Raw genomic sequence first — 72,089 nt, 5'->3', positions numbered from 1 at the left:
TTTCTAGGATCAAATTATTTCACTATGTTATTAAAATCTACTTATGATACTGATAAATGTCGTGAATGTTAAAATACCCCGTATATTGCCTGTCTTTATACGGGATTGGATATATTTTCGTTTTAAATTTTCCCAAGTATTTTCCCTTAAAAGAAAGTTCATAATTTTTAGCCACTCAGTTTACTTCATTAACAAAATCTCCATGGTTTCCTAAAATCTTCTCTATTTTCTTTCCCATGTTTTCTCCACAATTTATTTTTCTTTCATCCTCCTTTTGTTCACATGTGTTCACTGTCCATAATACTTCTTCACAAAATTCTGGATTCTCGTCCATCCGTGCCATTTTTTCTTCTGTTTTCTTTTTATCCTCTAATTCCCTTTGGTATTCCGAGCACCATGTTTCTATTCCTTTCATTTCTCTGATGATACCTTTTTTTTCTTCCTGCTTCCATTCTGTTTTATCGTCGGTTGCCAACAATTCTTCTGTACCTTCTATTTCCTGTTTTTCTCTGGTCTCCATCTTATTTTCCTGCTTTCTTTTCGAACTCTTCTTCTTTTTCTTCCTTCTCTTTTTCTCTTCTGTTAGATCTTGTTCTTGTACTTTCGGTTTATCCTCTACAGTCATATCGATTTCTTTGCGTTTTTCCTGTGCATTGATCCTTCCAAAATTTGTTTCCCTATCTGTTTGCTTTTCTTCTCCTGTGTTGTCTGGTTCTGCTCTGATTTCCAGTTTATTTTCCGAAAAATTTATGGTGATATCTTTTTTTCTCAATTCATCAATTCCCGCTATCATATCATGATTTAAATCTTCAATCACCACACATTTCATAATATGGAATTTGTTTCCCACTCTTATCTGTACTCCCAAACCTTCGTTTACTGTCGTCAAATTTTTATTGTTTGCACCCACTAAATCAACCCTAGGAATCTTATACACAAATCTGTCCAAATTTAATTCTTTTACTAGTTTTTTATTGATTAGCGATATCTCCGAGCCAGAATCAATCACAATTTTAATCGCTTTATGTTTTATAAATGCATCTAAAAATATTAGATTAGAATTAGAAATTTGTCTTTCGTTTCCTATTGCTACATGATTCATCTCCCTTCTATTTTGTTGTTGGAAGCTCTGGTTATTTCTATCGTCCCTTTGTTCGTTAGTATTCCTATTCGGAGGATTTTGTGCATCTCTATTCCTGTTGTGATTTTCATATGTTCTATGTTGTGTGTCATTCCTGTTATCGTAATTTTGTTGTCTATTGTAATTATTGTAATTTCTCGGCCTATATTCGTTTGTTGATCTGGGATGTCGGTTTCTCTGGTCATAATTTGATGAATACCTTCTTTCCGGTCCATTATATTGGTCATGTTGTCTTCTATTTCTCATTTCTTTTCTTTTCGCTTCTTTTAATTGAAGGAATTGGCACAAACTATCAATATCTTGATAGTTTCTCAAAATCACGTGATCTTCCAACGTTTCCTCAAAATGTTTGCTGATCATTTCTACCAGCTGTTCGGTAGAATATTTGTATTCTAGATATTTTGAATTGTTATATATCTGCAAAGCATATCTTTCTTCAGATATTCCCATTTTTTCGTGATATTTTCCATTCTGTAGCTCTTGGTTGATTTCTCTCTGTTTATTTTTCCCCCAGAAATAGTTGAGAAATTTATTTTCAAAATCTGTCCAATTTTCAAACTCATCTTCCTTGCTTTCATACCATAACGCTGCTCCTTCTTTCAAATGGTTTCTAATTGTTTTTTTGCAATCGTCAAAATATCTAATATGTTGTAAATTGGTTTTCAAATTTTTAACAAACGGTACTGGGTGTGTTTTCCGAATATCCCCGCCAAATTGTATTTTCGCCTCGCTTGTTCCAGGGATGACCATTTCCCTTCTTTCCCCGGAATTTTGTTCCTTTTTGATTTCCTCCATTTTTCTTTCTATTTCTCGCATGTCTTCTTGTAAAACGTTTTCAAATTTTGTTTCTAATTTTTCTAATTCCTTTTTCTGGACAGTCTTAATATCCTTCATTTTAGTTCCTATTTCTTCTCTCTGCATCTCTAGTTCCTTTCTCTGGCAATTTTGTATCTCCTTCATTGTATTTTGGATATCTTTAATCTCTGTCTCTTGTTTTGCATTCTTTAGGGTTATTTCTTCTATCTGTTGTATTAGTTCTTTCTTTATCCCCTCAACACATCCTTTAATTTCCTGTTCATAGTTTTCCAGACGCTGCTCTATATTCCTGTTATTTAGTTCTATTGCTTGTCTTGTTTCCCGTTGGTTTTCTTCCATTGTTTGTTTTGTTTCATCCATTTTTTGTGATGTTTCTTGTTGATTTCTATTCATTTTATCCATTTTCTTTGATGTTTCATTTTGGTTTTTCTCTATTGTTTGTGTCTGTATTTGCATTAGTTGTAATATTTTCTCTATTCCTGATAATTCTTTTTTCTCCTCAACTATTGTAACATTTCCTTCATTATCCGATCCTTCTTCAATAATTGTTTCCTCTTCTCTGTTATCATCCTTCCTTTCTTGCATTTTGCTTTGACTCCTTGTGGTCGACATGTTGTTTCTTTTCGTTACTATTTTTGTCCCCGCCAAATGTGAAATTTTACAACACTCTATATGTTTCAGAACACGACAATATTTCTCCCCAAATGTATTAAATTTTCACGACAAATATCAAATATGCAATCAGTAAAATTCAAATAATTCAAAATAAATATCAAATGTACGATTGTTAAAGAAAATAAAATAAAATAATTCAATAGCAGTAAATATCCACTAACTACGATCAATCAATAAATCAAATTTATATTCCCTGGAAAAATTGTCAAAATACTTTCAAATTCAAATTCCCTCAATGTTATATGTTTTTATCTCTGGATCACCTGTACTTATTCCAGATCTCTTTCCCTTCCTTCAAATGTAAAGCTGCGATATTTTCAAGCCCCACGTTTTGGAAGCCAGTTATTGTGATATTTAAAGTCTTGGAGCGCCAAGCAATAATTAGCTAATTAATTTTTTTGATTAATTAAAATTATTTAAATGATATGATTATTACTCTATCACAATTTTTAATTCTTTTATCTCAGGGTTAAATTCGTGCTTCAATATCTATGCTATTACATGTGAAAGGTAAGGTCCAGAGAATACCGGAATAATAAAAAACACATATGATCTAACACTATATATTGAAATAAAAATAATGAAATAATTCACACTCAAAAGTTTTCAATAAACAAATCTCATATAAGGATTCTCAAAATTTTGTTCTCCGTACGTGAACAATCAAAATTAATGGTACAAACAATATTAATTGAAATCTCAAAATCCCAAACTATTCTAACTCTCCTAATCAAAATATTTATATCCTTTCTAAATTACGTGTAAAAATTGTGTTATCAATAAAAGAAAAAAACTGCAGAAACAAAAATATCTCTCTCTGATGATGAGTGGTCCAAATCCTTGTTCCTTGTAGACTATATTATCTCCTCTCAACCGCTCCCTATGTAATCAGCAATCTTACACAGATTGTTGCAAGTATATCGTCCTTAATGATCTCCTTCAAAAGCACAAATCATTCAAATTATGATAGCCTTTCTCCTCTCGATAAACTGAATCTCTCGTTGGCCCGAGTGAAAAATGACTCTTGGAATATCTTCTCTTTACGATAAACTGAATCTCTCGTTGGCCTGAACAGTGACTCTTGGAATATAAGTAGAGAAATATGACTTACAATATTTTGCTGCTTCAGCTACTGTCAGATACACTAACTCCACAAAAACTCACTAACATTCAACACTACTGCTTGCTACATTTCAGGAACCGCCAGAGAACAATCACTGTTCGTCTTACAGACTTGGAAACCAACTGATTCTCCTTTCTCTCTCCTCAATCTCGCTAAACTTTTTCCTACATACTTATCCCACCTTTTTCAATCTCCGCCAATCAAAACTCGTCACAATTCCCCCATTTTTTCATTTCGATAACAAACAAATTTTTACCTATGATTATAAAATTTCCTAAAACTTATTTACAAATAATATTGTTTATAATTCTTAAAAACTAACAAAAACCTCTTTCTAAAATCTCTTCTATTTGTCTCTAATCACTGCATTAATGTATTTTGGAAAACCCGTTTCAATTGTCTTTGGATTTCACTTAAAATTATGCGGGTCACTCAAGTATAACAAAGAAATAATTTATGTATAGCTTACATTTTGTTTAGTACAGGTAATCCAAGAATTTAATAACTTTCCTTCTTTGAAATGTTTGTTGTTTATTATCTTACTTACCTGAATTATTTTAATGTTTTTGAACTTTGAAATATTTTTAAACAAACCAATATTTTTCTCGATTTTACATATCATAACAATATATATATATATATATATATATATATATATATATATATATATATATATATATATATATATATATATATATATATATATATATATTTATATAAATTCGAACCTCTCGTTTTATTTAATCTCGCTACAATATATTAACAAACACATCCGTCCATCTTCAAAAACTTTTTTGTACAGTACATTAGCTCTGATCTGTTGTAACCCATTTTAAGTAAATATTTATTTATTCTAGTATTTTACAAATTGATGCTTGCTTTAGCCCATAAAGTGATTTATTTAATTTCGACACTTTATTTGATTTTCAACTAATTTTGTCTGATTTAGCTCAGAAACTTAAGTCTGATTTTCTACCTTATTCTTTTCAAGACTACCTTTTGGATCAAATTAAAAATCGTAAACAGAAGCCGGACGAGTCTGTTACGATATTCATTAATAATATTTTAGGTATATGTAGTCGCCTTGACACACCTCTGACAGATTCTGTAAAGATTAAGATTATCCTGAAATGTCTATTGCCATTCTATCATCAGCAGTTGGCCCTGGTAGAGATCACTAGTATAGCTGATATTACGGAGAAGTGTAAACGTTTAGAAAAAACTTTATCTTGGTCTTCTCACCTTCCTTCTACTTCTCGACCCTCTTCTTTTAACTCTTCTCGTCACCTAGATACTTCCAAACACCGTTCTTGGCAATTCAAGGATCATAAACGTAATATTTCCTCATTGAGTTTTATAGTTTGTTCGAATTGTCGTGAGTCTGGTCATACTTTTTATGATTGCGGTATCCCTCGTACCCGTATCTTCTGCCATGGTTGTGGTAAATAAAATACTCTTAAACGTAATTGCTTTAAGTGTTCGGGAAACGAACGATCGGAGGTCCGTCCCCTGAGCGTTTCTCTGTCCACACCCCATTAGGGGGCCAAACCGATACATCAAACAAAGCAACTGTTCCAACCACGTTTAAGCATTCAAAATCATCTTCCAGTCGAAAAGGAAAAGGGGTTTACACGAAAAAACCAACACACACCAGACAAGATCACTCAAAAAGTAACTTCCCAATCAAAAACATTTGATTCGCATAGATAATCTTCCCCAAATTTTAGTGTTAAACATGATAGTAGTAGTGTAGTAGTTCCAGTATTTATACCAGAGTCTACCACAAGTCAGGAAAATTCTTTTATTTCTAATTATTCTTGTTCGCCTATGGCATCCTCTGATTGTGTTGGTAGAGATAATAAGTTTAGTTTGGTACCTTTGAAAATTTTTGACCAATCAGATAATGATTGTTTTGATTTAAATTCATTATTATTGAAGCAACATAATGATAATAGACCTTATCTTCCCATTAAGATTTTGGGACAATCTTATTTAGCTCTTTTAGATAGTGGCTCAAACATTTTTGTGATAGGTTCACATTCATTAGCTTTACTAAAAGATGCTGAGATTTCTATTATGCCCATTTCTTCTCTGCAAGTATCTACTGAAGATGGTACGGTTCAGTCTATTAAAGGCAAATTGAAAACTGAAATCACGGTAGTAGATTTATGTAAGCAAATTACATTTTATATTATTCCCTCAGTTCAGAATTCTATAATTTTAGGTATGGATTTCTTAAATGCTTTTAATAGCACATTAAATTGTTCTAATTTTTCTTTTTCTGTTTCTCAATTTAATCTGTCTGTACTTAGTACTATTTAGAACTTTTCTAGTTTATCTAGTCTCGAACAAAGGCAATTCGAGAATATGATTCGAGAATAAATTTGTATCTCTTTCATCAAAAGACAGGTTAGGTCGTACCTCCTTAATATCTCATACTATTGAGGTGGGAGATACCACACCTTTTAGACAATATCAGTATCCTATTCCTCAGGCATGGCAAGTTGACTTGGAAAAGGAAATCGATTCCATGTTAGAGTTGAAGATCATAGAACCTTCCACGTCTTCTTACTGTAGTCCACTATGGTTAACGAAAAAAAAAGATGGATCTTTTAGGGTCTGCTTCGATGGTCGAAAGTTGAATACTATTACTTCAAATTGGGATGCTTATCCTATACCCCGAATAGATGTCATTTTAAATAAACTTCAGAATGCTAGGTACATTTCTTCTATCGACCTCTCTAAATTAAAAAGTATACAGCTTTTGTAGTCAGTGGGAAAGGATTATTCCAGTTTGTCACTATGCCTTTCGGTCTTGTTTCAGCTCCTCAGACAATGTGTCGTTTGATGGATTTAGTCATTGGTCCTCAATTAGAGCCCTATGTTTTTTATTATTTGGATGACATTTTGGTTGTCACTCCTGATTTTTCACTCCATATGGAAATTTTAGATAAGTTGTTTTTACGTCTCAAAGACGCTAATTTGACTATTTGTTTAGATAAGTGTCAGTTTTGTCGTTCTAGTCTTAAATTTTTAGGATATTAAGTCGATAGTAAAAGTTTAAGGACAGATCCTGAGAAAGTTACAGCCATTAAGGACTTTCCTATACCTAATACTACCACCCAAGTCCGTAGGATATTGGGAATGTGTGGATATTATCGTCGGTTTATTCCGTCTTATTCTACTTTGTTGTTCCCACTTACAGATTTGCTTAAAAATGGGAAAAAATGCCAAACTATTACATGGACTTCAGAATCGTCTCATTCGGACGTCTCCGAATTTCTTTCTTTCTTTCTTTCTTTCTCCCGTTCCTTTTACCCTATCAGGGTGTCGGATTTGGGCTAGCTATTTTAATTTCCATTTACCCACCTCTTTCATTCTTTTCTGTTTCCTGCCATTATTTTCAATTCCTCGAGTGATTTTGGTTTAAGTTTTCCCGCCTCTACTACTTGTTGTATCCACTTTTTTTCTTGATCTGCCTCTTTTTCTTTTTCCGATGTTTTTTGCTTCATAAATTTTTCTTGTTATTCTATTGGATTGCATCCTCATCAGATGCCCATACCAGTTCATTTGTCTCTTTGCTATTTTGTTCATTATCGGTTCCTGGTTGGCCATTCTCCTAATAGTCTCGTTGCTTAATCTATCCCATTTTGTCTTTCCAACTATCCTTCTTAGATGTCTCATCTCCATTGCGTTTATCCTGCTCTTGTTTTTCCAGAATTGTCCAGTTTTCACTTGCATAGAGCACAGTCGGTATCACTATTGTGTTATATATTTTTATTCTTGTTTCTCGTTTAAATTCTCTTTTTCCCATTATTGGCCCTAACGCATAATATAACTTGTTTGATTTCTTTGCTCTATTTGTTATTTCCCAGTATATTATACCGTCATTAGTTATTATACTTCCCAGGTATTCGTAAGTTGTTACTATTTCCAATTCTAAGTTTTTACATTTTATCTTTATTTGATTATCTTCCTTATCTCTTTTGCAGCTGATTATCATTATCTTACTTTTTTCCTCGTTTATCTCCATTTTAAGTTCTTCTATTTTTCCAATAAAATCCTTTATAAAAAGGTATATAAAAAACCCAGTCGGGCTTTGTTAAAAAGACAAAACGTTTTCGGAATTAGGAATTAGGAAGTATTCCATCATCAGTGTCCTAAAATATTTAACCACTTAATTAAAAAGAACATGAAATGATTTAAATTTGACTAAGGTTAATGTGAAATGTGGTTAATACTTAGTATTAACCACATCCGTTCCATCATCAGTGTCCTAAAATATTTAACCACTTAATTAAAAAGAACATGAAATGATTTAAATTTGACTAAGGTTAATGTGAAATGTGGTTAATACTAATTTTATACTAATACATTTTTATGTTGTCCTTTGGAGGTGTTCTTAACGTAGCTCTGCTTCTTTTGAAGGCTTCCTCCTCGTCGGATGAGTTATTGTGTTCTGGTTTATTTCTTTTGCTGTTCATTCGATTTTGTTACCTTCTATTTTAATCTATATTTTCTATATTAATACACACCAATATAGTATTTTCCTATATTAATTAAACTTTTTTATTACAAAAACAATTAATATTTATTATTTTAATTTAATTTAATTCTAATCTTAACTTTAAACTAATTTATTCTAAGGCCGGATCTGGATTTTTGTAATAAACTTATGAGGCTTTTATTTTAATATTTAATTTTTGTCGGCACTAATTACTTTCTTATCTGCCAAGAAACCAAAAAACGCGTAGGAATGTCTAAGCGGCTCGACCCCTCGGACTTAAAACATTCGCCAAAACCAGTTTTTTAATCTTTCACACAATTATTTATTTACTCAAAACTTGTTAAAATTATTTAAAATGGTTATATCTTACTTCTTGTCTGATGGTATTTCTTTTATTCACTACTATCACCTGTATGCACCTGTATTTTAATTCTTATTTTTGAACTTTGTTGAATTTTCTAAATTGTAATTCCCCAATTATTTAAAGTTTATTACAAAGCGAAAATCAACGAAACTACTGTGTCACTTGCAGGACCGTCTCCTCCGTCTCCGAATTTCAAAGAGCATTTTTATCTCATGACAGATTGTTCCAACACTGCTTCAGGTGGTGTACTATTTCAGATAAAGGATGTTTCGGAACACCCGATAGCTTATACCAGCAAAAAGCTTAATAAAGCACAGAAAAATTATTACACCACAGAAAGGGAACTTCTTGCAATTATTCATGGTCTTGGTGCCTTTCGGTACTATCTTGAAGCTCGTAAGTTTACTATCATTACGGATCATAGTTCTTTATTATGGTTACATTCTATAAAAAATCCGTCACAGCGTTTGTCCCGTTGGATTTGTAGGCTTTTTGTATTTTATTATAGTATTGTGCATCGCAAAGCCAATGGTCTTGTGGTTGCAGACTTGTTGTCACGAACGTTAGATATCAATCTTTTAGATCTGTCCACTTTATTTCCAGATGGTATCGAAAGATGATTCATAATGTCAGCCAAGAACCTAGTAGATATCCTGATTTCAAGGTGGAAAATAATATCCTTTATAAACACGTTATCAGTCCTGTTAAATCTTTATCGAATATGTCTGATTGGAAAAAAGTAGTCCCAACAGCTAATGAGGATGAAGTGTTGAAAACCTTTCATGATGATGTGACATCAGGTCACTTTGGTTTTTACAAAACTTTTAGTAAGATAGATGAGCTATATTACTGGCCTGGTTTGCGCAACTCAGTTAAGAAATACATCTCGATATGTAGAGTTTGTGCAACATGCAAGCCGAGTAACTTACCTCAAGCTGGATTAATGGGTTCATTTAGAAACATTAATTTTCCTCGGCAAACAATATCTTTAGACCTTATTGGACCGTATCCACGTAGTTATTCAGGTAATACGTATTGTTTAGATGTTGTAGATTTCTTCACCAAATTTCCTTTAGTTTGTCCTCTTCGAAAGGCTGCAAGTCCAGCCATTTTGAAATTCTTAGAGGAACAAGTTTTCTTGCTTTTTGGTACTCCGCAAATAGTTTCGTGTGACAATGGTCCACAATTCATTTCTAAGGCCTTTAAAGAACTTTTGAATAAATATAAGGTTCAAAAGATTTTCTATAATCCATCTTACCATCCGCAAGCTAATCACACTGAACGTGTAAATCGCAGCATTTTTACTGCTCTTCGATCTTAAACCTACACTGAACATTGAGCTTGGTATCAGTATATTCATTCAGTCGCTCAAGCCATTCGAACTTCTGTTCATGAAGTCACTCAATGTTCTCCAGCTCACGCTTATTTTGGTAAACATGTTTCTTTGTCAGGTGATTATTTTGGATTAATTTCGGAGAATTCAGCAACCCTACCTTGTAACGTTCCAACGAACTTTCATTGGACGCCAATCTATGACGTGCCAACGAATATTCATTGGGTGCCAATTTGTAACCCTTCGAGGCTCAATTTGTAACATCCCAACGTTGAGCTGCTGTTGTCAACTTGTAACCACAAACCTTAGTTTGCTGCTACAAGTTGACTAACATCACTAACAACGTTGGAGCGACAAATCGTTTCCCATTGGGACCAATTTTTAACGTCATAACCCCTAATGTATCAATTGCAAAATTGCTACATTAGACGTTATACGAAACACTCCCTGGCTAGCTCACTCAGGACGTGAATATGGCCTACTCTGGAGCAACATACGCAAACAAGTAAAAAGAAGAAACAATACACAGTTAAATTAACACATGTTTATTAAAATATTAAAAAAAAATGACAGAAAAATACATGTTTAAATATGATATTGAATTTAAATAAAAATTATTCGACTTCTTGCTACAGTGTTACATTATAGTAAGGAAAAATGCTTGTCACCAAATTCTAGGTTTTATCCTGGTCTTTTCTGCTATGGTTGTTAGCAAGCCATGTTGTTAGCTGTGGATTTTCTTATCCTGGAGTCAACTCTCCTATCGGAATGATAGCGCCATTCTCAGGCCGGTTGGTCTTCTGGATGTTAATAGAATTTGACCCGCACCTGAGAAATGTATCCTGGAGGTTGACTCCTAATTCAGGAGACGACACAACAATTGGTTATTGTACTTTTACAATAGTCATGAAGAAAATCGACATTTTTATAAATAGAAGCCATTATATCGACTTGTGTATCGAACGGGAAGGGGGAAATGTCAACAAAAAGGAGTCTTTGACAGACAGTTAACCAACAATGCAATACAGAGAATAAAGATGGCACCTCTCGTTTCAAAGTAACAGAAATAGAGATGAAAATAAAATTCATTCTTTAGAAACTTGAGTAAAAGATAAAAATGATGATTATTAAGAAAATAGGAAAGGTAGATACTGAAATATATATATAAAGAAGATAGATTTGGACGCCAACTGGTTTTTATACCAAATACCAGTAAAAATGAAAAGAGAATAATGAATCAATTAAGTAACGACATAATTCTGATACAATCTATATCTGAGAAAATATATAGAAAAATAAGAGATACAATGTAGGATATAGAAGAATATGAATTATGACAGAATATATGGAAATTAGAGAATAGAATTAACGAAATATATTAACATAAGAAAGAAAGCAGGCAATGTAGCAGTTATAACGCTACAACCTCAAGTTTCGGAGAAACTTCATCGTATGGATGATCTCCAAAATTTACCGTCCTGACGTCAGGAAGAAGTTAAAAGCTTCCTACCTTAGAAATCAGAGTCAGTATAATTTGGAGAAACGAGACATGCGATTCTTTGTTGGCGATCGAGTATTGAAACGGAATTTTGTAAAGTCAAGTAAGGGTGATGCCATTTCTGTTAAGTTCTGCCAGAAATATATTCCCTGTACTGTCGTTCGAGTAATATCTCCTTTAGTGTATAATTTAAAAGACAATTCGACAAATAGATGAATTTGTCAATTTCATCTAAAGGATTTACTTCCAGATAATACAGTAGATGACATAGCATCCTCTTCCTCAGATGAAGATTAACTTAAGTTTGTCTAGTAAAGTTAATCTACAATTTTGACTATTATTGTTTTGGCTGGGTTTTGATTACGATTTGGTATTTTCTTGGAACTTTATTATTAATCACCAGATATTGTATATTTACAACTTATTCTTTGTTTACCATTTGGTTATGTAAGTTAAAATTATTAAACATTTTCATTCTTGTTACTAGGCACACTTATCTGAGTTTACTTTATACTGGTATGGAACTATATTAAATACTACTATTGTATATTTTGTTTGTTAATTTGATTATCATCTTTTGTATATTTGGTTTGCCATGTTGGAAAGAATGTTGTGATTTTTTGTGTATAGATTTAGTCACTTTCTTGGTCATAGTCATATTTTATTTTAATTAATATCCTGATGTACTATATGGGATGATTCTTAAATCAGTTGTTAGGAATTAGTTATATACTTAATTTGTAGGTTTTTTTTGTAAACTCTTATGTCATATTGACTATTCTGCCTATGCATACTTGATTGAATACGTGGGTTCGAAGTTGTTCAATTAGAGGCGTTAGTTGTTCGATGAGTTTCGGAATTCACCATTTTCATGACAGGTTATGCAGATGACTGGGCAGTAAGATGTTTCGTTCACAATTAGCTAACCATCTTCAATTTGAATTCTAATTTAAACATTTTACTTTTAATATTGAGTCTTTCAGACTATGTCCAATTATAATTACAAAAGATTCCCTTTAGCTGACTTCTTAGTCTCACTTATGTTAATTTAGTCTTGTCATTGCTACCTCTATGGTTAGCATAGTTATATTGCTTTCTGAAATTAGTAATTTATACTTTAGTCAACAAATGACCGTTTAAAGTTACATTCGCTTCTTTCCTTAGACATTCACATATTGATTTTGGATTTAGAACTAGAACATATCTTGTTCTTTCTTAGTAATGTCAAAACGAATCATTAATTTGAAGTTTCTAGAGAAATTGCCCTGTTCGTTCTTGATGTTTTGTTTGTTGATAATATAATAGTCTCCCGTTTTATACCGCTGTCGCGGCTTTGGGAGTATAGCAGGGTAGTCTGCTATATCTAGGGCCTACGGTATACAAGAAAGGTAACATGGCCAGTGCTACGCTTCAACCGTCTATTATTACCCCTGGTTTTACCCAAGGTACTCATTTTATTCAGGCTGAGTCGACCTGGGGCCTATAGACATTTTTAAAAATGTCTAGTTGTTCTTGCCGGCGGTAGGATTCGAACTCCGGACCACCGGCATGCGAGGCAAGCATCCTACCGCTTGCGCCATGTAGCTCACTTATGTCTGATATTCTTATAAATCTATAAATTTCGAAACTATTTTACGGATTTAATATCAGATGTCGCTATTGCGTCCGTTTCGAAGCCATTTTATTGTTGCTTCTTAAAGACAGGAAACATTTATTTTTCACGTTGAGAACGCCTATGAATAGCTGTTCTGATGAGCTTTATTAAAGCGAAATATGTATAAACAGATACATAGACGCTTTGTACGTGAAATGAAATCTTGACTGTCTTATTCATCTTATAAATCTGTTGTAGCTACCTGCTATAGTTAGTAAATATCAGCATAAGTTAATTTGTTTGATGTTGATTTAGAGTCGATGATTTAGTCTATGAATATTGTGGATTACGCACATATTACCGGGTGTGGGTATATGTTGACCTAATTTATTTAGATTATTTGATTATTGTGTGAATTGGTTACCCATTTGCCTGGTCGATTATACCTTTGGATATGCTATTCTATAAATCTGTTGTCCACTGGTTGATCAATTTTGGATTTAGTGCCCAATTCAACACTTACATTGGTTTAAAATTATATGTTTGGAATTTTTTTATTGTTACTTATAAATTGTGAACCGGTCCAGACCTCTGCCTGATTGATTATACTTGGATATTCTACTATAAATTTGTTGTCCACCGAATAGTCAAATTTGGAATCAGTGTCCGATTTCCCATTATTTTGAGATATATTAGTATTTGTCGTTACATCTATTTTAGGCTACATGAAAGTCTTATAGTAGTTTATGTACATTAGATAATACATGACTTGTAAGTTACTTCGTAATATTTGGATATCTTTAGATGTCTCCTTCTTTCTAAATCATTCATAATCTGTGGTTAAATGTAATCTTGCTAATCGATGTAGATTGTTCGGAAATTAGTTTTTTAAGTTAGTGTATTTTAGCTGCATTTGGTAAACTAGTGCCATGGCTAAAAAATTTTGTTTTAGAGTTGTTTGTATCTTTTGCTTCTACTGCAATGATGAAAACTTTGGCTAACCAACAGTTAAGCCTCTGTTTGAGATATTGCCATAACGCACAGTTCATACCTATTCTATGATTTTTGTTAGGCATGCAAAAAAAAATTTTGGTTTTAAAGTTTTTTTTCTCCGAGTAAAAGGGGAATGTAACGAGTCCGTCACTTCAATAACTCTTTAATCATTTTAAATAAAAATTTTAAATCCATATCTTCTTGATAATTTTCTTAATGTTTAAATTTTAAGTTGGTATTAAACAGTGACTCCAAGCGAAGATTTTGACAACCATAGCTTAGCTAACTTAAAACAAGTGCCCATTGCGCACTTCTGCTCTCACATTTGACGAGTAAAGACTTGGGGTTAAAAGTAGGGGCCGGAGATGGCTTAGAAGGTTTTTTTTTTTGGAATATTAAAGTTTTTTTTTGAAGAAGTAGCAGAAAGTTTTGGTTTGGGTTTTTTTTCTTTGAGTGTCCTGTTTGGTTTATAGCCACTCTGAGCCGGTAAGAGTATCCAATTATCAATAAAAAAAATATAAAAGCCATCCGCCAGGTTGATTCTCTAAATATTGTTGATTTTCCTTTGATTTTTCTCACATCATTTCATTAAGAAACATTCTACGTAGATTTAAATATAGTACTGACATAAAATCATATGTATTTTAATATTACTTCCCGACCTTAATAACATAATTATCTATCTTTAAAGTTATCCATTATCTAGTAAGGGTATCTATTAAAATATTCTGTCTTATTCTGTTCTTTTATATTCTAAAATATATCCATAGCATGCTTTTCGTTAAAATTGTCTATATAATTAATCCATCTTACTTAAAATATTGTCAAACCATACGAAGGTCACATCATTTACAAAAACCATTAGGTTTTTTGCTTTCATACTTCATAAGTAACCTTTATAAAACCTTTCAAGGTTCATAAACCTTGTGTTTTTCCCTATTTTTTACCAAGAGTAAGAAAAAAGTCTAACACAAATGTCCTTTTCTTTAGCCTACTATAGGAGTCGAGCAGAAGTCAGGGGAAGAAATCATTTATTTTGTTTTTTTTTGGGATAACTTTTAAAGAAGAAGGTTTAAGTTAGTACCTTGTCGGATTTACACCTGGTTCCAGGGTTGATTTTTTCTATCGTAGCTGTTCCCCTAGGTCCAGATCTAACCTTATTATTCCCGGACAACTTTAAGAAACCAGCGGGAAGTATCTCCCTCATTTAGAGTTTAGAATATAGTAAACCTGTATTAAGTTTATACATTAGTTTTATTTTTTTTTATAATATTTTTTGAACTTTAAATCATACTATTTTTAAATAATAATAAAAAAAACGTAATTTTTTCTAAAATAATACCAAATCATATTTATTGACTAAGTAGGTTGAGGTTTTAAATCCTCCCTTTTAACTCACTTACAGTTTTATGTGTACACATTTAATCAGAGAGTTGTTTATTGATATTTCATTATTATTATACATTTAAACCTTTGGACATCTATCCCGTCAGGATAGTGTGCTTATTACTTGTTACGACATTTAATTGAAAGCTGAAGTACAGATTTACATCTCTAGTAGGCAAGTAAATTACCTTTTCAGGCGTAGTCATTAAATATTTCTTATATTTATTATTTGTAACTCCGGATCATCCAGGATCAATTTTGTAGAACCAGGGAATTTTCTGGTATATAAATAATTTAGTAACTAGGTTAACTGTACATACAATGGTGGTGGGTAGCATATAATAAATTATACTGTATATATTTGACTATGTATTAAATTGGTGGTGAAAACTAAATATTTCAATTCATACCTGTTTTCCTTTTTTTATTTATTTTAGCAAACAGCTTTACAAGATACCTTGGAAGGTATATGTTAATACTTTCCTAGCGCCCAATCACATCTTAGAGCAACTTCCATAGTATACCACCTTCATCTACATTAAAGTACATTCGTTTTACATATTCCTATCTGTCAACAAACGCACGTGAAAGCCAAACAGGGTCGTACTGAGGTATATTATATGATTTTTAAAAATATTTACTTTTGAAACTATTAGTGTAAGAATTTCTTGAAATTTAATCACTGTGAGCAAAATTTAATGTTCCATTGAAGAAAAATGTGCTAAAATAAAATATTCATTAACTGAGAGACACATAACAAAGTAAACATTTTGAATAAAAAAGCAACACGCTACAATTTGAATTTAAACAGACTGGCAAGTTTGGATCTGTAATATGAGAATTCGTCTGGCTTAAGGCAATAAATTATATTTAATAGCTTCTTGACAAATGAGAGGGCGAATATTAACACGTGCTCATGTTTACAGATGGGAATTTGCTAAATGAATAAACTAGTTCTATTTTTTTTTTTCATTACCTTGTCATTCATTTTCTCATTTTACGGTCTCTGTGGGGCATACAAATTGGCCGATTCCTCTTTTGAGTGTCAAGTAGTCACTCTCCGGCATATTCTGCTAGTCAGCTTTAATTTATTTGTTTTTGTTACATTACTCCAAATACTTATGTTACATTACACATCACATTTTTTGTTACAACGTCTGCTATACCTCTGATGTACGTCTGATATACGTCTGATATACGTCTGATATACGTCTGATATACGTCTGCTTAAACTCTATAGACTTTTTGGTGATGCAGATATTGTGAAGACCATCAAAATAAACCGCCTAAGGTGGGTGGGCAGCTGGATTATGTTATGCAGATGGATGAGAGTGATCCCACTAAAATAACTATGCTAAACAGGCCGGTCGGAAGAAGAAGAAGGGGGCGACCTAAACTCAGATATCTGGACGATGTACAGGAAGATCTGAGGGAGATTGGAGTGAGGGGCTGGAGAAGACAGGCACTCGATAGGGAAGGATGGAAGAATGTTTTGAAGCAGGCCAAGGCTCACGAAGGGCTGTAGCGCCAACTGATAATGATACGTCTGCTATACGTCTGATATTAATTAGAACGCATCTGTTATACGTCTCGTATGCGTTAAATAGCATCAGGTATACGTCTCATATATGTAAGATCGCGTTAGATATCTGTTAGCTGATGTTTAAGCATTGAAACTACATTTTAAGTATATTAATATAGCGTGGTTGTCGTTTTGGCGATGTCTTTGCATTTGTTTTTTGTGATAACATATTCATTAGTCCATCCTCTTTCATTTACCGCTCCATACATAGTAATTTAACCAATATCAACGAAGATACGATATAGTGCTGTTTTGGCAATGTCACCTTGTTTGATTTTATTGTTGTCATATTCGATGTCCCATCCTCTTTCATTTGACGTTTCATACGTCAAAAACGTACCAATAACAACGAGGATACAATATAGTGCCGTTTTGGCAATGTCTTTCCGTCAGTTTTTTGTGTTAACGTATTGGATATATCCCCTCCTCTTTCATTTAACGTGTTACACGTAGTAATCTGACTAATAATAACAGAGAAACGATATAGTGCCGTTTTGACAAAGTCATTGCGTTTGGTTTTTGTTTAAACATGTTCGCTACTACCTCCCCTTTCCATCGACACTTTGCACGTTGTTGTTTGTTGAGCAGTTTAGACGTTACAAGCTTAGTGTCCCTTTGGCAATACGCCACTATCTTTGTTTTTTATGTTAACGTATTTGCTACCCCCTCCTCTTCCGATAATACATCTGATGTCATGATCCGACGAACCGTTTTACCCCCACCACGAAATGAGCTAAAAATGACCAGAATGGACCTCAGATTTTCTTATGGAGATTTACATGGGAAAATTACCGATTTTGGGCTAGAAGCCGTGCTCCCCTTTTACTCACGTAGGCTCCAAACCCTTAAGCACCAAGTCTCCGAACTAGGCACAGCCCATATACCCATCTCCGACCGTTTAATAAGTACTGGCTTCTAAATCAGTATTACTGAAATGACAAATCAAAAACAGACAGAAGCCAGATAGTGATTATATAAATATCTTCAAGTCATGGTAGACATAAATAAAAGAATTGGAAATGATCTGATACTAGGCAAAAAGCATAAATTTAATAAAAATATACAAAATAAAAATGAGAAAATTCTTATGATCTTCTGCACACAATTAATGTTACATATATCTATTACAAAGATCAAGACAAGTATACTTTTACCAACACAACTGGACATAAATCAATAATAAGCCACATTCTCATAAATAGAAATAAACATTACAAACGTACGGAGAAAAAGTATTAGATGTACGGAGCCTGATCTCAAAAAACAAAAATACTATATCAAAGTAGGCTATATCAAAAAATTTAATAACAAAGCATCACTTGTGATGAAGAGAACTAAGTTAGTTGAAAAAATATTTAAAACAACATAAAACAAAAAAGGCTCTTGAAGGAATAAAAATAAACATAAACCCTGACACAAAAGAAAACGTACACTTTAATGCTTATCTAAAATATAAAAATATATCTGAAGAAAAAGGAATGCTTATTTGAAATATAGATCTGAAAGAACGCAAGAGACTAATGAATATAAGAGAGTTTGTAACAAGGTATCTGGGCTAATCAGGCCGAAGATAACAGGAATTAGCAAGGTTGTGCAAAGAAAAGCAACACAATTTTTAAGGATAATAAAAATAGATGTGAAAGTTCATAAGAGAGAAAATGATGAGAAATTAAAAGATTAATTAGATTTAGGAAAGTCTTTTGACAGAGTCAGACTATCGGATGCAATACACATACTGTACAACAGACAATACCACTGGATATCATAAAAATAATAGAGAACCTACATGTGTAAGAAACAGAATCGAGGTAAGAGGTCAAATAAAAACAACAGAATCTATAAACAATACAACTGCAATCAGACAGGGGAATACAGATTTAATATTTATTCTTTTATATTTAATATAATACTAGGTTTTAAGTAATACAAAAAAAACATACCAAATTGGAAACAAAGAGATAAAGATAATATGCGATGCTGATGGCGCGTTTTTGATAACAGAGAACGAAGATAATCTCCGAAGAATACTGCACCAAAGCCAAACGATTTAATACTAAAATTTAATCAAATATTATGAAAAGTTAATTATTGTCAAAAGAACCAACAAGGTGAAAATTTGGATTAAAAACCAACTAATAAAATAAGTATTAAAATTTATATATAAACTGCAGGAGTATGGTGTACGAGTTACATTAGTCTGGGTTAGAGGTCATTCAGGGATAACTGGGAATGAAGCAGTTGATATCGCAGCTAAAAAAGCACTTGACTCAGAATTGAAAGTAAACATGTGCAACCCATCAGATCTTATTAATTTATATAAGGCTGATGTAAGGGTTAGATGGGAAACTCAGTACAGTAAATTTTCAACTACATCAGAGAACCTCTATTTTAAACTTCAACCGGTTTTACCGACAAACATTCCTTACATCAATTCGTGGGATTATAATAGATATAAGTCATCAATTATATCACGTTTAAAACTTAATCATGGTCGCTTTCCAGCACATTTGTTTAGGATTGGTATCTTAGATTCTCCGTGTTGTCCTCAATGTCCAGAAAAACCTTTAGCCGATATAAATCACGTTTTCTTAGAGTGTCAAAAATATACTGCACATGCAGATATGCTGTACCAAGAACTGAAAAAGTTTGTAAGTCTACCAACTAACATTCCTACTTTATTAGCACAACAAGAGAAAGAAATATACAACCTTTTAGTCAAGTTTGTTTTAGAAGCAAAAATAGATATTTAGCTCATATATGGTTAAATATGTGTATATATATATGTATATATGTGTGTATATATGTGTATATATTATGTGTATATAAATATGTGTTTACAAACATTATGTAATTAGATAATTAGAATCCAAACCTCTGTTTTACCCCATTTGTTAATACCTCCTGCCCGTGACCTAGTCTAGTTTGTCTTAATAAAAATGTCTTGATGGGTCCCTAGACAAGAAACGAGTGGCCATGTTTTTATCCCTATCCTATCCTTAATAATAATACAAAAAAATACAAATATTCTGTGGCAAATAGACAAGTTCTAATGCCATCCACTATCTACACACACACACACACAAGTATTAAAATTTAAATATCTTGGAATAAACTTATCAAGCATCAGTAATATTAAAGTGAAAGTAAGGAGATAAGTGACAGGCAAGTTGAACAGCAAAATGCCCTAATGACACAATATGGTGAAACAAACGCTTAAAACTAGACAGAAAAGCGTACCTAAACACACAAATTTATAATCCGATATGTCATGACACATGCTCAAAAACAAGACCAGACACAAGCATAAATATATATTTGGAGACAATTGAGATGAGAATACGAAGGAGACTGTCGGATTTTAGATTAAAACTCTCAAACTCTTTGTTCTTTAGCTTTATTTTATACTGAATATCAATACATACTACTTAGACATTGCACATTTCTACCATGTACTTCGGCACCATAACCTATTCATCTTAACCTATATTTCTAATCATCTGTTATTCTAATTTACTCAATGACACATAACATCTCCAACAGAATTAAGGGAATTATTATACTTTACACCCTCTCTTAATACTTTTCTTAATTACTTATGTGCAAAAGGAAATGTATTATTCATTTATAAGTGAACAAGCAAATAAATATACAGTACAAAATTAGAAGCAAACTATTCAACTTTAAAACAAACATAAAATTATTTTAATCTGAATCACTACTTATTTAAACTCTTTTAACTAATACAATACCAAATTATGTCTATTATTGCAAAACTGTACTTTATCAAGACCCTTTGTTAACATAACTGCCAACTGCAATTTTGTATTTACACAACAAAGTTCCATGATATTGAAATTTAAAGTATTACAAACAAAATTATATTTAAGGTCTATATATGTTTAATTCTTTTATACACAGTGAAATTTTGAACATTTATTTGCATATCAATAAGCAATTTTTTAAAATATAATCACTTTTGCACTGCTGCTCATAAAGCTACTTATTCTGCTTCTGAACTTTAAAGACTCACACAATTTTGGTTTCGAGTGACCCATGCAATCGTATTTCCAGAAAGTTTAATTAAGCAACCTGTAACCGATTTTCTATCTGTTACATCTCCAGCCCAATCAGAATCTACATAGCAACCAAAAGTTTTTCTTCTATATTTCTTTTAAAAGTCACATTTATATTTATAGTCCCCTTTAAATATCTTAGAATTCTTTTAAGAGTTTTCTGGAACAGAACCTTACTTATGTTTTTATCTTGAAATCTGCTTAAATAATTTATTGCAAAGCTAATATCAGGTGTAGATCCTAACATCAGATATATTAAGCATCCTATGAGCTGTCGTGCTGGATAATTATTAGACTGATATTGTCTTCAGTTTTGAATCTATATATATCTATAGGTGATGAATAACAATTTTCAAAATTAAATTTCTTAAGTATTTCTGTTAAGTATCTCCTTTTGTTTACATTTAAAATACCATTTTCCTTATCATAATCTATTTCTAATCCAAGAAAGTTTTTTAATTCTCCTTTATCTTTAATTTCAAATTCTTTAATTAATATTTCCTTGTCGACATTAATTCTAATGAAATCTGGTTATGATATTAAAATATCATCTACATAATGTAACGAAATAGCCCATCTCCGATACGTCATAATTCTTAGAAGGATAAATCTAGAAAACTTAAGAGTTGGCATTTCAATAGCGCCCGTCTTCGACGCGCTTTCGATGAGACGAATTAGAGGTGGGCTACTCCAGAATATTCTCGTACATAATAACTTGCATATATATAAGTAACGATGATTGAGGGAGTTTAGTTGATAAGGTATTACCGAACTGTAAACTTATAAATAAATATATTTATATAAATTCAAACCGCTCGTTTTATTTAATCTCGCTATAGTTGATGTTACGGTGTGAGATTTAGAAATAAATTCAGTTGAAAAGTATTATTCGTTGTGAACAGCCGCGTAGTTCGGTAGTGATATTTGTAAAAAAAAACGTGTGTGCCTAACCAAAGATGCTGCTAGTATAACTTTCAGTAAAGCAGTTGCGTGAGCAACTAGAAGAACGTGATGAAGGCTGCAGCGGGTCCAAGAATATCCTCAAAGAACGACTGAAGGATGAAAGATGACCCAGAGACATTCCATTTTCAATCAGCGGAAGAAGCAGTTTTAATTAAGATCGAAGAGAGTTCTAGAAAAAATGATAAGAAATTTGAAAATGTCTCGCAAATGATTGAAGAAACTTCACATATTATTAAAGAAGTAGCTAGACAAAACGACGAGAAACTTGAAAAGAATTCTAGAAGATTCGACGAAATATGTACTCTATGTACTATATGTACTCGAACAATGAGAAATTTGTCTCTACAACATTCGATCAGATACAGAAAAATGTAAACAACGTAGAAGAGAAGATCAAACAGTTAGAGAGCATGATAACCAATACAAAAATGCTACTACCAGTTAATACAGTAGCCTTAGATCCGGTAGTGAAAGAAAAATCACCTAGAGACGAAACGACACATCATATGAGATTCAAGTCATTCAATCAAGCCACCATTTGATGGAAAGGCTTCTTGGTCCATATACCTTTGACAATTTAAAGCTATTGCAACAGCCAATCATTGGACAGAACAAGAAAAAGCTGTTTCATTGACTAAGAAGTAGAATTCAACGAGCAAGAGAAAATTTGCAAGAGTGTGAAGCAGATGTTGCTCGTATAGTGCAGTTGGCTTATCCGGAAGTACCAGACAACATTTTGGAAGAAATTTCTATAGATACTTTCGTCAATGAGTTAAAAGAAAGTGAATTACAAAAAGCTTTATGACTAGCAAGACCAAAAGTTCTAGATGAAGCGCTCGCTATTGCCTTGGAACATGAAACAGCTAGTCAAACTTCACGGAGCCATCGAGTAAGAACCATTGAAGAAGGCGACGAACCAAACGATGAACGTCTGGAAGAAATGGTACGAAAAGTAGTTCGTAACACGATGCCGAAGAGACGCGAGCCTAGATGTTCGAATTGTGGTGACTTCGAGACACACAGCCCCCGTAGTAACTGTTAACATTACGTCCTCCGGTGGAATTCATAGCTTGTACATCGAGGGTCGTATCATAGTATAAGTAGATCGTTTTTGGTAGATACACATGCAACAAGAACTATTGCACGTCCAGAGGTTGTACGAGGCCATCTTAAATTATTGCCTGCAACAGTAAAGCTTACAACAGCAACTGGTTATATAAATAATACATATGGCGAGTCTAATATGTCAGTATCCATTGGCCAGACCACAGTGAAACATAGAGTATTAATTGCATAGATTTCCGACGAGTTCATATTGAGGATGGATTTACTAAAGAAAGTTGAGGCTGTATTAAATGTCCGATATTGAGTTCTCGAGATCAGTGGTAAAGAGTTGCCGTTTCATGAAGACAAAGAAAATGTTATTAGCTTAATAACTAGTTGTGACGTAACAATACCCGGTAATAGTGAGAAAATTTTGATGTCCAGACCTGATGGTTACTGTCGAGAGGGAAGTTTAAGGATGATAGAAGATGTGAACAATGCCGAGTTCCTAACGGCAAAAGCTTTGGTGAGAATTCGAGATGTCATTCCTGTAAGAGTTATGAATTTAAAGGGAACTGCTACTAAGTTAAGTAAAAGAACTTTGATCTGACAGTGTGTTCCCGTGGCTTCGATTTTTTTTATGAATACTAATGAGAAACCATCAAAATCTAAGTATCCAAAGGAGCTTGTTGAGATTGTGATTGAAACGTGCCAAGAGCCTTATCATTCATAAGAATGATAAGGACAAAACAAGTATATTAAAGCATAAAATTAATACCGGAGACGCTCAGCCAATGAGACAACAACCTAGACGACTTCCATTTGCGAAAAGAGATGAAGCCGAAGGCATCATCAAAGATATGAACAAACAAGGGGTAATTGAACCATCAAACAGTCCATAGACATCACTAGTAGTAGTGCCAGTAAAGAATAAAGGTGGTTCACGTTGGTTTTCCATACCCGATCTAAAAAGTGGATATTGGCAAGTAGACATGGAGCCAGCTGATTGGGAAAAAACCGCATTCTTGATAGGATCAGGGTATTGGCAGTTCACAGTTATGCCCTTTGGTTTATGTAATGAACGTGCTACATTTGAAAGAGTAATGGAGGCAGTTTTAAGAGGTCTAACATGGAAAACATGCCTGTTTTATTTGGATGACGTAATTCTGGTTGGAAGATCCTTCGATGAGTATGCCAATAATCCGACGGAAGTCTTTCAACGATTGCGGGCAGCGAATTTGAAGTTAAGTCCGAAGAAATGTCACTTCTTTCGACGAGAAGTGAAGTACTTGGGACATATTGTAGCATGTAATGGTGTAACAGCTGATCCTAAAAAATTTGCAGCAATTAAGGATTGGCCAGTACCAAGAGATAAACAGGAAATTAGAAGATTCCTTGGTCTATGTACCTATTACCGACGTTTTGTCAAAGGATTTGCCAACATCTCCAAGCCATCAACAAAATTGACAGAAGAAGGCATATAATATACATGAAGCGAAGAGTGTCAAAGAGCTTTCGAACACTTACAAATGGCTCTGATCAGTGCACCGATTTTAAGCTACAATAGACCAGTAGGAAAATTTGTGTTGGACATCGATGCCAGCAACAGTGCAAGAGGAGCTGTTCTCTCCCAAATCCAAGATGAGCAGGAGAAAGTTATCGCTTACTTTAGCAAAGTCTTGTCGAAACCAGTAAGAAACTATTGCGTTACCAGGAGAGAATTGCTGGGCATAGTGAAGGCTTGCGAGTATTTCCATAAATACTTGTATGGCAGAAAGTTTCTTCTTCGTAATGATTACGCCGCTCTAAAATGGCTTTTACAATTCCGTAATCCAAAGGGCCAGATGGCAAGATGGTTAGAACGATTACAAGAATATGAGTACGAGATCGAACATAGGACTGGAAGGGTTCATTTAAATACAGATGCCCCCGAGAGAGGGCCGTGCAGTGCAAATTGTAATCACTGTCTTAAATTAGAAGAATGACTTTGCCCCGTGAGACGAACCACCGTCATTAATGATCAATGGTAGCCTCAACAGCTACAAGACGCTCAAGCAGATGATCCATATATAAAAAGAGTATTGGATTGGATGCGTCGAAGTGAAAAACCTTCTTGGCAAGGCATTAGTGCATGTAGTCCAGAAGTCCAGTGTTACTGGAGCCAATGGAATTGCCTTGTGCTCTAGTGCTAAAAGATGATCTTCTGTATAGAACCTATCAGAACGATGATTGTGCAGAATCTAAGCTTCAGTTGATTGAACCTAAAAGTAAAGTGTCAGAATACTGCGTCAATTGCACGACGGTGCATCAGGTGGAGACTTTGGTATCACAAAGATTCTGCAAAAGGTTCGAGAACGGTTCTATTGGGTGAACTGTAAAGATGATGTAAGAAGATGGTGCCGGAAATGTGAACTGTGTGCAGCCAGTAATGGTCCAGTTGGCAAAAAGAGGGCACCCATAAAACAATACGTTGGTAGTCCTATGAAACGAGTAGCAATCGACATTGCAGGTCCACTTCCAGAGACAAATGATGGAAATAAATATATCCTTGTAGCCATGGATTATTTTACGAAATGGACTGAGGCCTATGCGATATTAAATCAAGAAGCTGCTACCATTGCAGAGGTACTTGTTAAAGAATTCTTTAGCCGATTTAATGTTCCCTTGGAGATCCACTCTGACCAAGGGCGAAACTTCGAGTAAAGCCTTTTTCAAAACGTTTGTAAATTGATTGGTATCAATAAGACCAGAACGACACCCCTGCATCCTAAATCAAATGAAATGGTCGAGAGGATGAACCGAACGATGGGTAAACACCTGTTTAAAGTTGTATCAGAACATTAAAGAGATTGGGACCAGCACATTCATTTATTCCTAATGGCCTACCGCTCGGCCGTGAATGAAACTAAAGGCCAGACTCCAACCTGACTGATGTTAGGTCGTGAAGTTCGTTTGCCCTGCGACCTAGAGATTGGCTGCAGACCTTCCGAACAACATGTTGCAAGCGAAAATTATGTCGACCGCCTAAAGTTAAGAATGAATAACATTCATGAACTTGCCCGACAACACATCCAGTTAGCTAGTGACAGAATAAAAAAACAATATGATTCTCGATGCAAGAATGAAAGGTATGAAGTAGGTGATCGTGTTTGGCTTTATAATCCACAACGTCTTCTAGGCTTGTCTCCTAAACTGCTAAGACAATGGGAAGGTCCGTATGAAATTAAAAAGAGAATAAATGATGTAATATACCGATTAAGAAGTTGCCGAAAGTTAAACCAAAAGTAGTTCACATAAATCGTCTTTCACCATAAGCTGGCTCAAATGAAACAGACGAAGCACGACCCTTCAACATGAGATCAAAGATGACCGGCGACCAAGCTTTAATGAATTTATGTCAAATTACGCAGAGAGAAAAAGTGCTAGATTCGGCGTGACGACAGAAGTTTAGCAGGATCTTTTTAGTGTTCCGCATAACGTCTCTCTAGCCTACTATGTTGCCCAAGATCTTGGTGACTAAAGGAATCTCATCTCTATTTTATAGGAAGTTCGGTCGTTTGGACGAGTTAAAAAAACCAGCAGCCTAAAGTTGGAAGAGTACTGAGATTAGAAGATGGTCCTCGACCTTTGCTGTATATGGTGACCAGGAAGTCGTATACAGACGGGGCAAGCTACAAGGATATATGGCGTGCTCTAACTAATTTGAAGAAAATCGTGTTCAATTATGACATCAAGAATTTGGCCTTACCCAAGATAGGCCATGCACTAAAAAATCTGGATTGGAAGATTGTCAGAAGCATGCTTGGCGTGATCTCCCGAGTAACCAGCGTACGAATTACTATGTGTTGTATTAACCCGAAGAGATCGTGTCCTTCAAAATCTGTTGACTGTTATTTCTTCTTGAGGGGTTCATGCAGAGCTGGAGAGCTCTGTAGATTCCGCCATGCTGGGCCTACATCTGGAGTTGCTGATCGGGATGCTCAGATCTAAGAAGGGAGCAGTGTAACGAAATAGCCCATCTCCAATACGTAATAATTCTTAGAAGGATAAATCTAGAAAACTCAAGAGTTGGCATTTCAATAGCGCCCGTCTTCGATGCGCTTTCGATGAAACGAATTAGAGGTGGGCTACTCCATAATATTCTCGAACATAATAACTTGCATATATATATATATATATATATATATATACATATATATATATATATATATATATATATATATATATATATATATAAATTTATATATATATATATATATATATATATATATATATATATATATATATATATATGTATAAGTAACGATGATTGAGGGAGTTTAGTTGATAAGGTATTACCGAACTGTATACTTATAAATATATACATGTATGTAAATTCGAACCGCTCGTTTTCTTTGATCTTGCTACAATATATTAACAAACACATAATCTGACCATCTTCAAAAACTTTTTTGTACAGTACATTAGCTCTGATCTGTTGTAACCTATTTTAAGTAAATATTTAATTATTCTAGTATTTTACACTTTGATGCTTGCTTTAGCCTATAAAGTGATTTATTTAATTTCGACACTTTAATTGATTTACAATTAATTTTGTCTGGTGGATAAATATATCGTCGGTATTCTGCGCAAACCAGGTAAATGTCGGAATACCGAAATCGAGAAAAAACGTTTTATAATTTTCCCTGACAATTATATTAACAGGTGTTTGTAGTTATAGTTATTATTTATATGAATGATAGGCAGTTTTATAGAAAAAACAAATTTATTTCGAATATAATAATAACAATATTATATATTATCCAGATTTAGCCATACGGCTCTCACTCCCTCTAAGGGGAAAATTCACTCATCCCAGATACCTACGGTATCAAAAGGATTGAGCTCTGCTGGGACTCTTTCCGTGTTATCGAGCCCTAGGTGACTTGGTATGCTGGAGTATCTCCCAAAAATTTTCGTACAGATCTGGACGTTGAGAGAAGTACAGCTTTCTGCATGGTCTTGTAGAGATGTTCATTTAGACCTAGCTTTCTTATGTTTTCTAGGAGGTTCTTCGAAATGACTCCAGTAGTAGAGAGAATAATAGGTATTGTCTGGGTACTTTCCATTCTCCACTGTCTTCGTATTTGAATTTCCAGATCCCTGTACTTGGCGATCTTTTCGTTCTGTTTAACACGAAGATTATTGTTGTTGGGTATCGCCACATCAATTTGGTGTGTCTGTTATGTGCCATGGTCTATTATGTGCCACTGTTTGGTCTGTGAGCACAGTGCGGTCCCAGTATAGCTTGTAGTTATCATTCTCAAGTATACTTTCAGGAACGTATTATTGATAACATGGAAGATGGTTTGCTTGGAGAAGTACCAGTTTGATGGCTATCTCTTGATGAAGGATGTTTCCTACTGAGTCGTGCCATTCCTTATATTCAGTTGCAGCAAATGCCTGGCAACCCCCGGTAATGTGTTGGATGGTTTCTTGAGCTTGACATCCATATCGGCATTTGTCATTTTGGACCTGAGGGTCTTTGGCGATATATTTCAGGTAATTTTTGGTTTATATAACCTGATCTTGAATGGCGAGTAATGAACCCTCTGTTTCAGGGAACAACTTTCGTGATGTCAGCGAATAGTTCGACGCTTTATTGTCGACGTGGTCTTGACTGACCTCATTAGGATGTCGCCCGTGATGAGGTTTACCCATCCAGGTGCGCATTTTTTCGTCCTTAGTAAGATGGTTTATGCGCATTTATGGTTCCCTCAGTTTGATCGGTGTTGTATCATCTACTGCACAAATCGCGCGATGTAGAGTAGATGTCTCAGCCTGCACCTGAAAATAAGTTCGTAAATTAGTAATGTGTTTTTCTAGTTGCTCACTTATATCCATAAGTCCTCGTCCTCCTAAATACCGCGGTAATGTCGTTCTTTCTACTGCACTTCGAGGATGGTGTTTCTGTGCCTTTGTGAGGTGTGTTCGTACTTTTCGCTGAAGATTTTCTATAACCGTTTTTGTTCACTTAACAATATTAAATGAGTAGCTAAGCGCGGAGTATGCATAGGTGTTTAGTGCCTTAAACAAATTTTTACTATTAAGGTGTGAACGAAGCAGCTGTTTTACCCTTCGTATAAACTCAGTAGTTATCTCAGTTTTCATTTGCTTATGGTCAATCTTCCGCGCTTGCTTTATTCCAAGGTCTTTATACATATCATTTTCACCCATGGCCTCGATGTTCTGGCCGTTTTGCATATCGAATCCACCGGGCTGAATCTTTCCTTTAATTATATTTAAGACACGGCACTTATCAAGGCCTAAGCGCATACTAATGTCATTAGAGAAATTTTCCACTGTTTTCAGCATCTGATCCAGGTGGCATCGAGTAGAAGCCAATAGTTTCAAATCATCCATATACAATAGATGATTAAGCTTTGCCACAACAGTAGTGTTATTTTTGATGCTAAAACCTGTGTCAGTTGAGTTCAGTAGCTGAAATAAGGGGTTCATCGCTAGACAAAACCACAATGGGCTCAACGAGTCTCCTTCAAATGGGCCCCGGATGATTGCAATAGTTTCAGTTTCGATATTGTTTTCACCAGGTATTTGGAGGTGAATTTTTGTCTTCCAATCTGACATTATATGTTTTAAAAAGGTCACTATGTTATCATCGACTTTATATATTTTTAATATATCTGCAAGCCATTCATGCGGCACTGAATCAAACGCTTTCTTGTAGTCGATGAAAGCAGTAAAGAGATTCCTTTTTTTGCTATATGCTTGGTTAGAAATGACAGAGTCGATGATAAGTTGTTCTTTGCAGCCCATGGAACCTTTAGCGCACCCTTTCTGTTGAGGCTCTATGATATTGTTTAGAGCACAGTGTTGGTAGATACGCCGGGCTACACAGGATGTGAGCAATTTATACAGAGTTGGAAGACAAGTAATTGGGCGGTATTTGGTTGGATCTTGGGTGTTATTTTGATCTTTTGGTATTAAATAAGTTGTTCCCTGGGTTAGGAAAGATGGTATTTCATGCCGATTAGAAATACTGTGATTAATTAATGCCTATAAGCACTCATGAATACTCCAGAACTTTTTAAGTCAGAAGTTTTGAATGCCGTCTGGTCCAGGAGATTTCCAGTTATGAAGCTCTTTGATAATATTTGAAACTTCTTCAGTAGTAAAGGGTTCGTAGGGAGCAGTAACGTAGTGTTGGCAGTTGTGCGCCGTATTTTCGATCTATCCAGCATTGGTGTTAAGAGCAGCGAGTATGGAAAGTTGATTTCCCCAAAACTCATGGATTTCTTTTTGGCTTGGGTAAGATTTATTGGCACTTTCTGCAGTAGAATTGAGTTTCCTATAGAACGCCTTCTCGGCATACTCAAAAAGCATATTGTCGGATTTTCGTTTGTTACTAATTTTGTATCTCCTTGGTCGGCCTGAGTAAACGGAGAGTTTTTGTTTTAATGTATCCAGGCACTGTTGTGCTGTATTGTTTGCTGGATTATATCGTGAGTGTCTTGCGGTGGTTATCATTGTTTCTTCAGCTCTTCTGATGACTTTTCTACTTGTTGTCCCTCGTACATATTCCGTGATTTGACCAATGTCCCTACGTAATGCTTCAATTTTAATAAGCAGCCGTTTTTCCCAAAGTGCAACTCTGTTATATGTCCTTTCGATATTCCCCGTCGTGTTCTGATCTTAATGCCCATAAAATTAACAATTGCTGTTGCTGCACAGTAAATCAGCATATGCAAATATTCTAATGTATGAGCTTCCACGATATAATTGGGTAGGACTTCAGTGTTCATAAATTGTAACAGCGCACCTAGTTTCTTACAAGAGTTTATTTTTGGTAGCTGTGGTCTGCTAAGTGGGTTTGTTCCATTATACTCTTGTACGGCACGTGCCATTTCTCTTACCAGGCTATCGTGCAACTCGCTGTTGTCCTGCTGCGTATTTACAGGTTGAGTTTCTTGCATGAGAGGCTCAGGAATCTGCTCATTAGGGATTTCATTATGGACTTGATCCACAACTGGCTCTTGGTTATAAATCTCCCGTTCGACTTCGCTTTTGATGGTATCGCGTCTAGTCTCTGGGATAAGATTATTTCTTATAATTACCCGGTATTGATCTGCTATTCGCTGTTCAGAGACTTGAAACTCTGGGTACTCCCTGCAAAATTCGGCATACAGATGTTGTCGATAGCCGATCGTTTCTCGACCGAGGTTTGTCACCTTGTAATAGAGACGCAAAATGTTTTCATTTATAGACACAGTCCATTTCATGCGCTGCCTCGGTCGTCCCGCTTGAGTGAGCGCCGGCTGATGTTCCAGCGCAGCACCTTCAGCGAGTGGAGCTCTTGTTGTTGTTTGGCTCCCTTATGGTTGTTGTTGTTGGGCTGTAGCTGATTGTATGACAGGGGCCCGCCTCCTCAACACCCTGCCACAATAACAATATTATTATGACTCTTTCTCGTCCGATTCGTCACTGAAAGCAGACTATGGCAAGATGTCTGTTACATCATTTACCGTTTTCAAATTACGATACCACCCGTGATATTTTTTCGCCCTTTTGGTTTTTGTCGGGTTTTTAATTAAAGTATGTGACAAATTTTTTAAATCATAAAAGTCGTAGTATTTAAATTCTTTACATTTGTATGGTTCTATACATACTTTTCTATCATCAACCTTAATATTTCTAGTTCCTCTTGCATTTTGAAAAACAGACTAGTAATCTGGTATCCCATAGATAGATCTGTGTTTTTTAGCGGTCTCGATACTACTATGCATAGAGTCAAGTTCCATATAGGAATGTCCAGACTCTAAAAATTTGTGTTCAATAATATTTAAATGGTCTATGTTTTGAACATCCCATAATAGTAATACAGCAATATGCTGATTACGATTATGTCCTCTGCAGGTATCAGAAAATAAACTTATTTCACTTACATATTCTGGAACATATTTTGATAAGTAGTAGAGTATATTGCTTCCTATTTCAGAATTTCCTCGTCTACCGTTAATTTCTGACCAGTCAAAACAGTAAGCTGCATTTCGTAATGCGGCTTCACACTACACAAAAAATGTAGAATTTGTGTGTAGTGTGATGAAGTACATACTTCTTTTCGTTTCTGATGTTCTCTGTAACTGTTTTCTAAATTCGATTTGTCAGTTGGATTAGCCCTATGATATTTATTATAAACTAAACATTGATCTTTTTTAGGAACAAAATAGCTTAAAATGAAAAAGACAGAAAAGATTTGATTTCACGTTCAAAGCGTTTATGTATCTATTAGATACGTATTTCGACTTAATAAGTCTCATCAGAATAGGTATTCATAGCCGTTCTTAACGTGAAAAATAATCTTCTCTGTCTTATTAGGAAGCAACAATAACATGAATTTGTTTCGAAACTATCTTACCGAAAAAAGCTTAAATTATATTCGTTAGAAAATATTCTTCGATATGCAATTTCGCTTCCACCTGTAACACCTTCCAGTTTCTTCTGTCCACAGTCATTTATATAAAGTTGGTACATTTTTCTTATACTTAAATTTTTGTCCAAATATCTACGCTTTGAACTTTGGCGAATATGTGGGCCCATGGTTGGAAAAGACTCAATATGAGCCTTCACGATTTTTCGGGTTTCACTGCTTGTTTTATTTGGCGGTGTATGCTTGCCTCTTTTATCCGTATCTGCATAACCGCCTAGAATATCAGTTTTCATACAACATCCTGTATTAACGACGCTGATATACAAAGTGTCTTACAAAAAAATTTCTCACATACCTGTATGTCTTGACTATTCAAATAAAAGTAACACATTTTGGAAAATGCACGTGGTTTTTTTAAACTTCGACAAACTTCAACGACTCTCTTTGGTGGCTTCATTTTAATACATGCAATAAGAAAATTTTTCTGGCCTATATATTTTAACTTCCAATAATCACGACAGTCTTTGTCTGTAATCTTCGCTGAAATAACTGGCACATTTGTAAACACACTGTGAACAATTAACTGGTATTGGCAATTTTGCTGGTCTATTCTTTTTTTTTATCTCATAAGGCAAGCCCTTAGCACGCCTCCTTTTTGCGACATTTATTACCCATTCTTTCGAGTTAGCTTTTCTCCGTTTTAGTGGATGCACTAAGATATTGCACACCAAACCCAAGATATTGCACAACAAGTAACTAATTAATACCTATTATCAAAGTATTTCAAAACTTTCTTCCTAATATATTATAGTCACAAACATAGAAGACAAGCAATTTTATTTAATAGTCTGCTTAATTTTAGCATAATATTCTTTTAACTTAACACCATTAAGATCATTTATGGTTTTAGCTTAGTAATCATTTCTAAATTTTAACTCAACCCGTTTTCAGGTAGAAAAAGTAAGTGTACTTAAAGGTTTTTACTGAAAGAGAAATTTTAATAAATCATACACGTAAAATGTATTAAAGACACTTGCCACCTTTTTACTGAATATGGTATGCAGTAACATTGTGCAGTAGTATAAATATATTGTTGTCCGGCATAATAATATGTGGGCTTACTTTGTTTTACATGCAACAGAACTTTAATTTTATGGAAGTAAGTAGCGATATATTGTTTTATTTGAAAATGAAAAGTTGGTTAGGTGTAACTTATTTAGTAATTTGTGTAATAAGTTTATTACACAAATTATCTGCTGAATGGTAAGTCGTATCATTTATTGGGTTTTACCTGTAAGTAGAGCGGAAAAAACTGAGAATTTTGGTATACTTAACTTAATATTTTAAAATTTGTCATTTACCTAGTTTTCGCAGTATACCGACGATATACACTTTCTTTTAGTTCTCCACTAAGGAATGCCGTTTTTACATCTAACTATTTAAAGTAGTATTTATATTGATTTTCAACTGTCAGAAGTGTTTTAAGTGTAATCATTTTTACCACTGTTGAGTACAAATCTTCATAATCAAAACTCTCCCTTTGTGCAAAACCTCTGACAACTGGTCTTGCCTTATACCTATCTTCTTCCTTGTCTTCTAATGGTTTACTTGCAAACACCCACTTTGTGTTCAAAGTCTCTATCTTTTCTGGTATTTTCTCCACTTCTGCCCATCTATTATTTTTCTCAATTGATTCTATTTCTCTCGCCATTGCTTTTATCTTTAAATTCTTATTTTTCTACCTTTTAACTCTGCTACTGTCTCTGGATCCCTTTCTACAAAAGACATGGCATTAAAAGCCATATATAAGTCATAGTTACTGTATCTCTAGTATTTTTACCTTTGTTTTGTGCCCTTCAGTTAAAATTATATTTACTCTCATATTCTTCTATTTCATCATCACTATTATCTTCTTTTATACTTCTACATACTTCTTCAATTTGATCGATCTATCTTGTTGTGGATCTTCCTCGTGATTTTTTTTTACCGCGGTCTTTTACCTTTCCTTAGATAATAAGTCTTCCCATGTTTTCTGTGTCTGCTCTCATAATATGTTCAAAGTATTTCAATTGTTAGAGATCGACTTTGGTGCATAGCCGTTTGCTGACTTTTAGCTCATTTATAATTGAAACAGAGAGAGATGGAAACGGTTGAGCGAGGGAAGGCAGTGAATACTGTAGAATCCCTAACCTATATATATTATATATATATATATATATATATATATATATATATATAAATATATATATATATATATATATATATATATATATATATATATATATATAATTGAATTATTTGTCTTGTGGTCGATTCACGGAATCTGTATATTTCTTCTCCAATAGAACATTTTAGTGGTGTCTACTTTTTTCTCTCCGCATATCGTAGGGTCCAAGATTCACATCCTTATGCCAGTATTGGGAATATTAAGCACAAAGCTTATAGGTTCATAGCTGATCGTATAACAGATAATTTTAAATTCTCAAAACTTCTATCAGTTACAAGTAAGTGCAATGTTAAGGCCAATTTATTGTACGGTATTATAAATTGTCTCATATGCGTGTCCTGTTTCTTCAAGAAGTAATTTTGAAAATCTTCATTACTCAAACGTAATTCCCTTATAGAAATAAAAGCTGAAAATATGTCTAGTTTTTGTATCCAGCTTTTATTCATCGTTTTTTAAACTCTATTTTACCACAAATGGCAAAATTATTCTAATACATGCTTTTTTCTTTAAATCTATGTATTAATGGAGAACATTTTTTTTAACGATGTTCGCTTAAACACTCTGACCAAAGTATTAGTAATATTCAAAAATATTATTCTTTATTGTACGGTTTTTTCAACATTTTCATCAATATTTTATTTTATCAATATTACTATCAAACTAATATTGACAATACTATTAAATGTGTGCAGAGTCCATTAAAGTTTTGTCTAATCAGGAAGAGCCACAACCTTTATAAAATGTACCTAGGCGGTCGCTTTTAATTCTGAAAAAAAAAACAACTTATTTGTTCAACAAAAAAAAAACAAAGTAGATCAAACCGATTGCATAATAAATTTATACGATGCGTTCACAAATTACACTTGAATATTAACAAATAGAGAATAAGAATTCGCGGAAGAAAGTGAATAAAAGCAGCTGTTGTATATGCTTACGTACTACGTTGCCTTGCTAACAACAACATGCCATTATTAAACATTAGACGCTCTATCGCTCGAGTATATATACAGTGAGTATCAATTTCTATCCAAAAAATATTTTTGTAAACCATCTCTCAAAAAAGCTTAAAAATGGATTCTCGAAACCGTAAAACAAGATCCAGTAGGACATACTTAAAAAAAAAACTTTATTTGAAAATTAAAGACATTGCGGAGTGTGCAAAACAAACGTTAGAAAATAATGTGGAAAATGTCTTGTCGGATTATATGAGAAGTGTATGGAGAAATGGCATACCTAAATAAATTAGTTTTAATTGTATAAAATATCTCATATTACAAATTTTTTTTATCAGTTTTTATTTATGTAACCTGCCATAATCTTTTTACTCAGTAAAGGTAACACCTCAAATAATGCTCTGCCATAAATAATAATTTGTTTTTTTGACGTTTTTTCGTCATTTAATACAATACTTTGTAGAAAGTACGTTGTTTCTTTTATTACAAGCAACATGTCAAATAGTGCTAAGTTGCTAAGTTTTTTTCTCGTTTTCGCAGAAGAAGCTTTCTTCTCGTTTTCTAGTTTTTCAGACTTTATTCTCACGTTTCCTTCTTAACCAATATGATACTTTCTGTAAAGTTAATCTCTCATAACACAATAGTTTGTGCTAGACTTAAATTCAAAACTTCAAGATTGGCTGCCAACATACTCAGCATTGAATTTTTCACCTTCTGCGCTGAATACTGACTTTTTCGTATGTGCTAGTAAGTTTTATGACACGAAGTATTAACAACAGAACTAAAAGTTTTTATGTTGTTTTATTGTTATATCATTATTTATACAGTTTAGTTGGAATGGGGATTTCAAGATTTATATTTGATATCATATTTTTTTTGTACTGTTAATTGCCATTTCTACTCATTTACAAAGCTACAATTTACAACAATGCAGTCTTTTTTTATTTATATATCTTTAGTGAAATTGTAGATCATTTTATTTTCCCTCTTTAGTATCTTGACTTTCTACAGTTTTCCGTTGAGGCATAATATTGATATTTCAATATTTGATTTAAGAGTTTTCTGTTTACAATCCTGCACATCTTTTGATTTTTTTTTATTTGGACTTCTCGGATGTCTTGGGCCACTTGGTTAACTTATTTTTTAACAAATTTAATTACGCTGTTAACACAACTTTTTCCATATATAAAGGAAGTGCGGGTATTGCCATTCACTTAAGCAATTTGTCAAATTAAACAAAAACTATAGGTCTTGAAACAGAATTTTAACTGTCAAAATACAGTCATGTTATTTACTTCATTCATCCAGCCTTTGGCCGAGCATTCATATATGGCACCTACCGGTCCATTGCATTTGAATTGATCCGACATTCTAGGATAAATAAACATCGGTGGTATATATATATATATATATATATATATATATATATATATATCCCTGATACACTTACTGAGCAGCACATAGTTATATTTCGACCTCTCTCCCAACTTACAGCTTTTCCCAGTTGTTTGACACCTTTTGGGGCTATAATTTTGGATGGCATCTACACCGTGGTAATACCTGTCTCGTTGACATTAAATATACGGCAGGCTTGAAAGTTATATTTTGTTAAGACTATATTTAAATTTGTGAAAAAAAAGGCCTACACTTTCAGCATTAAAACCCGAAATTCTCCCTAAACTGGTTGCCTGGGGTTTCCTCAAACTAAGATTTGGATGCGGTTTTAAGAAAGCTTGAAGCCAGTCTTTACCGGCCATTTTTTTGTCATCGTTGAAGCAGTTTTTAATATTATTTTTAAGCGCAAACTCGTAGACGATTCTTCGTAAATCAGTGGCCGTTAGACCATAGAACATCTTCGCCAGATAGATGCAGCGATCAGCCACTTGCTATTCTTGTTCACTGGAAAATATAGGATTACGACCTAGTTGTGCTGTACAAGCATTGTTGGCATTTAGTCTATCTTTTAATGTAGAATATGGGATACCTGAAAAAAGAACATTAGAAAATGGATTAAAAAATAGAAATCCTATATTACCAAACTCTCTTGCACTTTGCCTTTTTCCCTTTCCGTTTCTTACTGCATTTATAGCTTCCTGAAGTTGTTCTGCACTCCAAGTTGCCTTTTTCCGAGAATTCACCGTTGCCTTTGGCATTCTTTATCCTAAATTAAAAATGTATAAATTAATGTTTAATATCGCTCACTGGAGGTAATACCGCCCAAGAAGTGTTCTTACTTCTTTAAGGAATCATTGGAACACTATCCAACCAAACTCCCCCGTTTCCTGGGACGTATTTGCAGAGCTTTTGCAATTAGGGTTTGACACTAATTTTTTGGTTTTCAATGATAAATATTACTTACAAATTTTTGGTACACCAATGGGTTCATCCATATCTTCCATCCTTGTTAACTTTGTCCTTGATGACTTGATATCTGAATGTTTGGGTCTTATAGATTTCCATATCCCTTTTGTTAAACGGTATGTTGATGACCTTTTGTTAGTCTTACCCATTGACAAAGTAGAGTCTACCTTATCGATTTTTAATGATTTTGATGCTCACTTACAGTTTACTTATGAACTTGAGGATCCTTCTAACAATAGTATTCCTTTCTTAGACATGCGTGTCTTTAAAAATAATGACAATACACTAACTAAAAGTTGGTACAGGAAACCTATGGCTAGTAATAGGTTCCTTAACTATCATTCTTGCCATCCTTTCAAATACAATATAAATCTTATAAAAGCACTCAGCTGTAGGCTACATAGGTTAACACATCCTGATAACAAAAGGGATTCTCTTTTGTTACTCAGAAGTATACTATCTGACAATTCTTACCCTACATCTCTCATAAATAAATACCTTTTTTCAACAAGTTTTGGGTCTTCTATTGATGATTTACCTAATGGCGATCAACTTAGAATGATTTCTAATAATATTATGAACAACAATACTCTACTTTCTCCTAACATTGCAACTTCCACCACCCATTACTCTTCACTACCCTATTTCCCATATGTTACTGAAAAGCATATTAAATTGTACAAACAGAACAATATCCCGGTTAAGATTGCTATCAATAATTCTAAGACTGTCAGGAACTTGTTTTCTAAAATTAAAACACCTCTTTCCTTTTTGGAACAAGTGAATGTAGTCTATCACATACCCTGTTCTGAATGTGATGCATGTTATATTGGTCAAACTGGCCGTTCCCTTAAAGGACGCCTTACTTCACATCGTAGTGACATTAAACTTTCTAAACATACTTGTGCCCTTGCAGAACATGCAATCAACACCAAACATACTGTGAATTTTGATGATGTTAGAATTCTCTGTAGAGAACGTAACCTTAATAAGAGACAGTTTATGGAGATGTGTTATATTTTGAAACAACCTAATGCATTAAATAAGAGAACTGATATCAGCAACTTAAGCCAAATTTACCATGCACTAATACTACAAAATTGATTCTTCCGTATTCTACTTTTAAATAATTGGTTTCTTCTTCAACTTCTTTTATTATATCATAACATTTATGTTGGCATCTACAAAACTTTTCCTTCAATCTCACCATCTGATTGTCAGTTCTGACATTCGAACTTTCAAATACTTTATTTTGCATGATATGATCATGACAGTCAAGATCCCTAGCCTTGCCGTTGTTAATATAACATTTCAAAATTGACAATTACATTTTTTTGATAGATTTTAATCAATGTTTTCAAAAGTTAAATTATAAAACAAATTAATATAAAATTACTTAAATTGGGAATCTTCCGGCATTCTGTGTTGTTGCTGATTTATTTAGTAAATTAATATTTGATGTGTCTTCACCATAATAATATCTTAATGCTACAGATCTTTTAAAGGTAAGATCGTTTACTTAATTGTTTTTTATATTAGATGTATCGCTAATACCATTCTTTTAGATGAACTGATGATGCCCATTGAACAGTGGGCGAAACGTATTCAATAAAAAGAGAAAGTAGCACAACTCTTTTCTTTTTTTATCTCCAAATTGACCGAAAATATCCCATTCACTTACGAGTGCACATTGTTACACATTATATATATATATATATATATATATATATATATATATATATATATATATATATATATATATATATATATATATATATATAAATATCTATATATATATATATATATATATATATATATATATATATATATATAGATATATATATATATATATATATAGATATATATATATATATATATATATATATATATATATATATCTATATATATATATATATATATATATATCTATATATATATATATATATATATATATATATACATATATATATATATATATATATATATATATATATATATATATATATATATATATATATATATCATACTATCATTTTCGTATCGATACATTATGCTTTTACCATCAATTTAGCATCGTCTTGCAAAGTAGCATCTGTATATCCACGCTACTTTACAAGACCTTAATAACTTTTTTCCTGTACTTGTTACAAGAATTTTAACCATCTCATTGATTAGAGTGTTGATACCGTGTTGATATTTTAAAATATCCGCTTTCTCTTTTTATCCCTTACTGAGTTATACAAGTTTATTCCAGAAAATGTTTGAGTCTAAAATTATGGTACAGTGAAAATATTATATATATTTAGTTCAGAATTTAGTACTTAGTAATTTAGTATTTAGTACGATACCTCAAATGATAGAATTTAACTAATAGAATACAATGAGATAGAAATCAAATACAGCAAAATATTAAAAGGGCCTTAGTTACGTATCTTCGTTTTTATTAGCCCAATCGTGACGTACAGTACCTCAAATGATAGGATTTAACCAATCGAATTACACAGTAGTACACATTAGAACAACTGATAGAGAAGAAAATGGCAAAAGGTAGACCGGTCCATCTGGCCTTTGTTGATCTAAAGAAAGCATATGACTCAATACCTAGAGTCAAATTATGGGAAGCAATGAATGATCTCGGAATCCGACAAACACTAATAAAAGCAGTTAAAGCACTATACAAAGAAAACAAAGTAGCTATTAAATGTGGAAATAAAGCCTACAATCCATTTAAGACGACAAAAGGACTTCTACAAGGCTGTGCTACGTCCCCTACCCTGTTTAAAATATTCTTGGAAAAGACACTCAAACCATGGAGGAGAAAGTGCGAAGGAATGGGCATACCAGTAAGAGACGAATACCTATACACCTTAAGTTTTGCCGACGATCAAGTAGTCATCGCACAAGATGAAGAAGATCTCAGCTTTATGCTCAGAAAACTAGAAGAAGAATATAAAAACAACGGAATGGAAATAAACTTAGAGAAAACCGAATACCTAACAACAGAAAACAAGGATATGAGAAACCTAGAGATAGACGAGGGAAGACAAATAAATGGAACAGATAAATTCAAGTATTTAGGAACCATAATATCGAACCAGGGAACAACAGAAGAAGATATAAACAACAGACTGAGACAAACAAGAAACTGTATAAGACAACTAAACTCAGTGTTGTGGGATAAGAACATTACGATAAAGACAAAAAAGAGAATATATAACACCCTGACAAGAAGTATCCTGACATATGGGTCCGAAAACTGGACAATAAACAAGAGAAATAGAGGTAGAATAAGAGCAGTAGAAATGGAGTTCCTGAGGAGAAGCTGTAGACTTACAAAAAGAGACAGAATTGAAAACGCAGAGATTAAGCGGAGAATGGGAGTGCAATCAGACATAATCGACTATATAGAGGAGAAGAGACTATCCTGGTACGGCCACGTCAGAAGAGCGGACAGAGGACGCTAGATAAACAAAATCACAGAATGGAGCCCGATTGAAAGAAGAAAGAGAGGAAGACCCCGAAGGTCATTCAGAGATGAAATCGACGAGGCTATGGAGAAAAGAACCCTGCGAGATGGAGACTGGAATGACAGGGAAAATTGGAGAAAACGGTTGAGTGAAGGAAGACAGTGAAAACTGTTTAAATCCTTAGTAGTAGTAGAATACAATAAGATAGAAAAATAAAATACATCAGCTTATCAAAAGGGCCTTAGTTATGTATCTGCGGTCCTATTAGTCCAATCGTGACGTACAGTACCTCAAATGGTAACATTTAACCAATAGAATACTACGACGTAGAAATCAAATACATCAACACGTCACAAGGACCTTAGGTATATATCTTTGCTCCTATATATGTTATGTCAAAAGAGCCTTAGTTGCGTATCTCGGGTCCTATAGGTCTAATCAGGATATATGGAGCCTAAAATGATAGGATTTAACGAAGATAATACGATAGTAGAGAGAAATTCAACATGGCTGCATCTAATAACACCTTAAACTGGCAGCAATAAAACGAATTTACGCACAGAGGTATGTGGCATATTACGTGACAGGATTTAGCGAATACCATACGATTACGTCATACATCTCTTTGCATACGTCCACTTTTAGTTAACTACTTAGTATGTATTCAGTACTTAGCTTTACGGTGTTGAGGCATGGACTCTTAAACAAAAGAATGTTACAAATCTTGAAAGCTTTGAGATGTGGTGCTACTGCCGTATACTAAAAATAAGTTGAGTGGATAAAATTACAAATGAAGGGGTAATACGTAGAATACATAACGATCCAGAAGTTATACTGAATATAAAAAAGAGAAAACTTAAACACTTTGGCCACCTGATGAGTTAGTGATGAGTGAATTATTCAAAACAGCAGTAAATAAAATTAGAATCGCCCTAATGATATCCAATCTCCGATAGGAGAGGCACTCAAAGAAGAAAATATGAAAGACTCGAAAAATCTCCAACGTTCACTGTTAAACATATTCCTCCCGTTCACTGCACACATTTACTGCTCCTTGACGCTGTGACGAGAATGAGATAGGATTTAACAAATAAAATGACAGAAAACTAAACAAGACAGTGTGTCAAACGTGGAATGCGTCGTAGAACGTGAAATAGCGTCAAATTATATGATGGCCATAGACGTTTCTTTAATACCCAGCAAACGACTCGCTTTGTAAAGTTACATAGGCGGGATTTGTGCGAGAAAAAGTCGATCATTCGTTTTATAATCCAAAGGGGACCATAAAATATTCAACGTTAAAATGTGACATAATGTAACGTTATGACAAATCTTTTTTCTCCCGCACGGGTGCATGCCTGTGTACCTATGCAAGGGGAGTCGTGCATAACCTTTAAGTTGATCGTAATACATAACTGCAACAACAAGTATGTTGACGGTTTGGGTTAGTATATACAGTGCATTCCGTACGTTTTTTAAACATGATTAGGAAATTGTTGACTGGAGGCTATTAAAAAAGTTCTTAAAATTTTTGCGGGTCACCCTCTTTTCTGTAAATGGAATGAATATTGTTATCCGTTTAATTTTTTCCCCAGTTGAATAATTCCTGCTGGTATTTGGTCTAAGCTTACTTCTTTTCCCCATTTAAGCTGTTTCATAGCTAATTCTACTTCCTCTTTATAGTACCCTCAAAACAGTTGTTTCAGATATCTTTATCGCGTTTCCTTTTTTTATGCATGAATATGCTGCCGTTTTCATCTTTTACTATTTCATATGGAGCTACACGATTAACAATTCCAAATCAAGAAAACACAAGTAACACTCCAAATTATATTATACAACTAATAGTCGAAAAATGAAGAGCAAGAGTTAGATGACCAAGAAGCCGAAATCTTAATGACGAACACAAATATAATCGACTAATCAGACAATTAAGATCAGCGCTACATGACGCACGCAATGCCACATTTGAATACTACATTAGTACATTGTCTAAAGAAGATCATTCAGTATGGATACCAGCAAAAACACTTAAAGAGACCTGAACAACACAACCCACAAATTAAGAAAGATGACGTTAGTTGAGGAAGATCAGACCAGGAAAAAATGTCAACATTTTCAGAATACCAGATAATAATAATCAAGCAACAGAACACTGAAAACTTTTGTTTTTAACTGTACGCCCGTCGTGAATGACATACCATTTTTTAAATAACACTTAAAATTGCACTTTTTTAGTGTATTTATTTCATGTTTCAAGATAATTCTTTTAGGAATATATTTATTTATAACATACGGTCTTATGGTCTTATTACGGCTTTCAGATTATACGACATAAATGTATCTTGTACCGCACTGCTAATTAAGAATTATGTTTGTAATGCGATAAGAGGTCCGGATATATGAGACACCAGTGACTCATGCCGCACTGATAAAAATCCGACAGGAATCTGCATTTCTATAAAAAAAATAGATTAATTTGTTTTGTGTATTAATTTAGTTTAGGTCGAACAAGAGTTGCAGCAAAAGATTTTTCTAAATATAGAGTGTAAACCATATTTCCAATGCTTTATGAAAGAGAACCAGTTTATAATATTCTGGACGACGTAATAACACCTTATTTTAGAATATTGATCGATGAATTGAAATCATTGTTCAAGAAACGAATTATTCATGTGCAGATGTTTTACTCTAAAAACATGTAAAACTAAAATCTCGATTAAAAAAGTTGCAACCAGTTACTCTCGATGAAATTTAACCCCATTATTGATTTTACGAGTGATAAAATGGGTCGACAAAAGACCAGTTTTAATCCTTGCAACATTTAAACATAATAGTTGTATCTTGGTTTAATCAAATAAAAAGAAAAATTATACACAAGTACTAAAACCACAAATTATTCTCGATTATAACTTGGTGAAAAAGAGTGTTGATTTTAGTGATCAAGTGGCTTCTTACCAAAGCCCAATACGCAAAATTCTGAAGTGGTACCGGAAAGTGGCAATGGAATTAATATTAAATACCGCAGTAGTCAATGCTTAGTTGCTAAATAATAGAAAACGTAAAAAAAGCGACAACCTATCCTTGAGTTCAAACTGGAGTTCGCGAAGGCATTTACAAATAAAGAAATGTTGTAACCCTCATGACCAGTTACACCCAAAAATACCATCTAAGGCAAAGCGATGTAGATAATACAAAGAGAAGAAAGTGTACAAGATGTTACAAAGTTTTAAGAAGAAGCATGACTAGTAGAAAGGCCGATAGAAAAGTTAAAAAAGTTAAAACATACTCTGAAGAATGTGATGGCAAAACTGAAATATATCTAGTGTGCTTCAATGAAGCACATTAAAAAACAATTTTACTTATACAGGAACTATTATTGAGTAAAAACATATTGTGGCTCAAGTGGCCTTATAGTATTGGAAGTCGTAAGTTGATAGTTTCCAGTAGAACGTTTTTATTGTTAATTACCTCCGTAAAAGTGAGTTATAGTATTTATAAAGAAATGGATGTAAATAATATGCCTTCGACATCTAAAAAAGGTAGATGTGAACATAAACGTAGATTGACCACTGCTGAATTATAATCATTGTTAGAAGCATCGGGCGAGGACGATGTGGATTAAATGAATGGTGGAAGTGACTGACAAAACACTTGCACAAAGTCGTTCAGAAAAATCGAGGATTGCGTTTTTGAAAGAGACAACACAAACAGAATTTAAGACTTTTCTCGAGCTTATGTTCCATATGGGGACGATTAAAATGAACCGTCTGCATGACTACTGGAAAAGTATAGGTAACTATAATAGTGTTGACTTGACTAGACAATTGTTCATAGCCCATATGAAGAAATAACCGAATCCTCACTTGTCAAAGAAACTAAAAAAACGTTAAGTGGTCTAAAAACTAAAAAGTCCCTTATTCAAACTAGTTTTTAATAAAAAATTTAATAATATGTTAAAAGTTTTTTTAATATACCCTAAAACTGAAAGCGCAAAGAATCGATTGCAAGTTACAAAATACTTATAGAGTCATACGAGTTTGGACAAGTACAGTTATTTAAATATTCGCTTTCTGTGATAAACAAATTGAATAAATTGTAAAATATTTTTTGATCTGCTTGATATTTAGCACACTTTAATAACTCATCAATTGCCATGATTTCAAGTAGCTATATTATCTGTTGTTAGTCAAAAAACAAAGTTATTAACATTTATAAATTACTACAAACATATAATATCTTAGAGTTTATGGTTTGTTGGAATTATCTCAATTATTTGTGTATTTAAATTTGGTATTTCTCTACATAGAAAACTTTTTATGGTCTAAAACTTTTATTTAAATTATTTTTCTTTAGAATTTATACAAAACGTTTTATAAGCAAAATTTTTTTTTGCCTTTTAAGATTGTTTAAAAAAACAAAGCAAAATGAACTGTACGTCTTTACGAATTTGTCGTCGGCTACCCCTCATACTATTTAGAATTTAAATTTCTGTAAGATTTTTTAAAACTATTTAGCGAGGTTCCGTTAACTACTTTCTTATGGCATGGTCAAAGTCAAATATTATTTTTTTATGTGATTATGCCACAATTATTGGTCGATATTGAGATAAAAATTACATTTTTAATTAACTAATATTTAACGATACGATTTCCAATATTTAACCTTGTTTATTGTACAAATTATGTAAAAATGTGTATATACATTTTGTACAAAAAACGTTTTTTGAGAACGATTTCCTGAATTGAAATCAAAATGTTAAACATTAAATAATTAAAAATGTGATTCTCATCCCAATCACAACCAATATTTTTGACCTAATCCCATAAAAATCTAATATTTATCTTAAACTATTCACTGATAGCCGATTAAACTGCTTGGAAATTGAAATATGTAAAATATTCCTCTACACAACTCTCTGGGAAAAAATATCTAAATTGAATAAATATAACAACTGAACGTTGATATAAAAAAACTAGTTGGTTGACCCCAGCCGGTCGGCAGGTAGTTTCAATGTCTTCATTTGAACTTGACCCAAAACCGATCGATATTTTTATGTTTTCAAATATTATTTAAGTATTAACACTGGCAACATCTATTGGCTTTAAAATGATACCAAATACAGTAATTTTACCTCCCAATGTTAAAATGATGGTTTGATGTAAAAAATTTAATTTATAAAAAAATCGGATTACTGAAAAACCGACAACGGTGCCAAGCCTACAAAGGTGCACTAAACGAACATACACGACTTATAAATAGAAAATGATAGCATTTCTTGGTGATGCTAAATGACTGCAACGTGAAAAGAGCTTAAAACGATAGTGGGATGTATATATATATATATATATATATATATATATATATATATATATATATATATATATATATATGTGGTTTCAGTTGTTTTCCGGGTTTGACTCCGCGTTAAATATTTTTGGTTTTTAGAAAAACCATTGTTTTGACGACGTTTCGGCAAGGTCACACTTGCCATTGTCAAGTCAGATTCTGTTTCGTCTTGATGTTACAGGCGAACTGATTTCTCGGTCGCTGCACGCTGAGTTTAAATATCTTGTTGCGCTTCTTGTCATTGGTCCTGTGCGCAGAGTGGGCGTGGTCTTCTTCGCTATTTTAATTTTTACGTTTTTCTGCAGAATTGTTTTCCACGTATTTGGGAGTCTTTGGGCATCATCTCTGGTGTTTAAATTTTTCGGATGTTTTTCGATCTCTATGGCTTCTCTGATTACACGTTTGGCCTTATTTTCGATGTTGGCTAGCATTGTTGTTCCATTTAAGTCTATTTTATGTCCTGTGTTTATGACATGTTGTGCTAGGGATGAAGTTTTTTCTTTTCTTTCGATGGCGTTTCGATGTTCTTCGCGTCTAACCTGTATCCTTCGATTTGTTTGTCCGATGTACGATTTATCGCAGTCTTCACACGGGATCCTGTATACGCCTTGATTTTCTAATGCAACTTTTGTTTTTGCTGATGGTAATATGGTTGCTATTTTTCTGTCGGTGTTAAAAATAGTTTCTATTTTGTTTTTTCTTAGAACTCTGCTGATTTTGTCTGTCGTACCCTTTATATAGGGCAGGATAGTTTTACCGACTGGTTTTTCTTCTTTTTCTGGATCTTTGCTGTTGTTTCGGGATTTATGTGCTTTTTCAATCATGAACATGGAGAAACCATTTTTTCTTAGACTTGTTTTGACTTTGTGCATTTCTTCATTCTTATGGTCCTCATCTGCCAGTTTCTCAGATCTTGTTATTAAGGTTTTTATTACCGAATTTAATTGTGCAGGATGATGGTGTGAGTCTGCGTGTAAGTACCTGTCAGTATGGGTTGGTTTTCGGTATACTGTATGTCCTATGCTTCCATCTTCTTTCTTAATAACTAACACATCTAGGAATGGAAGTTGTTGGTTATTCTCCCGTTCCATGGTAAACTGTATTTTTGGATGGATATTGTTAATGTGTTGTAGAAATTTATTAAGTTTCTCTTCTCCGTGCGTCCAGATAATAAATGTGTCGTCAACATACCTAAGCCACAGTTTGGGTTTATGCTCTGCTGTTTCTATTGCTTTTGATTCCATATCTTGCATAAAAAGGTTGGCTATTACGGGGGACAGTGGTGAACCCATCGGTGCTCCTTCGACTTGTTTGTACCTCTGGTCCTTGTAGATGAAGTAGGTGTTGTTTAAGCAATGCCTCGTTAAGTTTAGTGTATCCTGTGGTATTGGATATTTTCTATGTATAATTTCTAATGTTTCTTCTACTGGGACATTGGTGAATAATGAGATTACATCAAAGCTCACTAATAAGTGTTCAGGTTCCAGAATAACGTCCTTGATACGGTCGATAAAGTGGCTTGCGTTCTTGACGTAAGAATCCGCTTCCTCCGCATATGGTTGTAGCTGGTCAGCCAGAAATTTTGCCAGTGATTGTAACGGTGATCCAATAGAGCTGACTATTGGTCGTAATGGTAGCTCTGCCTTATGTACTTTAGGTAAACCGTACAGTTTTGGACATCTTGACGACTTTTCTCGTGGAATAAGCTGGAACTGTTGTTCTTTCTTGATGTTTGACGCTTGTATTTTGGCTTTCGTTGTTTTCTCCAGATACGTTGTTGGGTCTGTTGCGATTTTTTGATATGCACTATCGTTTAGAATGTTTTTTATTTTTGTGTCGTAGTCTTCAATGTTCATTATGACAGTAGCGTTACCCTTGTCAGCTGGAAGAACGATAATGTCTTTGTTTTGTTGTATATTCTTCAAGGCTTTCTTTTCTTCGTAAGTTAGATTCTTTTTCGGAGGCTTGGCTGTTCTTAATATTTGTGATACGTCTTGTCTAATAATCTCGGCTGTTTCTGATGGTAATTTAGTGATAGTCGTTTCCACTTCGCTAATGATGTTTTCGATGGGAATACGTGTCGGTGCAATAGCAAAATTAAACCCTTTGGAAAGGACACTATTTGTAGCTTCATCCAAAGTAAGATTTGAGAAATTGTAGACTAAATTACTGGATTCTGTTGTTGGTAGTTCCTTATTCTTTGGTCGTTGTTGTAGTATCAATTTCTCAAACTTTTTGATTTGTTTTTTCTTGGTGAGATCAGCATCTGTCTCCGATCGAAAGTTTGTGAGTTTGTCGAAGATGTTCCACATAATCGGATGTACTTTGTTACTTAGTGTGAGATATAGCTTTAGCAACTCTGAATTTACTTTATCGATGTCTCGTCTGGAATCTTGAATTGCTTCTCTAGTAAGTGCTAGACTTGCCCTTTTTAAAATATTCTTAGTTTTATGGTTGTTTTTGTGGAAACTTAACTTCATACAAGTGGGTATTATGGCTTCATCGCGGCAGCGTTCTAAAAAGGTTAGGTTACAAAGTAACTTACCTCGCTTTGACCGTAGTTTTTCATATCGTCTAAGGTCTCGTAGAATTTCCTCCCCGTAGAGGTTAATTATATTGAATTTGAACTATTTTTAACACCGACAGAAAAATAGCAACCATATTACCATCAGCAAAAACAAAAGTTGCATTAGAAAATCAAGGCGTATACAGGATCCCGTGTGAAGACTGCGATAAATCGTACATCGGACAAACAAATCGAAGGATACAGGTTAGACGCGAAGAACATCGAAACGCCATCGAAAGAAAAGAAAAAACTTCATCCCTAGCACAACATGTCATAAACACAGGACATAAAATAGACTTAAATGGAACAACAATGCTAGCCAACATCGAAAATAAGGCCAAACGTGTAATCAGAGAAGCCATAGAGATCGAAAAACATCCGAAAAAAATTTAAACACCAGAGATGATGCCCAAAGACTCCCAAATACGTGGAAAACAATTCTGCAGAAAAACGTAAAAATTAAAATAGCGAAGAAGACCACGCCCACTCTGCGCACAGGACCAATGACAAGAAGCGCAACAAGATATTTAAACTCAGCGTGCAGCGACCGAGAAATCAGTTCGCCTGTAACATCAAGACGAAACAGAATCTGACTTGACAATGGCAAGTGTGACCTTGCCGAAACGTCGTCAAAACAATGGTTTTTCTAAAAACCAAAAATATTTAACGCGGAGTCAAACCCGGAAAACAACTGAAACCACATATAGCTCCCGCGGAAATTTCAAATTCAATATAATTAACCTCTACGGGGAGGAAATTCTACGAGACCTTAGACGATATGAAAAACTACGGTCAAAGCGAGGTAAGTTACTTTGTAACCTAACCTTTTTAGAACGCTGCCGCGATGAAGCCATAATACCCACTTGTATGAAGTTAAGTTTCCACAAAAACAACCATAAAACTAAGAATATTTTAAAAAGGGCAAGTCTAGCACTTACTAGAGAAGCAATTCAAGATTCCAGACGAGACATCGATAAAGTAAATTCAGAGTTGCTAAAGCTATATCTCACACTAAGTAACAAAGTACATCCGATTATGTGGAACATCTTCGACAAACTCACAAACTTTCGATCGGAGACAGATGCTGATCTCACCAAGAAAAAACAAATCAAAAAGTTTGAGAAATTGATACTACAACAACGACCAAAGAATAAGGAACTACCAACAACAGAATCCAGTAATTTAGTCTACAATTTCTCAAATCTTACTTTGGATGAAGCTACAAATAGTGTCCTTTCCAAAGGGTTTAATTTTGCTATTGCACCGACACGTATTCCCATCGAAAACATCATTAGCGAAGTGGAAACGACTATCACTAAATTACCATCAGAAACAGCCGAGATTATTAGACAAGACGTATCACAAATATTAAGAACAGCCAAGCCTCCGAAAAAGAATCTAACTTACGAAGAAAAGAAAGCCTTGAAGAATATACAACAAAACAAAGACATTATCGTTCTTCCAGCTGACAAGGGTAACGCTACTGTCATAATGAACATTGAAGACTACGACACAAAAATAAAAAACATTCTAAACGATAGTGCATATCAAAAAATCGCAACAGACCCAACAACGTATCTGGAGAAAACAACGAAAGCCAAAATACAAGCGTCAAACATCAAGAAAGAACAACAGTTCCAGCTTATTCCACGAGAAAAGTCGTCAAGATGTCCAAAACTGTACGGTTTACCTAAAGTACATAAGGCAGAGCTACCATTACGACCAATAGTCAGCTCTATTGGATCACCGTTACAATCACTGGCAAAATTTCTGGCTGACCAGCTACAACCATATGCGGAGGAAGCGGATTCTTACGTCAAGAACGCAAGCCACTTTATCGACCGTATCAAGGACGTTATTCTGGAACCTGAACACTTATTAGTGAGCTTTGATGTAATCTCATTATTCACCAATGTCCCAGTAGAAGAAACATTAGAAATTATACATAGAAAATATCCAATACCACAGGATACACTAAACTTAACGAGGCATTGCTTAAACAACACCTACTTCATCTACAAGGACCAGAGGTACAAACAAGTCGAAGGAGCACCGATGGGTTCACCACTGTCCCCCGTAATAGCCAACCTTTTTATGCAAGATATGGAATCAAAAGCAATAGAAACAGCAGAGCATAAACCCAAACTGTGGCTTAGGTATGTTGACGACACATTTATTATCTGGACGCACGGAGAAGAGAAACTTAATAAATTTCTACAACACATTAACAATATCCATCCAAAAATACAGTTTACCATGGAACGGGAGAATAACCAACAACTTCCATTCCTAGATGTGTTAGTTATTAAGAAAGAAGATGGAAGCATAGGACATACAGTATACCGAAAACCAACCCATACTGACAGGTACTTACACGCAGACTCACACCATCATCCTGCACAATTAAATTCGGTAATAAAAACCTTAATAACAAGATCTGAGAAACTGGCAGATGAGGACCATAAGAATGAAGAAATGCACAAAGTCAAAACAAGTCTAAGAAAAAATGGTTTCTCCATGTTCATGATTGAAAAAGCACATAAATCCCGAAACAACAGCAAAGATCCAGAAAAAGAAGAAAAACCAGTCGGTAAAACTATCCTGCCCTATATAAAGGGTACGACAGACAAAATCAGCAGAGTTCTAAGAAAAAACAAAATAGAAACTATTTTTAACACCGACAGAAAAATAGCAACCATATTACCATCAGCAAAAACAAAAGTTGCATTAGAAAATCAAGGCGTATACAGGATCCCGTGTGAAGACTGCGATAAATCGTACATCGGACAAACAAATCGAAGGATACAGGTTAGACGCGAAGAACATCGAAACGCCATCGAAAGAAAAGAAAAAACTTCATCCCTAGCACAACATGTCATAAACACAGGACATAAAATAGACTTAAATGGAACAACAATGCTAGCCAACATCGAAAATAAGGCCAAACGTGTAATCAGAGAAGCCATAGAGATCGAAAAACATCCGAAAAATTTAAACACCAGAGATGATGCCCAAAGACTCCCAAATACGTGGAAAACAATTCTGCAGAAAAACGTAAAAATTAAAATAGCGAAGAAGACCACGCCCACTCTGCGCACAGGACCAATGACAAGAAGCGCAACAAGATATTTAAACTCAGCGTGCAGCGACCGAGAAATCAGTTCGCCTGTAACATCAAGACGAAACAGAATCTGACTTGACAATGGCAAGTGTGACCTTGCCGAAACGTCGTCAAAACAATGGTTTTTCTAAAAACCAAAAATATTTAACGCGGAGTCAAACCCGGAAAACAACTGAAACCACATATAGCTCCCGCGGAAATTTCAAATTCAATATATATATATATATATATATATATATATATATATATATATATTGTGTTATTTGTGAATGATGTTTTAATGAGCAATGAGTGTTTTTTAATAATATATATATATATATATATATATATATATATATATATATATATATATATATATATATATATATATATATATATATATATATATATATATATATATATATCTAGGGTTTTTATCGCTGTTCTCAAAGAATTAGTTTGTAAGCACTTTTTGAAATTATCTTTATTATATCTATTATGAAACACACATATATATTTAACATGGCCAATGTAAATATCTCTAAATTGAAATTCTTATGAAACTAATTAAACTATATAGACAATGTAAATTTTAAACAAACTATCTTTAAAATTGAAATTGTTATGACACTAACTAAATTATATTACAAAATTTTCTACCTTTCTGTCACTGAATGCCTAAATAAAACTGTTTTCCACTATATAGATTTTAATCACCACTCAATGTCTTCGTTCTCAGCTTCGGTTATCCTTGTTTTTGTGAAATTACTTTTTCCAATTATCAGCTTCCACCAATTTAAAATATTTTTCTTCTTAATAGCATTTATATTTATTCTTCCTTTTAATACACCAATATCCAATCACCATATAACTATTATAATTTCATTTCTACTAATCTCCAATCATAATATCATTTTTAATTTGTTCCAATCTCCAACCAATATTCTTCTAATATACTTTCCAATACTATCAAATTTTAATACTGAATCACTGATTATTGCATACTTAATACTTTCTTCCTAATTCTGACTGATTAATCTTGAACTTACTGAAGAACTGACTTCACTAAATGTAACTAACTGTGTCTGTCTTCTTACTAACTAACTGTCTGACCTTACACTGACTTCATAGTAACTGTCTGGCCGACCGACTGACCTCATAGTAACTGTCCTACTAATTGTGTGTAATATAACCTAGATATATTACTTCTTTTTGAAAAAATGTACATTTTTCTTGATTTATTTTTAGTCCAACTTTGTCTAATCTGTTGATAATAATTTTTAGGTGTTTGTCATGATCTTCAGCCGTTTTAGAAAAAATTAATATATCATCATATATTAGACCAAGGAGTGTGTGGTCACCTGTTACAAGCAAGTAGGTTTAAAAGTGCTCTCTCGGAAAAATTGTGAATTTGGGTATGTACACTTTATATTTAAATTAAAAATCTGGCAGACGCTATACATATAGATGCAAAGAAGAGTTGGAGACAAAGGCGGTCCAGAAATATAATTCAATTCATATAATTAAGAGAAAAGTTTAAAATTATTGTTTAAAGTTAAACTAAAAGTTTTAGTATTATCAACTTTAACATATTAACTTTTTATATTGTATTTTTTTTGTGCCAAACAGTAATTACGGTGCGCTACAACAAAAGTGTCCACACACTAAAATCGACGGCAAAGTGGCGTTGGTGAATAAATATCGTTTTAATTTTCGGCTGTAAGAAAACTCGGAAAACGGGACTTACAACGAAAAGTAACTCGGTAGAAGTGACCCACATATAAACACCGATAAGGGTCGGAGATTCGACGGGTTGACTGGTCGACGACTCTTTTCGCGGTGTAGGACAGGGAAGGAGATAAACAGCGAAATAACAAGAAAAGGCCAAGGAAAATATTGCAAGAATGGACAGCGACGAATACTCTACAGATGAAGGAAGAAAAAGAAAAGGAGAAAATATAGATTTTTTTGTAAACAGCAAAAAAACACCAAGAACTCCTACAAAACGCCAAACAACTGAATCTGAGAAATTAGACCAGTTATTAATAATGATGAAAGAAATGAACACAACTCAAAAAGATATGAAGCAAGAACAGAAAGAAATAAAAACTGAAATAAGAGAAATTAAAGACCAACAAAACAAAACAAACGAAGCTCTACTAAAACTGACAGTAGAAAACGAACAATTAAAAAAAGAAAATCAGGATATAAGAAAAGAGAATTCAGAAATAAGGAGAGAGTTACAAGAAATGAAAAAAGCAGTCGAAATAATCGAAAAAAATAGAAGAAAAAACAACATTGTAATAAATGGTCTAAAAATGGATACAAATGAACCAAGCAGCCTTAAAGAAAGAATAAAAGGACTTTTTAATAAACATCTTCAAATTGATATTACACCTACAACAGTAAAAAAAATAGGCGAGAATACATGCGTAATAAAACTAAGAAATGAAGAGGAAAAACACGAGATTGTGGCAAAAAAATATAAACTAAAAAACGTTGTAGGAGAGAAAGTATTCATCAATGATGACTTGACTATAGAAGAGAAAGAAAAGCAGAAACACCTAAGAAATTTTGCAAAAAACGAAAAAGAGAAAGGCAAAGACGTCAAAATTGGTTACAACAAGGTGTTAGTAAACCAAGAAGAATGGAGATGGAACAAAATAAAAAAGGAACTGGAAAAACATCCAAAAAACTAAAAAACTACACCCACAAGAGGAACATTGATAATGACCAAAGCAACGGAAAGGATCTGACAATGACGACCAGGGCGACGAATAGGAATAACGATAGGAAAAAGCACGATGCAAAGGTAAACAAGGATGAGAATAGAAAGAAGATGAAATATATACCGCAGAAAAAAGGAGAGATAAAAATGGGAACATGGAACGTAAGAAGCATCAATGGAAAAGAGGTAGAACTTGTAGAAGAAATGATCAGACAAAAAATAGAAATATTAGGAATAACGGAAACGAAAATGAAAGAAAGAGGTTTTAAGAAAATACACAAAGGATATTGGTTATTTTGGGTAGGAGCTGATGCAAAGGAGAGAGCAAAAGAAGGCGTAGGGATAATAATTGCACCGAATAGACTACAATACGTTATAGAAGAAACATATGTTAACCAGAGAATATTATCGCTGAAAATGAAACTGATAGACGAGGAAATATGGACAATAATAACAGCCTACGGAGTAAATGAAGATGCAAAAAAGGAAGAGAAGGATAAATTTTTCGAGGAGCTCCAAATGCAAATTGACAATGGGGAAGAAAATATAATTGTAATGGGAAATCTAAACGGTAGAGTCGGAAATAATAACAATGGAATTGAGGAATACATGGGAAAAGAAGGAGAAGAAATACTAAACAAAAATGGTGAAAGAATAATAGAAATATGTATGGAGAATAAACTTGTTATAACAAATACAAAATTTAAATATAAAAAAGTGCACAAATACACGAGAGTACAAGAAAGTAGAAATGAAAAATCAATCATAGATTACTTTTTGGTAAGTAGCAACAAATGGAAAAGAGTACAAGACACGAAAGTCAAAAGAGGCTCTGAGATTGGCAGTGATCATCATCTAGTAATAATGCGGGAAACTTGCGGGAAGACAAAAATAGCAAATAATAGCATGAGGAGAACTGAATGGTGGACGGACGAAATACGAAGGAAAGTAAAGAACAAAAAAGAAAAATGGAAGAGATATCTAAGTACAAAGCGCCCTGAAGATTATGAGGCATATAAAGAAAAAAGAAAAGAGGTTAAAATAGCTGTGAAAGCAGAAAAAGAAAGGTCATGGGAAAAGTTTGGACTAAAAATGACAAATAATTATAGAGAAAACCAAAAACTCTTCTATGGCGCATTAAAACAGCTCAGACAAAAGAAAGAACACATGATGCCGAATATAAAAGACAAGAATGGAAAGGTAATAACAGAAGAAAACCAAATAATGGAAAGATGGAGAGAACATTTCAAAGAACTAACTCATACAGACGTAGACAACATAGTGGAGATACAAGAAATTAATGAAGAACAAAAAGTAGAACCCATAACAACAGAGGAACTAGAAAAGGCAATTGAAAGAGTTAAATTGGGCAAAGCACCAGGCAAGGATGATATCACCCCGGAAATGATAAAATTCATGGGAATAGAGGGAGTGGACAGCATGAAAGAACTAATGAATGATATCATAAAGAGAGCAGAAATACCACAGGACTGGAAGAAAGACATTATACTACCAATACACAAAAAGGGCGACAAGAGAAACTGTAATAATTACCGAGGTATTACTATATCAAGTATTCCTGGGAAGGTATTCGCAAGAATAATAGAAACAAGAATAAAAACCCAAATAGAACCAACTATGGAAGATACACAATGTGGATTCAGGAAGGACAGAAGCACGCAAGACCACATATTCACAATAAGACAAATAAGTGAGAAAGTAATCAATAAAAATAGAGAAATACATATATGCTTTATTGATCTGGAAAAGGCGTTTGACAGAATACAAAGAAAGGACGTATGGAGGACATTAAAGGAAAGAGGAGTTGACAGGATAACAATTGATGTAATAAAGGATATGTACAATAATAATACAAATACGGTGAGAACCAACAACGAGGAATCCGAAGAATTTACTACAAGTCAAGGCGTCAAACAGGGATGCGTGTTGAGCCCACTGCTGTTCTCAGTGGTACTGGATGAAGCAATAAAGAAAGCCAAGAGAAGAATGAGAAAACTAACATTAGGATACTGGCAAATGAAACAGACTCAACTATCAGAGCTTCTATTTGCAGACGACATGGTTTTGATAGCAGAAAACAGAGAAGACCTACAGAACAACCTTGAAATCCTAGAAGAAGAACTGTCAAACATAAATATGAAAATAAATACAGAGAAAACAAAAACAATGATAATTTCAAATAAGAGAAAGACACACGTAATACAATTAAACGGAAAACAACTAGAACAAGTGGAACATTTTAAATACCTAGGAGCAATAATTGAATCAAACGGTAAACAAGACATGGAAATAAATGAGAGAATGGGACGAACAGGAAGCTTATTTAACACTATGAAAACAACATTTTTGGGGAAAAAAGAAATACCGGAGAAGGTAAAAACGGCAGTCGTTAAATCAGTAGTTAGACCTACAATCATCTATAATAGCGAGTCATGGACATTGACAGGAAGACAAAAATCTCGAGTCAATGCTATGGAAATGAGGTTCCTGAGGAAAATAGCAAACAGAAAGAGGACAGACAAAATACGAAACGAAACAATCAGACAAAACCTAAAACTAGAACCAATAAACGAAAAAATAGTAGAGGGGCAACTAAGATGGTTCGGGCACGTGTGTAGAATGTCGAATGAAAGATTAACAAAACGAGTGTTTGAAACGAGAATGCAAGGGAAAAACAAACGAGGAAGACCAAGAGTTAGGTGGGTAGACGAAATCAGAAAAGAAGTTGAGAAGAAAGGATTGACATGGGAAAGTGCACGAAATCTAACACAAGACCGGATAGCATGGAGACAACAGTGCAAATCTTAACCCCACCAGCCTTACACCTAACGGTAGAAAGGCTTAGGACTAAGTAAGTAAGTAAGTAAATAATATATCATCAATGAAGTGAATTACAAAATGTTCATATTGATCCAGAATATCATGAAGACATCTACATAGAGCACTGCAAGATGATTGAACTCCAAATGGTACTACTTTGAATTGATATACTACTCCATCTATCTGAAATCCTGTATACTGTCTACTTTTTCTTTCTAGAGGTATTAACCAGAAACTATGCTGTAAATCGATTTTAGTGAAAAATGACATTCTTGTAGTTCTTCCTAGTATTCCATCTTCTAACATATTATTAATTGTTTTGTTTACTTCTTCTTTGTATTTATATGGTATTGGGTATGATTTTGTTTTAAAATCTTTTTCTTCTTTAACTTTTATACTATGGACATAATTTTGTGCAATTCTATTTTCTTTATTGACAAGTCCCTTGTGTTGCTGCAATATGGAAATGACTATTGATTTATATTCTTCAGGGCAATTTAAAACTTTTATTATATCTTCTTCTTTACAAATAAAATTATTCTTCATTATGTACTCATTATTCCTTGCTTCCAATTTTACGCACTCCACCTCGTAGGCATCCATCTGCTTAAAATTTCCATTCCTTAATTATTCACTACAATTATTCTTTACATTCTTTTGGGACATTTCCCTATCATCATAATACATTTCTTCTTCATAAACATCATTATTTTCTTTTAATAATATCCTATCAACTCTTATTCCTTCTTCCACCTCATCTTTCTGCATAAATTTATTTATTTGCCCTTCCAAAGTTACCATTTTTTCTTCAAAATCTATCTTTACTTTCTTTTTTTCCAATTCAGCATTTCCCATTAATATATCAACACATAAATCCTTGACAATAAATCCTTGCATATTAATTTCTTTATTAAGAATATTAATTTTAAAATTGGCTAGTTTAATAATTTCACCCAACTTCTTATTATTTGCACCAACAATTTTAATTTTTGGAATCTTTATTATATCTGATAGTTTTAGTGTATTAAAAATAAAATTCTCCGAGACTAAAGTACTTTCTGAACCAGTATCTATCATAACCTTAATCATGATATTTTTGGCCATAGCATTTATATAAATTAAATTAATAGATTCAATAATTTTATCTTCATCTAAAGAAATAAATTCAGAAGTTTTTCATAATAGCAATGGCCCAACTTGTAATTCAGAAAGTTTACTGAACAAAATTTTGATTGTTCGAATTGCCGGATTGTGTCTGACCACTTGGATCTAATGTCCTATGTCTTTCCCTACTATGACTTCTACTCACATTTTCTTGCCTTGTACTGTTTCGTTCCCTGTCTTCGCAGCTTCTATTCCTTCGTACACAATTTACCTGTCTGTTGTAATTAGGTCGATTTCTTCTTTTGTTAAAATCTTGTCTAATATTATTAGTATTGTTATTAAGATGTTGTCTATTATAACTAGTATTGTTATTAAGATTCTGTGTATTTTAATTATTGTTATTATTATTAAAATTTTGTAAATTATCACCATATTTTGTATTATTGTATGATTGTCTATATTGTTGATAATTATTCTTATTATATTGAAAGTTATTATTGTTTTTTCTGTTATTACTAGTCATATTAGCTCTTTGTATTCTTTGAATAAAATTAATAAAACTCTCTATTGTTTGAATATTTTGTACAGTTACTGTTTGCACAACATCAGCATCAAAATGTCTAGATACATTTAAGACTGTTTCATCCTGTCTAAGTGGTGGTTCCAAATATTTTGCAACCGTTATCAGTTTCAATGCACAATCTACCATATTTGATCTCAAAATTGTGATTATACCTACTTTCCAAAATCTAGAAGTTCCCTAAATTTAGCTTGCTCTAATTCACCCCAAGAATAATTTAAAAATTTATTTTCAAATGTTTGAAAATTATCCAAATCATTTTCAATACTGGCAAACCAAGTTGCCGCATTATCAATTAGTGTCATTCTTATATAATCTTCAATATCATTAATATTATTCACTAATCTTAATTTATGTTTTAAACTATTTATGTATACTCTAGCAGATTTTTTATATTACCAGAGAATTTAATCCCAGTCTCATTTGTTAAATTTAAATAAGGTCTCCCTATGTCTCTCATTTGTGAAATATCATCTATTCTCTGTTCCACATTTCTTATTTGATTACTATTTATTTGGATATTTTGTTGTATATCGTCTAATTTTTCTTCTGTATTTCTCCTGTCTTCGTTAATTTTTACTTCTAGGTTACATTTCTGCAACTCTATTTTCTGTTCCATATCTATCTTATTATCTTGAATAATTCTATTTACTTCTGTCCTTTCATTTTCTATCCTTTTCTTGTAGTCATTCCGTATATTTTTTATTTCATTTGCTACTTTTTTCTCTGCAGCTTCAAGTTTTTTATCCATTTGTTTTTCTATTTGTTTTACAATTTTATTATTATATTCTATTTTCTTTTTCTAATTTTCTATAATTCTCTTCCAATTTCTGTTCCATTTTTTTCATGTCTTCTTTGATTTCTTTTGAATTCTCTTCCATTTTTTTCATGTCTTCTTTGATTTGTTTTGAATTCTCTTCCATTGTCTTGTTCATCTGCATCATTAATGATATCAAAGCTGCCATATTGACATTTTCCTCTCTTTCTGGATTCATTTCTGCAGTATCTTGTGGAACTTGAACTAAAATCTCCTCTTGTAGAGGTTGTATTTCTACTTCCACATCTTCTTCATTCTTTTTGCTTCTTGTACCTTTTTTTCCTTGAGACATTTTGAGACTTTACTTGTTTAAATATAATTAAAAATAAAATCTATGATTGTTTTCTTTCTAATGAAAATTAATTTAATTATATGAGAGCACTTATCTTCCCAAACTAATTCTTTTAAATAGAGAGCCACCGCGGTGGGCGCCAAATTGTGATGATGTATTATTTGTGAATGACGTTTTAATGAGCAATGAGTGTTTTTTAATAATATATATATATATATATATATATATATATATATATATATATATATATATATATAGGGTTTTTATCGCGGTTCTCAAAGAATTAGTTTGTAAGCACTTTTTGAAATTATCTTTATTATATCTATTATGAAACACACATATATATTTAACATAGCCAATGTAAATTTAAAATAAACTATCTTTCAATTGAAATTCTTATGAAACTAATTAAACTATATAGACAATGTAAATTTTAAACAAACTATTTTTAAAATTGAAATTGTTATGATACTAACTAAATTATATTAACAAAATTTTGTACCTTTCTGTCACTGAATGCCTAAATGAAACTGTTCTCCACTATATAGATTTTAATCACCACTCAATGTCTTCGTTCTCAGCTTCGGTTATCCTTGTTTTTGTGAAATTACTTTTTCCAATTATCAGCTTCCACCAATTTAAAATATTTTTCTTCTTAATAGCATTTAAATTATTCTTCCTTTTAATACACCAATATCCAATCACCATATAACTATTATAATTTCATTTTTACTAATCTCCAATCATAATATTATTTTTAATTTGTTCCAATCTCCAACCAATATTCTTCTAATATACTTTCCAATAAAAAAAGTATATTTTCGATTATGTCCATTTCACAGACATAATCATTCGCGAAGGTTCTACCGTAAACAAAGGTTAAATTCTGTGTTCTAGAGAATTCTTTACTTTTCTATCGAGAATTTTATTGACATTTAGGCTTTTCAGATCAGAATATAAACTTATATGTAAATTAAACAACCTAAATCAATAAACTATACTATTTCAAATCCGTAACTATATGTAAACTAAACATCTCAAACCAATAAATAACCCCACTTCTACATTCGCAACCATCACTTAAATGTCACTTTCAGAGTATATTTGGCTGCCTATGCACATGGCTCACTTAAATATATCATAATTATTAAAAAAAAAATTTTACACTTATTATATGCTAATTTATTAAGAATGCCCTCATATAAATAATTTTTATAATATTCCCTAGTATATAACTTATTAAAATAACCAAATACTTTTTATATCTAATATTATCTAGTATATAACTTATAAATTATTTTTAAACAATATCCTCTTAATACATATATATATATATATATATATATATATATATATATATATATATATATATATTGTTATGATGTGTTGTTTGTGAATGATGAGCAATGAGTATTTTTAATAATATAGGGTTTTTATCGCAGTTCTCAAAGAATTAGTTTGTAAGTACTTTTTTAAATTATCTTTATTATAACTATTACGAAACACACATATATATCTAACCTAGCCAATGTAAATTTAAAATAAACTATCTTTAAATTGATATTCTTATAAAACTAATTAAATTCTATAGACAATGTAAAATTTAAACAAACTATCTTCAAAATTGAAATTGTTATGACACTAACTAAATTATATTAACAAAATTTTGTACCTTTCTTTCACTGAATGCCTAAATGAACTGTTTTCCACTATATAAATTCTAATCACCACTGAATGTCTTCGTACTTCGGTTATCCTTGTTTTTGTGAAATTACTTTTTCCAATTATCAGCTTCTACCAATTTAAGATATATTTTTCTTCACCAGCATTTATAAACCACCAAGCAAACCAGCAAAACAGCATTTATCTTTATTCTTCTTTTCAATATACCAATATCCAATTATTATAAGTTGATTTATACTAATATCCAATCATAATATAATTTTAATTTCTTCCAATATCCATCCAATATTCTTCTAATATACTTTTTTAATCTTCAATAATTATTTGTGTATAATTATGAATGTGCATTAAAATATATGCATAATTTTTAATCTTCATTTAACTCACTATATCACAATTGGACTATTTGTAACTGATTGACTAACTGAATGGACTGGACCTACTTTCTTACTAAACTGCCTGACTTACTGACTTAAAACTGCCATCTTGAATCCAAATCCCGGGTATTTATATCTTTTTGGATGTTCCAGAACCATCTGGTAAGAGATCATGTTCGATTTAGTTCTATTTCTTCTATATGGATGTTCTCGAAAAAAGTGTCTGTTCGATCCACCGACATAATCATTATTCCAGAATGTTCCAACATAAACAAAGGTCAAATTCTGCATTCTGGAGAATTCGTTAATGTTCTATTGATAATTTTGTTGACATTTAGGCTTTTCAGATCAGAATAAACATTTAAATCATTAAATATATATAAATTAAACATTTTAAACTAACATTATTATTATAACCCCACTTTATATTTCCAATTATTTCCTAAAATGTCACTTGGAGAGTATGTATAGTTGGTTGTCTAGTCACATGGCTCACTTAAATATATCTACCACATTATATTTACTAAAATACAACTTTTTACAATTATTATATGCTAATTTCTTAAAAATGCCCTCACATAAATATATTTTTATAAAATTCTCTAGTATATAACTTATTAATTATTTTCTATAAACCCCAATCGTATCAATATATATATATATATATATATATATATATATATATATATATATATATATATATATATATATATATATATATATATATAAGAGGACCGGTCACTAATTAATAAAAAAATCAATAAATTAATTATAAAAATAAGTTACTTACAAATTATTTTCGAGCACGTAAATATTATAGCCGCATCATACAAAACACGTTTATCTCTGTCAAACAACTAAACGTGCTTATGGCTGGCGATATTGTTGCTCGCTTCTCTTGATAGTATCGTGACGTCACTTCAACGTTGTCAAAAGGTTCGTTCCAAGACGCCACATTTGTACGATCCCATGAACCGTTACGAAATCGATTGGACTGTTTTAATGCGCAGAATCGAACTTAAATGGTTTTATTTCGATTCAGAATCGATTACCGGAACTTAACCCTCTTGGAACGTGTTTGTGTACCATTTTAAGTTCGAGTTGCGCCGGAGCCATTTTCACTAGGAGTGCCACGAGGATCTGTTGATATTGATTTACAGCTGTGCTTTAATATTAAAATTAAAATTTAAATTTTTAAACAAAATAAAAAGAATAATGGATTTAAATAATGGTAAGTGAATATCATATAAGGTAATTTTACTAATTGGGTCATCATATTACAAAACAAACTGCAACTTATCTTAGTTATTTTCTACTCATAAATTAAACTTTGTTGCAATGTACATTAGATGCAATTAATTTATTCGCGTGTTTTATTAAACTCACGGTAAACTCATCTTTATATCCAAATAATTTTTCAAAATTATAACAGAAATATTTTATATTTAAAATTATTTTGGAGTGTGAGACAATATGCTGTCTGATCTGGATCACAGACCACTAATAACTAGACATTTCACGCAGGTAGCTCAAGGTCAAACTAAACTAAATGTCATTTGTAGTACCGATACAAATCTTAAGATGTCGCTATACTCTGTCTATAGCTCGATGGTCTATAGTCTATACTCTGCAGTTTAGGTTTAGAGCCAAACTAAAAATTAGAATTGTCAATTGCAAATTGTCAGTAATTGATTAGCGTCAATATAATCAGATTTCAGATGGTTATTATTCGTCTAAATTGTTTGATTTAATGGTTATTATTGCAAAAAAAAACTAAACTTGGTTTAATATATCTGGGTTATTGTTAGCATCAACTTCAAATTAGTTTGTGTTTTAAATGTTCCTGGACTTCAAATAGTATTTTGCAGATTAATAATAATTAGTTAAATATAGTTTTTTACAATAAATGTTGTATCCTACAATGTACCAATTCGTCAACAATTAGACATGCCTTTCCAAATTCTGATAAAGACATTATACAATTTAGGAAGTGGCTTAGTGTTATAAAAAAATCCTAATTTTGATACGATGAATTCCACTACAGTTTTTAAAACAAAACGAATATGCCACAGGCACTTTGAAGATAAGTTTGCTTCTACATGGAGTCATAGCTTGTACCAAAATGCTATTTCCGAGAACAAATAGCTGATTGATTTTAGATTCATGTTCTAATCTACATCCCAGAAGTATTTCAATGTTGTATGCGGAAGCAAATGTAACAGAAAGTAAGTAACCCTGATATGTAATTAATAAAAATTATTTTATTTGAAGTAAATCATGCTATAAATTATTAAATTAACTTTTTGTTTTAGTTGAAAGTTCTTCAACAAGTAGAGATGCACAATCTACACACATGTTTCAATCATTTGAGATACCCCATTGTAGTAACTATTGGGAAGATAACAAATTAATAATTTTCCAATTGGTTACTATTTCATGAAACTTTTTAGTTGCAGAACACAATTATGCACAGTTACCAAACGAAGAGATTTCAATTGTAAAAACTGGTGAGAGTAAGGATTTAAAAGATTATTGTAGTTAAAATTTTATATTTTGTATTGTCATCAGCAGAGTTTTTTATAAGTTTAGTTGCCTCCGTGTCATAGACCAGCTGGGGCTAAAATTTAGAAATAGGAGCTTTGGAAATAAAAAAATTGTTGGTGGAAGTCATTTCTAATTTTTTAGAAGCCTCAGCCTGCTAAACAGTAAGATCTGTTTCGAAGGAAATAAATTTAGCATCTTCCAAAATAACATATTTTTCTTTGTTTGAGTCTCATCTTTGATACGGTCTTCTTTTTTGAGGTTCTAGAACAGCTGCCGCAATCTAATGTTGTTTTTAAATTTCAGAAAAGAGCCATACAGTATCTTTTTGGCCTCAATAGAATAACATTTTGAAAAACGTACTTCAAAAATCGCGGAATTTTAACTCTTCCCTTTTTATATATTTTAGAAAGTGTTTCTTAATTTGTAAACACCTACATGTTTTTCCAGCAAGACCTAATCATGACTATTCCACTAGAAATTCAAAGAAATCTATATTATATTCAGCAAAAAAATTGTACAACCACCTCCTTTTGCAATTTAAATCTTCAACTTCTTTCTTTAATTTAATTACTATTTAACTGGGAATAAGCCACAATTAAAGGTTAAAATACGTTTATTGACGTTTCAATTTCCACTTCGGAAATCGTTCTCAAAATACAAACATTAGTAAATTAAACAAATTTTGTTTTTGTTACTTAGTGAAAAAATTTTTTTCTTTCTTTAAGTTCCGTAAAAGGACAAAAACCTAATTATCTGAAAGACCATTATTCAGTAGAAGAGTTTCTGAACGAATAGCTTTATGTACAAGTAACTAAAATATTTATATAAATATATATTTCACATGCAGCAACTAAAACTATGCAATTTGCAATTTATTTAAATTTGGCAATATATTGTGTATTTTATTATCTTTTATTTTGTCATATTGACGATTTATGTAATTTCGGTCGACTCAGCCTGAATAAAATAAGTACCTTGGGTAAAACCAGGGGTAATAATAGGCGGTTGAAGCGTAGCACTGGCCATGTTACCTTCCTTGTTTACCGTAGGCCCTAGATATAGCAGACTACCCTGCTATACTCCCAAAGCCGCGAAGCGGTATAAAACGGGAGACTATTATTATGTAATTTCGGTACATTTTAAATTGTTATTTTTCTGACTTTTTGTAAGCTTTGTCCATAAAATTGTACAATTCTCAGTAGTAATAAAGCATATTTCTATTCTATACGTATTCTAAATTTATGTATGTACAAAGTTGTTTTAGATGTATTAAATAAATTATATTTTGTCTTATTTTTTCGTAAATGGTATCGTGTATATTTTAATTTAAAAATAATTTGCACATTTTAAAATTTCAAATGCAATTTTCTTTTAAATACCAAATTATATTTAAATATTTTAAGGTTTATATAAATTTTCCCACCAAAATTAAAATATGAAATTCCCTCGTAATTTCCCGCTTGAATTAGTTCCGTTACAAATCTCTTGGAGCGCTGAATTTCATATCTACCTAAAGTATTGTCGTGAAGCATCTAGAGGTAGGTGATCTGTGATCTGGATGTTATACAGAAAACTCGCACAAGCAGAGAAATGAATCAATTTATAGAAACGATGCAGGGACATCATCCCACATGGTTTGAGTTTACCATTCAAAATCAATGTATGATGGCTTATTCACAAGATTCTCTATAAAATTATATAAAAATACTGTACACATTTTAATGTTTTGTTTATTTTTATTGCAGAACTTCAGTCCTACCTCATTCTAAAGACCCCTACAGCGACAGTAGAATATAAATGGAGTGAGAATGCCTCTAAACTACTCATAGATTTATATAAAAAGTATAGAAACCGAGTAGGCACTGTGTAAGTTAGAAGCGTGAAGATGCTTTTGGGTGATAATAGCCCAAGAATTAAAAAAACGTAATGTTCATGTTACTCCCAACAATTGCATAAATAGATGGAGGGTTTTGGAGAGAATTTATAAAAAGTTTGTCGATGACCAAAACCAAATAGGCCGCAAGCGGAAATACTTCGAGTATAAGGAGGAAATGGATGGAGTTTTTACAGACAGAGTAAATATTCGCCCAGAAATTGTTCTTCATAACAAAGAGACTGACCATGATCTGGTGGAAGATCATGGAGTACAGGAAGCGTCTACCAGCCTCATCCCAGAGGAAGCATCTACCAGCCAGATGCCACAGACCACAGCACCAAAATTAAATAAAAAAAGTCCTATCGGTAGAAGGGGAAAAGGTATTGCTAGGATGAGGCTGATTCGTGAAAAATTTTATGAAGAACGACTTAACCTGGAGAGAGAAAAGATTGCGGAGATGAAGAGAAGAACAAATTTGTCTCATCAAATCGCCAAGGAGTGAAATCAAATTTTAAAAGATATATGCCAAGTTGTAAGTGTTGTATAGTTAAGAGAAGTGAATTCCATGAGAATTTGTTATAAACAGTTGTAGTTTTAGCTATTTACTTTTTAGTATTAAATTTTAAGGTAAGTTTGTATGTAGGATAGAATATAAATTTTTGTAAATAATGTGTATTTTGTAAATATTAAGTATATAATATAGTTTGTATTAGCTAGTAGGTAGGATAGTATAATAAATTTATGTAAATAAGGTTTGTTTTTCAATAAAATAATATAATAATAAATATTTTATTTTGTCTTAAATTCACATTCTGTCAGTAATGGGTTGTTTTCATTGATAAAAAGATAATTATATATCTTCTTCTTCAAGTGCCATCTCCGCGGCGGAGGTCGGCAATCATCATAGCTATTCGAACTTTTGAGATGGCTGCTCTGAAAAGTTCATTTGATGTACATCCGTACCACTCTCTCAGGTTGCGCAGCCATGACATTCTACGCCTCCCTATGCTTCTCTTTCCTTGGATCTTTCCCTGCATGATCAGTTGGAGCAAGGTGTATTTCTCTCCACGTGTAATATGTCCGAGATATTCCAATTTTTTTGTTTTTATTGAATTTAAAATTTCCATTTCTTTGTTCATCCTTCTCAGAACCTCTTTGTTTGTGACGTGTTCTGTCCATGATATTTTCAGAATTCTTCTGTACACCCACAGCTCAAATGATTCCAGTTTTTTCATTGATGTAGCATTCAAGGTCCAAGATTCCATTCCATAAAATAAGGTCGAAAAAACATAGCACCTCGCCAACCTAACTCTTAGTTCCAGTTTTAAATCCCTGGTACATAGAACTCTTCTCATTTTGTTGAAATTTGCTCTAGCCTTTTCTATTCTTATTTTTATCTCCTGATTGTAATCATTTGTGGAGTTAATCATTGTTCCTAATATATATATATATATATATATATATATATATATATATATATATATATATATATATATATATATATATGTATATATATATATATATATGTATATATACATATATACATATATATACAATAAGTAAGTTCAAAAAAATAAATCTTTTGGTCACGAGGATATCGGTCAAAGGAGAAATAATAAAAGGAAATCACAGTTCCATTCCTATATTTGAAGACGTTTCGCTTATTTAATTTACAAACTTCATGAGTTCAATCTAAAAGAATACAAAGGTGGTAGGTAAGACTATAAAAAAACATGGAAAATAACTTACGAATGGTGAGTGAAGAAAGTTAAGGTGTAAAACAAACACACCATTCTCTTAGTATCCGTGGTAACAATATTAAAGTTGTAATGTTAGCTTAAATGTTCATATATGTAGTCAATTTCATGTATAACCATAAGAAAAAGATTACTTTAAAAGTGAAAAAAATGGATAAAAACTACTGCGAAGCACTAGAAAAACCCGTCACATTGTACGTAAAAAAACATATTAACAGTAAAGTGTAGAAATAAAAACAAAAGATTTTAAAAAAACACACTGGCACAGAGCTGTTTTCTAACAAAGTTAACGTTTAAAAAACATCTTATACTTCACTTTAGGGCGCATCTCAAATTCGAAAATTCCAGCCGGAGAACCAAATCAAGTTACCGGTATTTTCGTTTAAGTAAATGTGTGTCCTTTCATAGTTGTGCGTCGGAGCAACTTATTGGAAGTATGATATGAGTATGCGCAATAAAGCGCAAACCAGCAACGCAGAGGACGTTGAAGAAAATAAAATTATTTTATTGGAATGTCTACAAAACCAATTTGTAGTGAAGGAAGGTTGAAGTCTGAAATTTATTATGGCGAATAAGTCATGGAATGAGGAATAAGAATATGGATTATGAAATAGATAAAGCTTTATGTAAAATTAGGAATAAGTCAGTATAAATGTAAAAGGTTGGATATAAGGAAGAACTAATGGGGGATAAAAAGAAGGTTTATAGGAAACTAAGATGTGATGATGGTCTAAGGGAACGGAGGTGATACGGTCAGGAAGCAAACGAACTTCGAGAAATTCCTCATTTGATGTTAGAAAGAAGAAAATGGTATAATAAACTAAGGTTGTTGATGTCAGTACGTTTGTTCATTGAGGAAGGATTAAGGAAAATGTGGCACATTTCTAGAAAACTTCTCTTAAAATGGTTGCTTTCTGTACAAAGAATTTTGACCTATTTATAATCTGGTCGGTGGTCAGAAGTAAGAATGTGTTGTGCCAAGGCACAAGAATGTTTATGGCATCTGATATCACTCTTGTGAGAAGTTAGTCGACCTTCTGGTTCACAATATATATATATATATATATATATATATATATATATATATATATATATATATATATATATATATATATATATATATATATATATATAACTGTTTTGGATGGGTCGGAGTCAATAAAATTTTTATTGAATAACCTATCCAAAACAGTTTTATATTTTTTTTCAAACGAGTCACAAGTACTTCTTTTTTCTTATGTATATACATATATGTATGTATATATATATATATATATATATATATATATATATATATATATGTGTGTGTGTGTGTGTGTGTGTGTATTTGTGTATTTGTTGATATTTGCAGTAGTTTGTATATAATTTGAAATCATGTCACATTTCATTACCTATAAAATCTTGAGACTCTAAATAGAAACTGTTTATATTCTGAAGATTAAACAGATATAGAAGTATAAGATAAAATATCTACAAATCAAAAGAAATACCAACAAAAACCGATGAAATCCCAGAATAAAAAAAACATTCTTCTATCAGTGAAACCAACACACAATATAAGTATATAATCTATAGGTATCTAAATGTATATATAAATATATTGTGTATATAATAGCATGATACAAAAATCATCAAATGCAGAAGAAGAGAGGGAAGAGATAAAATCAAATGACAGGTTATACTTCTCGAGAAAGTTGCAAGTGATTGTTTTTTGTAGATGGACTCAAATCCAGAAAATACATATAGTTTTGTTGAACAATTTAAATCTAAAATACAAATAAAAACCAAAATATTGTTATAATAATTTGTTTATTAAATAATATCAATTCAACAATGTGTTTGCAACTCTATTTCTAACTATAGCAGCTTCCACATTTTCTTCTTCCTCATCACTATCTTGTTGAATATTATTGAAATTTTGCATGTTAAGTTGTTCATTGTCTCCATCTGCTTTAAAATTATCCTCCAATACAATATTGTGTAGAACACATGCAGCTCGAATAAAATGTTCTATAAAACGTATGTTTCTCAACTTTACATGGTAAAGTTGACGAAACTTTTGTTTTATAATACCAAAACAGTGTTCTATAACGTAACGGTTTTTGGACAATAGTTTATATACATTTATATATATATATATATATATATATATATATATATATATATATATATATATATATATATATATATATATATATATATATATATACAAAACTCAAATATTTGGGTGTGCAGCGGAAGATAGGACAAAGAAGTACTCTTTTTAGTAAACCAAGCTTTCGCAAATCTTTATTTGCATCATCAGGGTGCTACAATAAACAAAATTAGTACAAAATACAGAAAAGGAATTATTTTGCATCTTACACTAATTGAGGTTAGTTGTCGTGATGTTTATTAAATGAAATGAGCAACTCATTTGATCCCTACAAATGATGGTGAAAACTATCCAAAATTGTTTTTTAAAAAACGTTCTTTAACAAATACATATTTAAAACACTTTAAAACACATATACATGAACACTTAAATAAAATTATGTTAAAATAATTACAGAACATGTCATAAAATAAAATTTAGGTTATAAACATTCTTATCAGAAACAAAGAATTGGTTGTGAATTCGTTACTGCCAACTTAAAACGATAGAACGTTAGATCTTAATGATAACAATGTAAAGGTAATAGTATGCCTGGTAGACGCTGAACTTGAAACAGAAAAGGTAAAAAGACTTATTTTAGAAGAAGTAGTAGAGGTATTTTATATCTCATATATAATTAAACTTATATTGTTGATGATGAATTGTCTGTATTAGTAGATTCATGTTTATCCAAAGTTAACAAAAATGAATATAAGTTGCTTAAATTATTGGTATCTGTCTTTTTGTTAATAGTTTCTTTTTCTTGAAAAATGAAAGCCATCTCGAGAAACAATCTTTTTAAATAATTGGTCTC

The 72,089-nt window shown here is 32.6% G+C and overlaps 1 protein-coding gene across 1 annotated transcript; it reads right to left on the bottom strand.

Annotated features, from left to right (window-relative positions):
* Positions 1-37,585: 37,585 nt before the first annotated feature.
* On the bottom strand, positions 37,586-64,080 carry LOC140444467 (uncharacterized). Its single transcript, XM_072536223.1, has 4 exons — positions 64,017-64,080; positions 48,842-49,391; positions 37,778-37,860; positions 37,586-37,683 (listed from the first exon to the last, which is right to left on the bottom strand). The coding sequence occupies exons 1-4, from the start codon at positions 64,078-64,080 to the stop codon at positions 37,586-37,588; spliced, it is 795 nt and encodes a 264-aa protein (XP_072392324.1).
* Between the last annotated feature and the right edge of the window lie 8,009 nt (positions 64,081-72,089).

Source organism: Diabrotica undecimpunctata, chromosome 6 (assembly GCF_040954645.1).
Source record: "Diabrotica undecimpunctata isolate CICGRU chromosome 6, icDiaUnde3, whole genome shotgun sequence".
NCBI lineage: Eukaryota > Metazoa > Arthropoda > Insecta > Coleoptera > Chrysomelidae > Diabrotica > Diabrotica undecimpunctata.
Note: the sequence above shows the minus strand (reverse complement) of the source record. Positions and strands in the feature narration are given on the sequence as shown.

What these genes read in the sequence shown, in the direction of transcription:
- LOC140444467 (XM_072536223.1), bottom strand. Translation starts at nt 64,080, where the DNA reads ATGGCTCCGGCGCAACTCGAACTTAAAATGGTACACAAACACGTTCCA. An exon ending in TCCAAGAGGGTTAAGTTCCG is followed by an intron (nt 49,392 to 64,016) that starts GTAATCGATTCT and finishes TAACCTTTTTAG; the next exon opens with AACGCTGCCGCGATGAAGCC. An exon ending in CAAATATTAAGAACAGCCAA is followed by an intron (nt 37,861 to 48,841) that starts GCCTCCGAAAAA and finishes TTTTTAATTTAG; the next exon opens with GATAAAGAATGCCAAAGGCA.